Source organism: Fistularia commersonii, chromosome 32 (genome assembly GCF_037954325.1).
Source record: "Fistularia commersonii isolate RoL2024-O1a breed Wild chromosome 32, RoL_Fcom_v1.0, whole genome shotgun sequence".
Taxonomy (NCBI): Eukaryota; Metazoa; Chordata; class Actinopteri; order Syngnathiformes; family Fistulariidae; genus Fistularia; species Fistularia commersonii.
In genome coordinates this window covers 2057357-2129445 of record NC_141315.1, presented here as the reverse complement: position 1 = coordinate 2129445, position 72089 = coordinate 2057357, and the positions used below count along the sequence as shown (strand labels likewise).

At 43.8% G+C, this 72089-nt stretch overlaps 1 pseudogene; it reads left to right on the top strand.

The window, feature by feature from the left end:
* The first annotated feature begins 15192 nt into the window (after nucleotides 1-15192).
* On the top strand, nucleotides 15193-47855 carry LOC147215112 (uncharacterized; annotated as a pseudogene).
* The last annotated feature ends 24234 nt before the right edge of the window (nucleotides 47856-72089 follow it).

Below are 72089 nucleotides of genomic sequence, written 5' to 3'. Positions count from 1 at the left end.
GTGACATGGTTGAGATACGCAGTGATCCCCACAACTGCATTGGGGTGCTGAGTCTGTATACTCACAGTTGCAGCGCTGATGACATCAGCAGCCCAAGATGCATCTGCCATTGGAGAAATGCAAACAATGGTAACAATGGCCCAGGAAAACTCTGGGCAAATAATATGTAAGGAGACTTTCTGCTAACAGTTCGATGTCTGGGCTACACATGCTCTTTAACCATAATGCGTCCAGGTTTGCACCACTTGTTGTAATTGCAAACATTGACTCCACCTCTCTTTTTCTTGCCGCTGTTGCTACAACTCCTATCCTTTCACGCCAACTGAAAGCCGGCTAAACCCGCAGTCGAATCCATTATGTTGTTGTGCAGCCATGTCTCAGTGAAACAAATGACTGGGCTCTCATGAAACACCCCCTCGGTCCTTGTGAATGTTGTTAACTCATCTTATTTGCCAGTGATCTTACATTTTCAATAATGATGGACCAGAGATACAGTCAGAATTTGCTCTTCCTTAACCATTGTCCCCTCCCGGCTCTGCAGCCCTGATATCACATCTTCAGCTCCTTAGGGATTTTCTGTCTCTCTCCCATCACACCACCGTGTCACAGTCCCAAAAGCTGATCCCCAGTGTAAACAATGGAACCCCAGCTCGCCTCCGCCAGGACCTGGATCCAGCATGATAAAAGTACAAATGTGCAAAATATGAGACAAAACTCAAGACACCACATTGTTCTACTATTAATAGTTGTAGTCACTACTTTAAGGAGAAGTGCAAGAGCAAAGAATGACAATTGAGACTATACAGGAAAAAGTGAAAGAATATACGGGAACAATCTGGCAGGCTATCCCCCGTGACAGCGGCAGAAATGAAATGCTGTGTTCTTGCTCATAGTCATGTCTGTAGTCCGTTCCTGGTTCTGTAGCCATGTTGTTAATCATCGAGCCATCTTGCATTCCCGCTCTTGCAGGCTCTGGGGGTATGTTCCTTTGTTTACTTTCTGTAGCACTTGGCGGGTGTCTCCAAAACACTGAAGCAACGTCTGAGACAACCGGCATGGGCAGCCAGTCCATGACAGCCCCAGCAGGGACTACGATATTTTTCGGACTGTAAGTCTCACTTTTTTTCATGGTTTGGCTGGTACTGTGACTTATACTCTGGTGCAACTTATATATTAAAATATATAATTTTCCATGTTTGTTAATTTCCGCGAAAAGGCTTGTGTGCTACTATCCGATACTCCTATTACTCCTGTACCACTAAAAATTAAAAATTGAAACATCAACTTATTAAGACAACAGAGAAATCTGAAAAAGGCAATCGAGCTGCAGGAAGAAAGTTTGGAGTGAGCGAGAAACTTGTGAGGGACTGGCGAAAAGCGGATTCTTTAACTGCAATGTAGAAAACACAATAGCTAATCGCAGGCTAAAAGCACGATTTAGTTAGACAAACAAGTTCATAAATGAGTGCTTGAACAATGTGCTGCCGGCTGAGTCTTGCAGTAACCTCTCCACGACCAGGTAGTTGCCAAGGCAATGAATATAAATGACTTTGCAGGAGGACTTTTTTGGTGTTTCCGCTTCATGCAACGCAACTGCTTCTCTTTCCAATCATGGACAACAATGTCCTAAAAACAACCACACAGAAGATGAAGTAATGGATAAATCAATGGATTTGGTGATTTGGCTGGAGATCAAGAGTTTGGTAAACTTGTGGTGGTTATGGCTATGTTGTTTATGCTATAGTAATCTGAATAACTTTTAATATGTTACGTTAAGATACCAGACACCTATTCAGCCTGTCTTCTTTTCTATTGTTATTACTATACCTTGCCTTTCAAGATGAAATGTTTGTTCTTGGTCTCTGGTTTTATAAAATCAATTTCCCCCCAAGAATGAGACTTAGAGTCCAGTGAATTAAACTTGTATCTATTGTTTTTTTCTTCATTATGCATTTTTTGGCTCGTGCAACTTATACTCTGGAACAACTTGCGGTCTGGAAAAGATGGTATTCATTCCTGTCAGCTGCCTCTCCAAGCTGTCACAGACTTTCCTATGTTGTCAGCCGCACTCAGAATCATGAAACACAGGATGTGAAGGTACTCTCCATTGTGCCAACAGATGGTGTGCATAAGAGATTTGCCTGGATGTTGACTGTGGCGTATGAGTTATATCTCAGGCGTGGTAAAGTCACATCATCAGTAGTGTACCACTAAACCATTCAATCAAGAAATTAGTTAGATGTACATTAGTTAGATGTTTTGGAACGATATATGTTATGTGACTGGCAGAAAGCCGCATGATGGAACTGAAAAGGAATCATCATTGTATCACAAATTTTCAACTCTTTAATGCTTTAACTCTCCAAACTGAGTTTTGAATTTGTCCATGTCAATGAAACTAACTGACCATGAGTACATGTCAAAATTACATTTACAAAAATTCTGATTAACCGTTCCCAACTGTTAGATAAATTTCAATTGAATTTGTTAAATTTTTTTTTGGTCTAAGTATAAGTAAGCTTATCAACAAAAATAAATAAAGAAATATTGCATTCATAGATGACATACTCTCGTTTATTAACACAGTAATAAGGAATTTGAATAACTGACTTATTTTAACGTATTATTTGCATACAGGCATTCCTGATGTTCCCACAAAAGAATTACTTGTAATGGTCCATAACTGGGAAATGTGTCAGTAAAACTCATGACAATGTTATCTTGACGGCTGTTGCTCCTCAATTGCATCAACAGCTTCCACTTTGATTAATCTCTGTTTATGGTAATTAATCTCTCTTGTCATTCTAAAACAGCCTTTCTTCATTTGTTCACCAGACATTAGCAAAGGGCCTCCACTAGAAGGGAAGCATCTTTGGCCTGTTCATCAACTGTCTCTCATGGTGGCTCCATATAAAGACAATAGCTATCTGTTCCTCCTGAACAATGGTTTCAATATGCCATTTTCAACCAGAATATCTTTCCTTCTGATCTGTGGAGTTCTCTGATCCCTGTCCATTCATTTTCACTCTAAAAATCCAGCTAATTTGATGGAGCGGTATTAAAGTGCTTGTGCCTTATTCAACTCTTGAAACAGTAATAGAAACAAAATTTATAGGCATACACATGTTTCAATGGGAATACATGGAATCATAAAACTGCCTTTTGCTTGCTGTGTTAGTCTTCAGTACAAAATTAGTACTTCTCATTGTACAATTCTTGCTTTCCCCGGCTTTGTAGTAAATAGCCATATTCTTCCATGATGTGGCCTCTTTGGCTCAATTGCTGAGCAAATTACTCAATCAGTTGGCTCCAGATTGAATTGCTCATAACAGTGTGTGATGGAAATATCCTGCTGATAATTTTCTTGCATAACAGTGAGTGGAAAGCATACAAAGCATATGTGTTTAAAGGTTAATTATATTTGTTGAGCACATTTAGAAATGTTTTGTGCAAAAAGATGATGACATCTTTAAGCAACACAATATTTTAGGCTTTGCTTATTTTTAGCAAGAAAAGTATTACTAGTCTAAACAGTGGCTGAATTTTTTTTCATTGCTAAACACACTGTCTCTGTGACTAATCTGGCAAACATTCTCTTCTTACACCCCTCTGACAACCTTTGTTAGTGTTCTCTGAACACATCAGGCCCATGAAACCAGAGGCGTATCACCCATTGACAGCGCTTAAAAGTATGAAGGCCGGATCACAAGTCAATCACTCCACTTTGTCTGACAATCGAAGATGTGACATTTCTGAGCTGTGTGTCTTGTTCCTCCACATCACCAAAACATCCATCGACTCCCACAAGAAGCCCCCCTGTGGTTCTTTGTTGTCTAACACTCAGCGGGCACAGACAAAAATGGGCATGACTTTACATGTTCGGCGATTGTTTCATTTTAAGTGTCAGTCCAAAACTGGATAGAGTTGATAGTCGTTGGGGGCTTGTCATGGTGTTTGAGCCATAGCTTCGTATCTTGCAAGATGTTCTTCCAGGTGTGCAGGGATGTATTTTTTTTTCCCATTTTCCTTAATATACTAATCTGAAATACCTGCTCCTAATTGGGAAGCAAGGTATGCTCTGCAGAGTGGAATCCTGCAGCAAAATGTCACTGACCATTTTGGTTAGGATGATTCATGGTGTAAGATGTAAAATCAATTAACCTCATCTAGTGCTGGTGTGCACTGTATTTATTACTAGTCATTGAAATGCACATTGCTATTGAAATGTTGCTGTTTTTTTGTGTGATGCACAAACCCCACTGGGTGTGGGTCTGGAGTTAGAGATTGTCAACCATAACATGTCTTTATCTGTCGATTTGATCTTAAAGATATATAAAGCTTGTGAATATTTATAAAATATATTGTATTTTCCGGACAATAAGTCGCAGTTTTTTTCATAGATTTGCCGGGGGTGCGACTTATACTCTGGAGCGACTTATGTGTGAAATAATTGAGCTCTCTTGCTCTGATGTGTGTGTATCCGTGTCCGCGTGTGTGTCTTTAATATAACAGCAATCGTCACACACACACGCCAACCAATCAAAATTCAGCGGGGGCGGGTCATGGCAGAAGTGTGTTGTGAAAAAAGAAGCTACCGGCGACTTCTGTACCTATGAAAATTGATCATTTCAACATTTGCGCCAACTTATAAAAACAACTGAGAAGGGCTGAACAAAAATGGCACCGAAAAGAAAATCATATTCTGCAGGTTACAAACTGGAAGTAGTGAAATATGCAGCCGAAAATGGTGATCGAGCAGCAGAGTGAAAGTTTGAAGTTAGTGAGAAACTTGTAAGGGACTGGCGAAAAGCGGAGGTTACTCTTACTGAAATGAAAAAAACTAAAAAAGCTAATCGCATGCTAAAAGCTAGCTGACCACGGCTAGAGGAACGAGTTCACACATGGGTGCTTGAACAACGGGCTGCCGGGAGAGGCTTGTCAACAGTACAGTTGCGTCTGCCAAGGAGATGAATATAAATGACTTTGCAGGAGGACCTTTTTGGTGTTACCGCTTCATGCAACGCAATTACCTCTCTATCAGAGCAAGGACGCCATCCTGTCGGGATTCAAAAAGTTTGGAATAATTGGAACTGCAAGGAACGATGACTGACGTAAGTGACGTACCGGTAGATGAGGAAGCGGCGCACTGTCTACCTTCAGAGTTGGCGGAGTTGTTCAGAAGTGACACCGAAGAAGAAGATTTCGTTGGATTAAGTGATTAAGAGTGACACAGATTGTTTGGTTGTAGCATGTGCTATATCCTATCATTATTTGAATGACTGTTACCGTAATATGTTACGTTAACATAGCCTACCAGGCATGTTCTCAGTTCGTTGTTTATGCGTTATATAGGCTATACTTGCTAAGCCTATTGCTCTCTATTCTATTTTTATTTTAAATTGCCTTTCAAGATGAAATGTCTATTCTTGGTGTTGGATTTTATTAAATAAATTTCCCCCAAAAAATGCGACTTATACTCCAGTGCGACTTATAAATGTTTTTTTTTTTGTTCTTTATTATGCATTTTTGGCTGGTGCGACTTGTACTCCGGAGCGACATATAGTCCAGAAAATACAGTAAATAATTTTTGTATTAAAAGTCAAGATTTTATTTTTTTGACGTATTTGAAGATTCTGTCTTTTCATCAACAGCCTAATCATTCAGATTCAATGAAACACTAGGTATTACAATCCCTGATGTTTGCATTGCTTCTACCGAGGGGGGTTCTTGAAATTCGGTTGCTAGACAGGGAAACACAGTCAGAACCAACAAAAGGGGATGTGGAGAGTGAAGGACAGAACCGAGACAGGAGAACAAGGAAAACACCCAGGCAGGAGACCTGGGTTTCTTCAAAGGTCATGAAAGTAGCACTTGACCAGATCCATGACATGGTTTGGTACACAAAACTCCACAAGATCTTATGAGGGACCAATACAAAGATATCAGCAACGTCTAAGAAAAACACATGAAGAGCTTGCCTTCCTTCTTTGCTGTCTGAATCTGGTGCCAAATGACATTGGCATGCTCCAGCCATCCTGAGAATCCCTGGATATTATCCTTCTACACTGATGTCTCAACAAAGTTGCAATTCTCAAGGAAAGTTGATAGCCTTTTGGCAAAGCCACTGAAGAAAATCTGTCCCTCCATGTTCAGCAGGCTGATCTGGTGAAATTGGTTGATGGATGAGCAGTTATTCTCCTCAGGGATCACGATTACTCCTGCTCTTCGCCATGCCCTTGGAATCATTCCCTTCTGCCATGGTACCTTCATCAACCTCCATAGATATGCCTTCATCTAGCCTCTGACAACACAACCAAACTACTAGGTTTGTCAGGCGGACCTGAATCTGCCATTTACAACACCTTTGAGCACCACTGCAGCAGGACAGACATTTGAACAATGCTATGTGGCCTCCCCTCACTGTCTTGTGAATCTGATGGGAAGCATAATTTTTGTAAAAAGTGGAGCCTCCATTCTATGCAGCCCTGGTGGATTGATTGTGACTTTTACTAATGAACAGTCCTTTAATTGCTCCATGGCCAGACATTGTTCAAGATCACATATGTTGGTGGCTGCGGACAATTCTCTGGGCTTATTTAGAATGGTGTCACTTGAATCTCTGAAAAAGGGGGATTGTACTATCCCTTTATCAATCCTGGAAAACATAGATCCCCATGCTCCATCCCTACGCTCCTCCGTCTGACCCCTACTATGTCACACTTTATTATGATTGCAACGCCAATGAGGTGTACTATGATGCTTTTCAGGCTTGCATTGATGGTGCTAAGTGGCATGTAGTAAAAGAGGACATGAAGTTAGTTGGTGTGAGAGAACAGGATACAGGGGATAGTGTTAGATAGGGTTTGATTCACTGTGGCAACCCCTGAAGGGACAATCCCAAAAGTAAAAGAAGAATTCAATAATGAAAGTTCATGCATTTACATCCTTAAGGAGTTTTGCAAATATCCGATATGTACAATTAATTTGCTAAGAACTAAAAATTAAATCCATCATAGTTGGATTCAACTATGAAATATGCTTAAAAAAGCACTGCTTTAGCCGGGATTGAGTGTTACTAAGCAGGCCAAGAGACCAGCTTCTATCAAAATTTCAGTCCAACTTAAAGTGTTAAAATGCTATTTTAATGTTTCCACTAACAAGATATGATCAGACTACATGTATCAGATCCTGTGACAAATGTTATTTGAATCAAAACAAGTCTGCTCATTGTTCAGAATAGTGTTTGCCGTGCAGCAGGCATAGCTGTAGGATTGTAGCAGTTTTCAAAAACTCAAACATCTTGACAACCAGGCTGCCACTAGAAAGCGGGAAGATGAATGGGATGAAATCTGAAGGCTTTGAGAAATGCTAACTTTTAAGTTAAAATGCAGAGTTTTTCTTCCTAATTTGCCACACTTAGTTTCTTTAGTAGATTGGGAGATTTGAAATTTTGGTTTGTGTCATAAAGAAAGTGTCATGACATCATGAATCATGACAAACCTCAGCCCTGGCAGAGTCCAACGCTCAAAGGAAAGGGGGTCTGACTTTAACCAGCAATGCGGACCAAGCTCCAACACTTATCATACAGGGATCGAAAAGCCTGTATAACGGGGTTCGGTACCCCATATTCCCGAAGCACTCCCCACGGGATTGCCCACGGGAGACGATCAAATGCCTTCTTCAGATCCATAACACAGATATAGACTGGTTGGGCAAACTCTCATGCCTCCTCGAGGACCCTGCTGAGGGTATAGAGCTGGTGCACTGTTTCATGACCAGGACAAAAACCACACTGCTCCTCCTGGATCCGAGGTTCAACAACCTAGCAGACCCCCCTCTCCAGCACCGCTGAATAGACCTTACCAGGGAGGCTGAGGAGTGTGATCCCCCTGTAGTTAGAGCACACCCTCCAATTCCCTTTTTTTAAAACGGGAGATCACCACCCAGTCCAAGTGCACTGTCCCTGACATCCGCACAATGCTGCAGAGGCGTGTCAGCTAGGACAGCCCGACAACATCCACAGCCTTGAGGAACCCAAGGCTGACCTCGTCCACCCCGGGACCCTGCTACTGAAGAGGTTTTTGACTACTTCAGCAACTTCAGCCCCAGAAATAGGTGGCTCTGCTCCAGAGTCTCCCGGCTCTGCATCCTCACTGGAATGAGTTTCGACGAGATTGAGGAGTTCTCAGAAGTATTCTTGCCACTGATCAACAACGTCAAGTTGAGGTCAGCAGTGCCCCATTCCCACTGTACAGTGTTGTCGGAGCACCGCTTCCCCCTCCCAAGTCACCAGATTGGGTGACCAGAAACTCCTCGAAGCCAACCAGAAGTTGTTCTTCATGTTCTTCCTGAACTCCTTCCACATCCAAGTTTTTGCCTTGGCAAACATTCAAGCCACATGCCACTTTGCCTGCCCCTACCTGTCAGCTGCCTCCAGAGCCACACAGGCCAGAAAGGCCTGATGGCACTCACTATTAAGGTCTTTCCTCACTGTTGAGGTCCAGTCAGTTTGAGGGTTGTCACTCCGACAGGCACTAACTGACATTCAGCTGCAGCTCCGGTCAGCCACCAATGCAATGGAAGCACGGAACATCGCCCTTTCGGACTCAAAGACCCCAGCCTCCTCTGGACGTGGTTGTCGCTCTGCCAGAGGCGGGACCTCTGCCAAATGTTCCCAGCAGACCCTCACGTTACGTTTGTTATGAACAATCTCTAAAGAGCACAGAAGTCCAGTGACAAAACACCGCTCAGTTAAGATCTGGGGGCCATTCCCCCGTGTCAAGCCCTTCCAAGTCCCACTGTCGTTGCCCACATGAAGTCTACCAGTAGAATGAGGGAGTCCCCAATAGATGCGTGCTCTGTAAGCCCCTCTGGGGACCCCATGAAGGGTGAGTAAACTTAATTGCTGTTGGGTGCATATGTGGCACCCAGGACTATTTTGATAATTGGATTGGTATTGTTGGATGTGGAGACACCCTCCGACATTTTTGTTTTGTGTGTTTATTGTTGTTTTGATTTCAGATGGCACTTTCCCACTTTATGCTGGAAATGTTTGAATTGATGCTGCTGTAATTCTTACTTTGACCGGGAGTGGCGGTAGTGACACAACAGCGGGTGGTTGACTGCTCAAGCCTCGCGCACAAACAGCCGTTGTTGGCGTCTGGCTGCCAGCAGGCACTCGCCACTCTGACTAAAACGTATTGACTTGTGTATTCCAGGTGGGTTGAGTGTCCGGGTAGTTGTATACGTAGCATCAGTGTGGGAGTTTATGGAAATGATTTGGGTGTTGGAACCAATTTTGATGTGTGTTTTACATTATTAGAGTAATGGCTAACTGGCGCTAGCAGAAGCTACCGTTAGCTCCAGTCAACATTGACCGCTCAAGCCTCACGCACAAACAGCGGTTGTCGGCGTCAGGCTGCCAGCAGTCACTGGCCACTCTGACTAAAATGTATTGACTTGTGTATACCAGGAATAAATCACATGTTACACACTAGTTTCTGCCTTTTGTGTGTAACACATAGCTGCAAACAACAGTCAGAACTTGGCCCCTGAGCTGGAGGTGGAGGTGGAGGTGGAGGTGGAGGTGGAGGTGGGCTACCCTCTCATTCTCTGGATTGAATCCCAACACGGAGGCGCTGAGTTTGGGGGGCAATCAATATGGCAACCTCTGCCCAGTGCCTCTCACCAAGGGTAACTCCAGAGTAAAAGAGTCCAGCCCCTCTCAAGAGGCCTGGTTCCAAACCCAATGTTGTGTATCGAGGTGAGTCCGACTATATCAAGTCAGAATCTCGCAGCCCCACACACCAGCTCTGGGTACAATTAAGTTGTTCTTCATGAGGAGCCTCTGAGCCACACTTTGTCTGGTCCCTCACCTGGGACGTGTTTGCTTTGGTTGACCCTTCAAGGGGCATGAATCCCCCAACAACATAGCTTCTGGGATCACTGGGACATGCAAACCCCTCTACCACTGCAAGGTGGCGGCTCACGGCGGGGCCTCTGTATGTGTTATGCAGAATTGACAGTAAGGTTAATTATGACTTTTTACCAGTTTTGTCTTAGTTGTCTATTGTGGTAATTTCCAAATATGCCCTCCACTTCTCCTTTTTCAAACCACATTTGCTCATCTCCACTGGTTCACAGCAAGGCTGTGTCAATACAGTGGGAGCTGGGTGCATGTCATTAACATGTCCCACATCCTCAAGGGAATTAGGTCAGCCCACCTGAACTTATAGCATCGCTTCTGATGATATGCCTGACACTCCACACAACCTGCCTTCACAATCCACTACAGGGCTCCAGGATTCATGCTCGGCCAGCATCCCCCTCACAGTACACTGGCTACTGTGATGAAGTTTGTGCAGTTGCCACCACATTGTCCCCGAAACTACTGCGTAGACCTTAATCCTCAACTGGCCCCTACACCAATGTTGAGTTTATCCCTTATCAATCCCTGAGTAAGAGGCACTTGGCCACTACATTTGAGAAGCGATCTAATAAGGCTATTTCAGTTGGTCCACTTCTACCAAACTTGACCTCAGGAGAGCCTACAATCTTGTTTGAGCCCAAGAAGGTGACATGTGGGAAACTTTCATAACTACAAATACCTGGTAAAATATTATGGACTGGCAAATAGCCCTGGTGTATTCTGAAGCTTTTGGATGCCCATTGTTTAATAATTGAGCTGATGTAATTGTCAAATTGACAGTTTTACTCAAAATATATCTGACCTGAGCATTCTCATCACATGTCAAGTGCTTTCCATTCTTTTTCCGACTAGTCTATTTCTCAAGGAAGAGAAGTGCCACTTTGACCTAACTGAAGTGAAATTTTTGGGTTACTGAATACGTGCTCAAGGAGTCTGCATGGATCACAGCAAAGCTTGAGGCAGTAGTAAACTGGCCCAAGCCTCATAGCTTAAAAGAACTCCTGCACTTACTTTGGTTTTCCAACTTCTACTGTCGATTTATTCAAAATAATAGCTTGACTGCCATGTTGACCTCCCTGCTCTGAAATAGAGCCCACTTGACTCCATGAAATAGCTTGAAATAGGCCTTGGAGCAGTCTTATCACCGAGCCAACGGGCCCACCTTCCTTCAGAAAGGTGCATACTATGCATGGAAACTGAAAAAGGCAGAGCAAAATTAGTGCGGGGGACTGTGAGCTGTTGGCCTAGGAATGGCACCACTGGCTGGAAAGAGCCACCTACCTTTCGTTGTCCTCATGATCTCTAGAATATTTCAGGTCCACCAAGGGTCTCAACCCTTGCCAAGTCCATGGGTTTTCATTGCCCGCTTTGACTTTACCATTCCCTACCACCTGTACAGCATGGGTGATGCTCTATCGTGCTTGCAGGGTCACCCTGAGAACTCTGACTGTTCCGACACCATTTTATCTCTGCAAGTGGCAGTTAGTCTCATACAGTGGGCCCTAACTGACAAACTGACACAGGCTGTTACAGAGGACCCAGTTCCAGAAAACACCCCCAAGGCCACATATATGTTACAGAGATACTGAATGGAAGATTTCTCATGCCATCCCTGAGACCGGGTACCCTGGGGCGTATGGTACCCAGGACACTTTGATTCATCGCTATTGGCGGCCGGAAAAGCTTTGTTTACCTTCCAGCGGGTAAACTTATGCCCATTGCTGTCCCAAACTGACTGTAGTCCTACTTGGGGGTCCCACTTTGTGACCAATTTCCCATGATCAGACAGTAAAACCTGCATCCCTGTAGTTGTCGACTTGTTTCTCCAAAGCCCGCAAATTGATTCCCACATTAGCAGAGATGGCCTGAGCCCTCTTCCACCACATCTTCCTGAACCATGTCCTGCCTGGGAGCATAATTTGCGACAAAGGACCGCAGTTCATCTCCAGGTTCTGAAAGGCCTTCTTCAAGCATTGAAAAGCAGTAGTCAGCCTGACGTCCTAATATCATTCACAATCAAACGTCCGGACAGGGCACAAGGTCCAAGCGCCCAGCGGCTTCCTGTGTTTTTTTTTCTGCCATGACAAGCAACATGAATGGGCCCAATTATTGCCATGGGTGAAATACTCCAGGACTCTTACACCCATACATCACTGGCCTGATTCCCCTCCACTCTATATTGGGCTATCAATTTCTACTATTCCCCTGGTCAGGTGGCAACTTGGGTGTTTTGTCTGTGAACCAATGGTTCAGGAGCAGCAAATGTGTCCACAACAGTCTACCAGAAGCCCGCAGCCATCACCAGACCACCACCAAACAGCAGCAAGGTGAACCCCCTACCTACACTGTAGGCCAACTAGTGCTTCTCTGTCTGTGATGTCATCCTGCACATTCTCTGTAGGAAGCTGTCACCCCACTTCATTGGTCCCTTCAAGATCATCAAATAGATTAACCCGGTTACACCTTACTTGCTCCATACTGAACAGGGCTCAAAGCTCCTTTTTGTTTGCTTGGTTCTGTCATTCGCTCCCATGGCTTCTCTTACCACTGCTATGCTGACGACACATAGCTGATCCTATCCTTCCCTCTGTCAGACACACAGGTGAAAACCCGAATTACAGCTTGCCTGTCCAACATCTCAGATTTGATGGTAGCTAACCATCTGAAGCTCAACCTAGACAAGACTGAGCTGCTCTTTCTCCTGGGGAAAGGTTGTCCACATAGAGACCTGGCCATCACCATCGACAACACTGTGATAAGGCCAACCACAACTGCAGGAAATCTGGGTGTGGTCCTAGACAACCAACTGTTGTTCTCAGCAAATGTTGCAGCAGTCGCACGTTCCTCCAGATTCCTCCTTCACAACCTCCGGAGGATACGGCGCAGATACTCATCCAGGCACTAGCCATCTCTGGTCTGGACTACTGCAACACCCTCCTTGCCCCAGTGGGGCCCATCATCCCTCTGGAGCTTATTCAGAAAGCAGCAGCCCGCCTGGTGTTCAACTGTCCAAAATTCTCCCACACAACTCCCCTCCCCTCCCAGGATATGGTCAAGGCACATGTCCCTACCCATCCCCTCCGATCTGCCACCTCTTGGCGACTGTTCACCCTATCAATCAGGGCCCTTGGCTGCTGATCATACCGGGCTCTGCTCTTCTCGGTCTTGGTTGGGAACAAATAGGGACAGAAGATGGAAGAATTTGCAAAAAGGGTGGAACTGGGAGAAGTCGAAAGAAAAAGAAGTGTAAGTTAGTCAGAATCAGAAATATTTTGTTACATCCATCTTCTACAGCTTGTCCTGCACTCAGGGTTGTGGAGGATCCCAGCTGGAGCCTATTTCAGCTGTTGTCAGGAGAGACAGGGTATACCCAGACAACATTCACCCACTCACTTTTCAATGTGGGAGGAAACTGGAGAATACCCACACACACATGGGAGAGCATGCAAACTCCACACAGAAAGGTCTCCTTGTCGGTATCGAATCAGGGTCCTTCATGCCATGAGGCCAAAGTGCCAACCTCTGTGCCCCAAAAATTCAAACTCACTAATGTTGTGCAACATAACATGTACGGAAACAAACAATCTCAACTGAAGAGAAAACGCATGACATCTCCTCATTGACTATATCTACTAACTAACCAGATGTATGAAATTTTAACACCCGTATTTATGGTACTGTACTCCCAGGAGTAAATTAATCAAAAAGGGCAAAGATATTTTAACTAAAATTATGATTAGCCAATTCAAAATGATTCCCCAATTCATGCTGTTTGATTTTGTGCAGCTAGATAGTATGTCTCAACCATGACCCAAATGAAGGCAATTTCACTGTATTCCAAACATGATTTAAGAGGTTTAGATCGCCTTATAATTATAGAGGTATAGCCATTTGCATGTATGCCTACTGTGTATGCAAACCAGAAATGAGCAGTATGCAACATGTGAAACGATCAGTAGAATGTGAAGTCAAGCATGGGAAAAACACCCGGTGTTTTTATGTTGCCTGATTAGCCTCCGTATAAGGAAACTTTGGGTAATTTTGAACTTCATGAAGAGGGGCACTTTGAGGAGACAAGATTATAGCTAGTGAGATGTGTTTGAGAGTTGAATGAGGAGTCTGTTTGGTTGCCTTAGGGCATTTTCATTGTGTAATCAGACATCACCAATTCCTTTATATCATTGTAATTGAAGAGATTCAGCTAATGCAGCCACAGGGCGGCACTGGCCTATGTCTCTCCAAGCCTGCCTTGGGGGGGCACGGAGCAGTGTCTCCCTGTGCCGGTCCCAAGCCCGGGTAAATGCAGAGGGTTGCATCAGGTAGGGCATCCGGCATAAAACTTTTGCCAAAACCAAGCATGCGAGTCAACCAAAACTATACCATACCGGATCAGTCGCGGACCGGGTTAACAACGACCGCCATTGGTACTGATGACCGACAGGGTACTAATGGAAATTGGGCTACTGTGGGTCGAAGAGCAAGAACAAGAAGAAGAGGAGGAGTGCGTGTTCGGAAGCAGAGAGAGAAGAGGAAAGGAAAGAGCCTGGGACTGAGAGTAGGGACTTTGAATTTTGGGACTATGACAGGAAAAGGTAGAGTTGGTCGACATGATGCAGAGAAGGAAGGTGGATATACTCTGTATCCAGGAGACCAGGTGGAAAGGTAGTAAGGCAAAGAAGCTTAGGAGAGGGCTTTAAGTTGTACTATTATGGTACTGACAAGAAGAGAAATGGAGTAGGAGTTATCTTGAAGGAGGAGTTTGTTAGGAACGTCCTAGAGGTGAAAATATGTCAGATAGACTTATGAGTCTGAAACTGGAAATCGAAGGTGTGATGCTCAATGTTGTTAGTGGCTATGCCCCGCAGGTGGGATGTGAATCTGAAGAGAAGGAGAAGTTCTGGAATGAGTCAGATGAAGTGATGCAGAATATTCCCAGAAATGAGAGAGTGATAATTGGTGCAGACTTCAATGGACATGTTGGTGAAGGCAATAGAGGGGATGAAGAAGTGATGGGCAGATTTGGTATCCAGGATAGGAATGCAGAGGGACAGATGGTGTTAGATTTTGCAAAAAGGATGGAAATGGCTGTAGTGGATGCCTTTTTCCAGAAAAAAAAGGAACATAGTGTAACTTATAAGAGCGAAGGTAGGAGCATGCAGGTAGATTACATCTTGTATAGACTAGGTAACCTGAAAGAGATCAGTGACTGCAAAGTAGTTGTAGGTGAGAGTGTAGCCAGACAGCATAGGATGGTGGTTTGTAGGATGACTCTGGTGACAAGGAGGATGAAGAGGACAAAGGCAAAGCAGAGGACAAAATGGTGGAAGCCGAAAAGGGAGGAGTGTTGCATGGTTTTCAGAGAGGAGTTGAGAAAGGCTCTGGGTGGTCAGAGTGAGCTTCAAGATGATTGGACAACTACAGCTAGTGTTATCAGGGAGACAGGTAGAAGAGTACTTGGTGTGTCATCTGGAAGGAAAGTAGATAAGGAGACTTGGTGGTGGAATGAGGAAGTGCAGGAGTATATACAGAGAAAGCGGTTAGCGAAGAAGAAGTGGGATACTGAGAGGACTGAAGAGAACAGACAGGAGTTCAGGGAGATGCGGCGAAAGGTAAAGATAGAGATAGCAAAGGCAAAACAAAGGGCTTATGATGACTTGTATGCTCGGTTGGATAGTAAGGAGGGTGAGAATGATCTATACAGGTTGGCCAAACAGAGAGATAAAGATGGAAAGGATGTACAACGGGTCTGAGTGATTAAGGACAGAGAGGGAAATGTATTGACAGATGCTAGAAGAGTGATGGGAAGATGGAAAGAGTACTTTGAAGAGCTGATGAATGTGGAAAATGAAAGAGAGGCAAGGGTAGAAGAGGGGACTACTGTAGACCACAGAGTAGCACAAATTAGTAAAAGTGAAGTGAGGAAGACATTGGAGAGGATGAAGAGTGGAAAAGCAGTTGGTCCTGATGATATACCTGTGGAGGTGTGGAAGTGTCTAGGAGAGGCAGCGGTAGATTTTCTGACTACATTATTCAACAGGATATTAGAGAGTGAGAAGATGTCTGAAGAATGGAGACGAGGTGAGATGGTGACTATTTTTAAGAATAAAGGGGATGTGCAGAATTATGGCAACTATAGAGGGATTAAGTTGATGAGCCATACAATGAAGTTATGGGAAAGAGTAGTGGAAACTAGACTGAGAGCAGAAGTCAGCATCTGTGAACAGCAGTATGTCTCCATGTCTAGGAAGAGTACTACAGATGCAGTATTTGCATTGAGAATGCTAATAGAAAAGTACAGAGAAGGTCAGAGGGAGTTGCATTGCGTTTTTGTAGACCTAGAAAAAGCATATGACAGGGTGCCAAGAGAGGAGCTCTGCTATTGTATGAGGAAGTCTGGAGTGGCAGAGAAGTATGTTAGACTGGTGCAGGACATGTATGCTAGCTTTGAGACACATTCTACGGTGTGCTGTAGGGGTAACAGAGAAGTTCAAGGTGGAGGTGGGACTCCATCAGGGATCAGCTCTGAGCCCCTTCTTGTTCACAATGGTGATGGGTAGGCTGACAGATGAGGTTAGACAGGAATCCCCATGGACCATGATGTTTGCGGATGACATTGTGATCTGTAGTGAGAGCAGAAAACAAGGAGAGGAAAATCTAGAGAGGTGGAGGTATGCTCTGGAAAGGAGAGGAATGAAAGTTAGTTGCAGCAAGACAAAATATATGTGTGTGAATGAGAGGAACTCAGGTGGAACGGTGAGGCTACAGGGAGTGGAGATCAAGAAGCTGGAAGATTTCAGGTACTTGGGGTCAACAGTCCAGAGCAACGGAGAGTGTGGAAAAGAGGTGAAGAGACGGGTCCAAGCAGGTTGGAATAGGTAGAGAAAAGTGTCAGGGGTACTATGTGATAGAAAACTTTCAGCCAGAATAAAAGGAAAGGTGTACAAGACAGTGTTGAGACCATCGATGATGTATGGACTAGAAACTGTTACAATGACCAAAAGACAGCAAGCAGAACTAGAGGTTGCAGAGATGAAGATGTTGAGGTTCTCTTTGGGAGTGACCAGGATGGATAGCATCAGGAATGAGTCTATTATGAGTCTATCAGAGGGACGGCACATGTTCGATGTTTTGGAGAGAAGGTCAGAGAAGCTAGATTGAGATGGTTCGGTCATGTACAGAGAAGGGATAGTGAATACATTGGTAGACGGATGCTGGAATTGGAGCTGCCAGGCAAGAGGTCTCGAGGAAGACCAAAGAGAAGATTTATGGACGTAGGGAGATGAAGAAGATACAGAGAATAGGGTTAGATGGAGAAAGTTGACTCGCTGTGGTGACCCCTGACGGGAAAAGCCGAAAGAAGAAAAAGAATTGAAGAGATTCAGCTACTGTAGCGTGACTGATGCCGATTGCATTATTACTGAAGATATTGTTCAACAGATTTTCACATTTGAATTGAGACTCACAGTCAAGGTTTTTGAATTAAATTGTGGTCACACCCATTGAATTGCCTTCTTTTCCTTTCAGCTTTTCCCTTCAGAGGTAGCCACCGCGAATCAGCCTCCTCAGTCTAATCCTATCTTCAATAGCTGTATCTTCCAAAGCTCTCCCTTCCTCCTTTTATTATCTTTCAGTACATTTTAAAGTGAGGTAAAGACCTTCCCCAGGTGCACTGTCCCTCCTTTAGTTGCTCATAGAGCTACATCTTAGGTATGCATCCAGACAACATGCTCTGCCCAACAGAGCTGGGCCTTCATGATCAGGTTTTCAATGCTGGGTAGACCACATCTCTGCAAGAGCTTGAGGTTTGAGACCTTAACCATAGAGCAGAGCACTCTGGACTCTTGCTCTGTAAACAGCAGTTTTCGTGCACGTTTTATACGGTGATCATGCCACAGCCTCCTTTATTAGTCTTCCAAATGATAAACCACTGACTCCAAATTAAAGTATAATTTCTGATTAACTGGTTCACTCTCAGGAAATTGTTTTACATCCACTGTCCTTTCTTGATATTCTCCTCTGAGTCCATGTCTGGCATTATTACTGACTTCTACCCCATAGTGATGTCATGTTTAAGCAAGGTGTGCCTGACCCAAATGCAAGGACGCTCCAGAGGTAGAGCGTCTTAAGGGATTTATTGACAGAGAAGGTGAATGGGGAGCTGTGCTGGGGTAGGGTTGTCTCCTGGGGAATGTCACGGGGTCTCGGGAACTAGGAGATGTCCAGGGGTGACAGGAGTCAGGGGCTGGCAAGGAGAGGTGTCAGTGGTCACAGGAAACAAGAGTGGGCAAAGAGAGGCATTGACCATCAGGAACTAGGACCTGGTAAGGAAGGAGCAAGAAAAAGGATGCAGGGGGTAATGAACGAGTGAGGAACAAACAGCAGCTTGGCACTGATGAACTAGTGACAGGCTCCACTCGATGAGGCTTGATCAGCTGCAGGTGTGCCAGCACCCCCAGCTGGAATCATCCACCTGCTCAAATCAGGCTCACTGGTGAAGGGAGCTGCACCCAGAGCCCTAGCCCCAGATCCCAAAATGCCCCCCCCCCCCCCCGGAAGCTTAGAGGAACGAGATGGAAGGGTAGAATGGTAATCCAATATAGACAGATCCAAGATGAAGGAGCGAGCACAGAAAAGCAATCCTCAGGGTCTCCAAGGCCTCATCCTTGGGCTGGTCTGTCCACTCGAGTTAGGTGCTCAGAGGGGGGTTGCGGGAGCATACAATGACCTGTAGCTCCGGCGTAATGAAACCTGTACATTTTGGCTGTTTGGTTGCGGTGAGCAAACATGTCTGCCATGGAGGACACCATGTTGCAATGACCAGGAGTACAGGTTTCTGTTCCAGGGCAGTGTGGTAGGCATCCTTGCTGAATTTGTGCTTGAATTCTTGAATGAACTCCCTACTGACCCAAACGCAAGGACACTCCAGGGATAAAGCATCTTAAAGGATTTATTTGACAAGGGAGATAACCTGAGGGCTGTGATGAATCCAGGTTGTTTCTGGGGGTCACATCTCAGGAGCTAGGTAGTTGCTTGGAGAGCCATCATGTCTCATGACGTTGAGTCTCAGGAACTACATAGACTTCTGGGACAACAACATGGTGATGCAAGGCAAGACATAGAACATGGGGGACAAGGAACAACCAACAATCTGGCACTGAAGGTGCTGGCGGTAGGCTCCTCTTATCCTCCGCCTGATGAGGCCTGATGAGTCACAGGTGTGCACTGTCCCCAGCTAACATCCAAATCAGGCTCTCTGGTGAAGAACAGAGGTGAAGGGAAAAGCAAATAGACCCCTAGCCCTGGATCCCAACAAACAGGGAAGGCAGCAAAACTATTTCAATCGACAAGTCAGTACAAAAAGTAACACACGCAGCAAATACATTCTGAAAGTTACATTGTGCTTGTCTGATGTCTCATAATCCAATATTGAAAAGGGGAAGAAATTAATTTTTGAGACATTTTAATTCAGTTACACACTGAAAGTATCAATGTCGCCTCTGTTTGCTGTTTTTCTTTCTAAGTCAAATGTTGTGTAACAACACACGTGCAGTATGTAAACCACTATAGCTCCTCTCAATAGGCAGTCACAAATGGATACACGTATAATAAATAACAACAGTAAATACATAGGGTTCCATAAATTAAAAACAACATGGTTTAAACAGCTCCTAAATTTCAGTTTTTACTATTGCAGATTAATTAACACATTAGACATATTAAATAATAGAATTGTTACCATTTGAGTGTAACTGTCTACTTTCTTTGATTGTTGTTTTTTTGATTGTCTTTTCAGTACAATTTTAAAAATCAAATTAAGGAGAGTATGACTATTGATTTGGGAACATTCAAAGAAAAATGATGATAAATTCCATGTTGTCAACAACAATCTGCAGTGCTATAGTTTCACTTCACACTACAGAGCTACTTGGCTGCCCTTTTCATTTTCGATTTCCAATGACGCTGTAAACTCTTCATCAATCACCACCAGTTATCTACGCAGGGAGGTAGTTACTTAGGAGCAGCAATGCTCTTTGCTGCTGAATCACCTTTTGCAACAAAGATGGCTGAAACACTGCCATCACTGGAAACACTGGACTGGATTTAATTAACCAAAAGATATATTTATAAAATAAAGGAAAACATAAAGCTTCATTGGAAAGATACTGTACTTCCAATGAGATTTGATTGATGACATGTTCTGTTACCTCTGCTGATGGTTCTCTTGCACTTTTCATTACTCTGACTGGTTGAAAAGTTGAAAAAAAGGTGTTTTTCAAAGGGTATCATGGTCTGCACCTATTGCGGTGTACTGTAGGTTTTATATTTTGTTATAACTTTCTGTAATAACAGGAACATAAACTGGTGTTTGATTACCGAAATCTCTTCAGCCTACAAACCACGTGTAGTCATCAGTGTCATACCTCCGCGGAGGAACTGACAAGTCTTCTGATGGAATCTGCATACAAGAATGATTTTAATCAGCTTCTCTGTTTGTTACATTCCATTCCACCAAATGCTTCCCTCTGCCAAATAATTGATAAAAATTGATAAAAATGTGCCTTGGATTTATGACAGCTCTTATTGGGCCTGACACTACTTTTTTGGTGCTAAAAGTGTTATGTTGATGAAGACTTTATATGTTGAAATTAATCAAACAGACAGGTGGTTTACTTTTCTTTTTTTATTTCTAAATTGCCATTGGTCATAGCATCTTGTTGAACGACCAACAAAATGCTACAGTTTACTGCATGCCTTTCTCTACCATATTGAATAGAGGTCGCCAATTAAATAAAGCCATCCTTTTTATTTCCCTTAGGGTTGGTAACCATACTGCACTTGGTACTTGGTGAGACAAAATAGCTCTGACAAATACACATGGCAGTTATTCTGGCCTGCTCATATGACAAAAGAGAGGTGCTAATCCTGTCAAGGATTTCACTGCCTGTAATCTTCTCCTTTTGGCTCTTCCCTACAAGGGTCGCCACAGTGAATAGACTTTTTCCATCTAACCCTATTCTCTGCATCCTAGTCTCTCATACCAACTAACTTTATATCCTCTCTCACAACACCCATAAATTTTTTCTTTTGTCTTCCTCTAGACCACCTGCCTGCAGCTTCAATTCCAGCATCCGTCTACTTATATATTCACTATGTCTCCTCTGTACCTGAACAAACAATCTCAGTCTGGCTTCTCTGACCTCCTCTCCGAAACATCTAACATGTGCTGTTCCTCTGATAGACTAACTCCTGATCCTATCCATCCTATGCATCCTGTCCTGGTCACTGCCAACAAGAACATCAACATCTACATCCCTGCATCCTCTCGCTCTGCCTCTTGGCTTTTCGTCATTGTAACTGTCTTTAGGCCATACAGCATCGATGGTCTCAACACTGTCTTGTACACCTTTCATTTCATTCTGGCCGAAAGTCTTCTATCACATAGTACCCCTGACACTTTTTTCCACCCATTCCAACCTGCTTGAACATGTCTCTTCACCTCTTTTCCACACTCTCCGTTGCTCTGGACTGTTGACCCCTAGTACCTGAAATCCTCTAGCTTCTTGATCTCCACTCCCTGTAGCCTCACCGTTCCACCCGAGCTCCCCTCATTCACACACATATATTCTGTCTTGCTGCGACTAACTTTCATTCCTCTCCTTTCCAGAGCATACCTCCACCTCTCTAGATTTTCCTCTCCCTGTTTTCTACTCTCACAACAGATCACAATGTCATCCGCAAACATCATGGTCCATGGGGATTCCTGTCTAACCTCATCTGTCAGCCTATCCATCACCATTGCGAACAAGAAGGGGCTCAGAGCTGATCCCTAATGGAGTCCCACCTCCACCTTGAACTTCTCTGTTACCTCTACTGCACACCACACCACTGTCTCACAGCTAGCATACATGTCCTGCACCAGTCTAACATACTTCTCTGCCACTCCAGATTTCTTCATATAATACCAGAGCTCCCCTCTTGGCACCCTTTCATGTGCTTTTTCTAGATCTACAAAAACGCAATGCAACTCCCTCTGACCTTCTCTGTACTTTTCTATTTGCATTCTCAACGCACTAGGCATGAAGCCATACTGCTGTTCACAAATGCTGACTTCTGCTCTCAGTCTAGTTTCCACTACTCTTTCCCATAACTTCATTGTATGGCTCATCAACTTTATCCCTCTATTCTGCACATCCCCTTTATTCTTAAAGAAAGGCACCATCTCACCTCGTCTCCATTCTTCAGACATCTTCTCACTCTCTAAGATCCTGTTGAATAATCTTGTCAGAAAATCTACCACTGCCTCTCCTAGACACCTCCACACCTCCACAGGTATATCATCAGGACCAACTGCTTTTCCACTCTTCATCCTCTCCAATGCCTTCCTCACTCCACTTTTCCTGATTTGTGCTACTTTGTGGTCTACAATAGTCACCTCTTCTACCCTTGCCTCTCTTTCATTTTCCACATTCATAAGCTCTAAAGTACTCCTTCCATCTTCCCATCACTCTTCTAGCATCTGTCAATACATTTCCCTCTCTGTCCTTAATCACCCAGACCTGTTGTACATCCTTTCCATCTTTATCTCTCTGTTCCGCCAACCTGTATAGATCATTCTCACTCTCCTTACTATCCAACCGAGCTTACAAGTCATCTTCTTGCTTCTTTGCTAACCGCTTTCTCTGTATATACTCCTGCACTTCCTCATTCCACCTCCAAATCTCCTTATCTACTTTCCATCCGGATGACACACCAATTACTCTTCTACCTGTCTCCCTGATAACACTAGCTGTAGTTGTCCAATCATATGGAAGCTCACCCTGACCACCCAGACCCTTTCTCAACTCCTCCCTGAAAACCATACAACACTCCTCCCTTTTCAGCATCCACCATTTTGTCCTCTGCTTTGCCTTTGTCCTCTTCATCGTCATCCAGAGTCATCCTACAAACCACCATCCTATGCTGTCTGGCTACACTCTCACCTATAACTACTTTGCAGTCACTGATCTCTTTCCGGTTACCTTGTTTGTACAAGATGTAGTCTACTTGGGTGCTCCTACCTCTGCTCCTATAATTTACCCTATGTTCCTGTTTTTTCTGGAAAAAGGTATTCACAACAATCATTTCCATCCTTTTTGAAAAATCTACCACCATCTGTCCCTCTGCATTCCTATCCTGGATACCAAATCTGTCCATCACTTCCTCATCCCCTCTATTGCCTTCACCAACATGTCCATTGAATTTTTCATCAATTAACACTCTCTCATTTCTGGTAATATTCTGCATCACTTCATCTAACTCATTCCAGAACTTCTCCATCTCTTCAGATTCACATCCCATCTACGGGGCATAGCCACTAACAACATTGAGCATCACACCTTCAATTTCCAGTTTCAGACTCATAAGTCTGTCTGACATATTTTCACCTCTAGGACGTTCCTAACAAACTCCTCCTTCAAGATAACTCTTACTCCATTTCTCTTCCTGTCAGTACGATGATAGTACAACTTATAGCCTGCTCCTAAGCTTCTAGCCTTACTACCTTTCCACCTGGTCTCCTGGACACACAGTATATCCACCTTCCTTCTCTGCATCATGTCGACCAACTCTCTACCTTTTCCTGTCACAGTCCAAAAATTCAAAGTCCCTACTCTCAGTCCCAGACTCTTGCCTTTCCTCTTCCCTCTGCTTCCACACACAACTTGCTCCTCTCCTTCTTTGACTTACAGTAGCCCAGTTTCCATTCGCACCAAGTAGGTCATCGGTACAAATGGCGGTCGTTGTTAACCCGGGCCTCAACGGATCCAGTATGATCTGGTAATTATGATTGATTTGCATGTTTGGTTTTGGCAAAAGTTTTACGACGGATGCCCTTCCTGATGCAATCCTCTGCATTTATTCGGGCATGGGACCAGATCGGGGAGACACCCGCCCGTGCCCCCCGGAGGCTGCAATAAGGGATTAAATGCCAGTCTTCTTTTTAAAACAATTCCCTGATTTTCATTCAGCGGCCTAGTGGCAGTCCTTGCATCAAACTGTTCTTCAACGTCACTTCACGGACAGCTGTGACCACATCCTTGTCAAATCCTCATCCCACTCACTCCCAACTAAGATCTCAGCTCGTATCACCAAGCAAAAAATCAACTAATCAAAGGCTCATATCTCGAAAAACTCTTAAGTTAATAAGACATAAAGGTGTTTGTCAGCACAAAATTTTACCTTTTCCTGTCATAGTCTCAATAGACTCTCAGTCCAAGGCTCTTTCTTTTCCTCTTCTCTTTCTGCTTCCGAACACGGCTTCTTCCTGTCCTTCTTCAATCTACAGTAGCCCAGTTTCCATTGGCACCATGTAGGTCATCGGTACCAATGGCGACCGATCCGGTATGATGTGGTTATTATGATTTATTTGCATGTTTGGTTTTGGCAAAAGTTTTATGCCTGATGCCATCTCTGACGCAACCCTCTGCATTTACCGGGCTTGGGACCGGTTCAGGAAGACACTGCTCTGTATTATTTCACTGCATTATTTCACTGCCTTCAATGTGTTTGTAAATTAAATACCTCATTTGTGTCCAATGAGAAGTAGATAATTAGTTCAAGGGATATAATACACATGTACAGATATGTCCATCATATGTGAACCCCAGGAGTAAATGGAATATAAATTTAAACTACAGAACAGTATGTAATGGGATCAAAACTCAAATTTGGTTTGAACTCAAAATCACTGTAGGTTACCCATCAACATTCATGGCAGAACTGTACATGTGTTTGATATGGTCAAACAAAATTACTCAGGATTCCAGAAACACATAATAGCTACTAATCAAATATTTATTGCATGTTATTATTTGTTGTAATCATGTGTTTTATAGACTAGTTTGAATAAAAATCATCAATCAGTCAAAACACTGCACCACATAGGAAGACTTAATTGTAAAACATTTGGATTAGGTTGTGTGCACTATTTTCAATGTTTAAATGCCAAACTTTGGAAAACAGAACTTAATAATTTTGTTATGAAACAGTTAAAAAACTGTGTACCATATTTTGTACCACTATAAGGCACACCTAAAAGCCTTAAACTTTCTCAAAAACCGACAGTGCGCCTTATAATTTGATGTGCCTTATATATGGATCAATATTGGTTAATTATGGCTACCATAGTCAGGGGCAAAACGGTAAAGGGGAATTCCAGTCCCACACTATTTGTGGGTGTCTGTATTAAGATCCCAAAATGGAGCAACGAGAGAATTCAACATTAATGAATCAATGGTATGGAAGTGGAGGAAGCAACAAGATGACCTGTGCCAAGTAAAGAAGACTAAACAAGGTTTCCAAGGAAACAAAGAGAGATGGCTACAGTTGTAGGAAAACTTAAACAGCAAGTTGTTGAACAGAGAGCATCAAGTAGAAGCGTCTCTACAGTCACTATTTGAATGAAGGCAGCAGCGCTAGCTGGCGACATGAACATCAATGAATTTTGAGGCGATCCTTCTTGGTGCTTTCGTTTTATGAAAAGCTATGAATTGTAACAAATGGAGTTGGAGAAACATTGTTTTCAACGAAGGTGGCGCAAATACCGGTAAAAGCTACCGGTACGTTTGGTACCATATTGTGAATGCACTTACTTGTTTTGGGAGTGAACGGAGTTGTCAGATCGTTGGTTTGTATTCTATTAATGATGTTTGACTGACTGACTTATCTGTCTGTTTTGTTGACATTCCCTTTAGCGTAGCTTCATCTAGTGGATGCATAACGCAACCCCAGCCACTACAGTAGTTTCTATTCTATGCACCTTATAATGCAGTGTGCCCTATATATGAAAACAGTCTTTAAAAAGGCCATTCATTGAAGGTGCGCTTTATAATCTGATACGCCTTGTTGTGCGGAAAATACGGTAATAAATACCCTCTTGCTTTGTCATCATATGGACAGACTGTCCATGAAATAGCTCTACTATGACAGTAATTAAACTAAGAAATAAATCACAGGATACAATAATGGATATATTTTAATGTGGTCAATTTCAGTCATGATGGTACATACGGGTCAGACAAATGTCTACTTAGGGAAAACTAAATTATGTATTTCCTATAGTATGAGACTTGGAGGAAAGTGTATGCAAAATTACACAATTTAATTTCATACATGAATAGAGCAAATTAATCAAAATTAAAAAAAAAGATTGGGTTTGTCTGCCATAAATTTGTCTGTTGTATTGTGTAAGAATTGTATCTGATGAGCCTTTCAATTGCTCCTCTTACAAAAATCTATTTGATAAATGCTGTTCTTGTAGAACAAGTAATAATAGAGAGGATAAATGGATGGATCATTTTCACTCAACACAAGCAAAGATCAATGCAGGGGACAAAAAATCCTGTGGATGCTGAAACTGCAAAATCCACATAACTGTGTTAGGCAAATACTTTTGAGTATCACCTTAATTCACCCACACCTTAATTCACCCACACGATGACAGATGTAAGGTATGCCTGATATCTAACAAAATGTTGCGTATCACACAAACAATTCATTTGGGGCCTCTCATGGAGCCATGTTTTAAACGTCCTCAACAAATGTACCCTTGAATTGTTGAATAATCACAAAGTACTTAAGTGACATGCAAATGGAGAGGGACTCCAGGAGAGGAAGAAGGGAAATCAAGATGCTCATGTGCCAGTTGGATATGCTGGCTTCATAAATAAAGTACGAACCCAGCCACAGACCAACCCAGACTCTTTAGTGGATTTACCTGAGCATTTTTCTTTTGTCTCCTGACTTACAAGGCCACTGCCACAGTAAATCAATCAGTCCAGGCGAGAGTGCGAGGGATACCACTGTGCATGAACCGGGGCCAATCAGATATAACCCAGATGGAACATAAAAAAACAAGCTGCAGCACTGTAGTCACACTCTTTTACTGCAAGCTGAGGCACACAACCAGCAAAAAAACTCCCTTTTATAGTTGTAAAGACATACACAACCCTTGTACACCCAACCAAACAACTAGCATTTCTAAGACACCTTATCTAGCTGACGATTTCAAAATTATTTATGTTTTTTGTTTACCCACTCAAATTGTTCCATGTGATTTACCCTGGTGGTGGCAAAGACAGTGACTATAAATTATTCCTTTTGTAAAGCACTAAATTAGAATCATGAATAACATTTCTTAATTGTATTTGTTTTCTTTCTCTTATTTACATAGCATCTCCATCACCGTTTTTAAAATTTATATACAGTTGAACCTTGTCTAATGAATTTAATTTGTTCCAGTACTGAGCTCATAACTCAAATTAATTGAGATGCTATTAACCTGTTCCTTCTTAAACTTCTGCTTATTTTCTTTCTTTTCTTTTCTTTAGAGCGTTTTTGTGCAGGGGTCACCACAGAAAATCAACTATCTCCAACTAACCCTATTCTCTGCATCCTTCTCTCTCACACCGACTAACTTCATATCCTCTCTCACTACGTTTATAAATCTTCTCTTTGCCTTCCTCTAGACCTCCTGCTTGGCAGCTCTAATTCCAGCATCCATCTAGCTTTATGTTCACTATCGCTCCTCTGTACGTGACTGAACCATCTCAGTCTGGCTTTTCTTGTTACTCCCAAAGAGAACCTCAACATCTTCATGTCTACTACTTCTAACCCTGCCTCCTGTCTTTTCATCATTGTGACTGTTTTTAGACTATACAACATTGCTGGTCTCACCACCGTCTTGGACACCTTTCCTTTCATTCTGGCAGATAGTCCTTTATCATATAATACCCCTGACCTTTTTCTCCACCCATTCCAACCTGCTTGGACCCGTCTCTTCACCTCTTTTCCACACTCTCCATTCCTCTGGACCTTTGACCCTGTACCTGAAAGTACCTGAAATCCTCCAACTTCTTGATCTCCACTCCTTGTAGCCTAACTGTAAGCAGGTTCCTCTCATTCACACACATATATTCTGTCTTCCTGCGACCTACCTTATTCCTCTCCTTTTCCAAATCATACCTTCACCTCTCTAGAGTTACTGCAATTCAGCACATCCCACTTATTCTTAAAAACGGGCACCATGACACTTCTCCCTTCCTCAGGCATTTTCTCACTCTCTAAGATCCCGTTGAATAATCTTGCCAGAAACTCAACCACTGCCTCTCTTAGACACATCCAGACCTCAGGTGTATTATCAGGACCAACTGCCTTTCCACTCTTCATCATCTTCAATGCCTTCCTCACATCTCTTTTACTAATCTCTGCTACTTTGTGTTCTACAATAGTCCCCTTTTCTACTGTTCCCTCTCTTTCATTTTCCTCATTCATCAGCTCTTCAAAGTACTCTTTCCATCTTCCCACCACTCCTCTAGCATCTGTCAATACATTGACCACTCTATCCTTTATCACCAGAACCTGCTTTACATCCTTTCTGCCTCTATCTCTCTGTTTTGCCAACCTGTGTTGATAATTCTCTCCCTCTTTACTGTCCAACCAAACATAAAAGTCATGGTACGCCCTTTTTTGCCTTTGCTACCTCCATCTTTATCTTGCACTGTATCTCCCTTTACTTCTGTCTGTTCTCTTTAGTCCCCTAAATGTCCCACTTCTTCTTTGCTGACGGCTTTCTCTGTTGCTACTCCTGCGCTTCCTCATTCCACTACCAAGTCACCTTATCTACTTTCCTTCCAAGTGACAGACCAAGTACTCTTCTACCTGTCTCCCTGATAACACTAGCTGTTGTTGTCCATTCATCTAGAAGCTCTCCCTGACCACCCAGCGCCTTTCTCAACTACTCCCTGAAAACCATACAACACTCCTCCCTTTTCAGCTTCCACCAGTTTGTCCTCTGCTCTGCCTTTGTCCTCTTGATCTTCCATGTCACAAGAGTCATCCCGCAATGCACAATCCTAAACTGTCTCGCTACAGACTCTCTCACCTACCACTACTTTGCAAGCACAGATCTCTTTCAGGTTACCTCGTCTATACAAATTGTAGTCAACCTGTGTGCTCCTGCCTCCACCTTTTTAAGTTACCCTATGTTCCTGTCTTTTCTGGAAATAAGTGTTCACTACAGCCATTTCCATCTTTTTTGCAAAATCTAGCACCATCTGTCTCTCTGTGTTCCTATCCTGTATACCAAATCTGCCCATCACCTCTTCCTCCCCTCTATCGCCTGCACAACTCAAAGCCTGCTCCTAAGCTTGTGCCCTTACTACCTTACCACCTGGTCTTCTGGACACAGAGTATATCCACTCTCCTTCTCTGCATCATGTCGACCAACTCTCTACCTTTTCCTGTCACAGTACCAAAATTCAAAGTCCCTACTCTCAGTCCCAGACTCTTGCCTTTCCTCCTCCCTCTGCTTCCAAACACATCTTGCTCCTCTCCTTCTTTGACTTACAGTAGCTCAGTTTCCATTCGCACCAAGTAGGTCATCGGTACAAATGGCGGTCGTTGTTAAGTATGATCTGGTTATTATGATTGATTTGCATGTTTGGTTTTGGCAAAAGTTTTACGCCGGATGCCCTTCCTGACGCAATCCTCTGCATTTATTCGGGCTTTGGACCAGATCGGGGAGACACCCGCCTGTGCCGCCCGGAGGCTGCAATAAGGGATTAAATGCCAGTCTTCTTTTTAAAACAATTCCCTGATTTTCATTCAGCGGCCTAGTGGCAGTCCTTGCATCAAACTGTTCTTAAACGTCACTTCATGGGCTGTGGCCACATCCTTGTCAAATCCTCATCCCACTCACTCCCAACTAAGATCTCAGCTCGTATCACCAAGCGAAAAATCAACTGATCAAAGGCTCATATCTCAAAAAACTCTTAAGTTAATAAGACATAAGGTGTTTGTAAGCACAAAATTTTAGCAGCCCTTTTTGCTTCATTGTGCTTTTTGCTTGTTTCTGCCAAAGACGTTGGCGTTTTGTGTTATCTCCCTGTCATTTCTTTTTTTTTCACGGGCTGGGGGGGGGGGGGGGGGTACAGTAAAATAAAGATGAAGATAATAGGGACAAATGCAAATACTTACTTTGAGATTATGTTGCACCAACTGAAACATCAATTGTTTGGGAGCAATTGACGTCTCCAGATATTTGAATCAATGGACAAACCTCATTAGATTAACAATTTGAAAATATAATTCCTCTATGTTCAAATATTTAGCACATTTCAATTTTAGCTCATCTTTATGCAGTGGAAAAAAAATCCCTCTGTGTATGTGCATGTGTGCGTGCATGAATGCGTGAGTGCATTTGTGAGTGAGCATGTGCGTGCATGTGCACGGGGGAATGTGTGAGAGAAGGGAAAAAAGTCTAGACAATCGAGCTCTCCCCCATATGTCTGAATTTCTTTCTGGCATTCAATGTACGGCTTTATGAAAAAACTTGTCCTTTTTGACCTGCTGAAAATAACTCATTTTGGCTCACAAAATCAATCCATGCAATATTAAGACAAGCCTGATTTCAAAAAATACCAGAGTAGATGACAGTAAATATTTGTAATGTAGTCACTTTTTCTGTGTCAGTCATAGATTATTCATATCTCGGAATAATGAAATAAAAATAAAACAAGGATCAGTATTCCTGCTGAACTGATGATGTAGCAATAAACATATCCTTGTACGAGGTATAGCCTCTGTTTGGGGTAAAGTTAATTCACCAGAGACTACTACTGTCTTTGAAGATGTGTGGCTACTGGCTCAGCCTTTGAAATAATTGAATGAGTAACTCTGGTGTATGGGGTTGGGGGGGGGGGATTCCCTAATGTGCTGTGTCCACTAAAAGCACTTCTTCCTTATGCCTGCATGTCTATTTAATTCTCTGTAATGGGCTCACCATCTATTTTGCCACAAATATCAACATAATGATATGATGTTATCTGCTGCAAATATGTTAATCTTTGGTCTAAACTCTTTATTTGTGTTGAACAACAAGCAAACCATTGTACAGGAGAGAATGGTGCTCTTTTGAGTGATTACTAACATTATTATTTCAGCAGATATTTTTAGTATAGCAACCAAAGCACTTGGAGGGAAAATGATTTGGGAAACAATTCATAAAGTAGAATGGGAGCCAATCAGAAAGAATAGTCAATGTTCTACATAACACATATTATGTATATTGTATGTTTACAAGTGGCTTTCATTAAATAATGTAATTCAGATACGATCAATGGTAAATAAAGAAAAAAAACCTTGACAATTAAATAAGAAAGTTCTGAAAAGATTTGAGTATAGGATCAAAGAGGCTAAACCCATGCCGACAGTTGAAACCCAAACAAAAATACATTGATCCTACATACTTATTTTAAGCAACATTAACTTTTGGATAGATAGGACTGTGTCCCTTGACATAACACTGTCCTATAAAATGTTTTCTTGGACAAAGGGCAGTTACAGTATTAAAAGTATAGCTCATTTAAGTAATTTCCTGGTGTGCGATTATTGTGCACAAGTATTCTATTCAACACTAATCTGCCACTGCAACTTTTGTGGCAGATGGTGATAAACAGCCTGTTTATGGAGGAAGTAACCCTGTCTATTTTCCAGGGAAAATACAAACCTTATCCTGTAGTGATACAAATGATTCAAACAAAAAATTATGTGTAGAATGTGGAAAATGCCAATAGGCAGCCGGTTTATGCTAATTTGGGGCAAAATGTTCTTTGCTGTTCCAGCTGACTACAGCCAGCCCACCCCATAAGGTACACCCACCTAATTTTCTTGTACTGATTTGTCACCAAATTAAAATGCCTTCTTGCTCACAGTCCTGAGGAATATCTGCTCTGTAACCATTGATACAAATGTTGCACACGTGAATGATGATGATTCAGCGTGTAGGTTTTGCGGGTTCTATTGTCGGCTGTAACACAGACATTAGCCACATTGCTGGCGTCCAACCTCTTTGCCGCCGACACAGCACTGAACTAAAGCTGTGACCGGGTCTCAGCAAAACTAATCACAGTTGGTTTCACGCCACCCTGTGGCGGAATGGGGTACTACATACTCACGAACAGTGGGTGAGATGAAAGGGGCAAGTTGCTAACTCAGTAAATAAAATAAATCAAATATCATATAAAAGGGAGGGGGATGTCTTGTCTTTGCGCTCTCACACAAATTAAGTGGGTTGTTTTGCAGGATATGCATGTTTATTATATCCAGCTGGACCTTTCTTATCAGCTAATAGCCACAAAAAGATCTTGCTTGATACTATGTCACACTAAAGGAGTGAAGGCAATCTCCACTTAAGTGTCTTTTTTGTCGGAGTGACCTTGCTTATACTTCCTGCATGGCTTCCATCTGGGATCTTAGCAAAACCACATGGTGCTTTCAGAAATAGAAATGCTGCTAAAGCATCTGGGGTAGAGTTTATCAATATTCCCTCAGAATGAGGATGATCTCATGAGGGCATCAAATGAGGTTTGCAAAACTTGTATGTTATAAATTTGATGGACAGTCTATTTATGAAGTATGTTCAGATAATCTCCTAATATGTTTAATGTAGTCAGTGGAACATTAAAAAGACTTGCACATTATAGAAGCTCAATTTCATCTTTGGAGAGAATCAGGTGTAAAATCCGGTCAAGGCCTATCTGTCAAATAAAACCACACAATATTAATTTTATTATCAGCCAGTTGATTTGTTCATGAACATCATGAGCCATCCACAGGGTTAGATTCCTGTCAAGATTAAGGCCTGACTTGATACAAATAAAAGTTGCAGAAAAAGATAATCCTTAGGAAGCTGGGAGAGAGCGCCCGTGCATGGTTTAGACAAGCCAATTAAGTGGAAAATACAAAATGTGGTGTTATCACTTTATCCTGTGCCCAAGGTTGATGTGGCCTCAGAAGCTGTGCGAAGTCAACTCATCAGCTGACAGCCGGCTGGAGGCAAAAGGCAAATCCTTCATCCGCTAGCCCTACCAAGGTGCTTCTCACCTGCCGCCCTGTATAGATTGGCCTCACTCCAGCTATCCCTAAAATTCATCACCCATGCCCCTACAGGGCAAGAGAAGCTGAGGCTTGTGACGGCGTGAGGGTGAGGGTCTGAGGCTTCAGAGTGAGGTCTGTGGCACAGGAGCAGCAAGGGCAGTGGACAATGTGGGAGTGTGCCAGGAGCCAAATAATCAGCTAGGCAGATCTCCATGCCTCAGGCTCAGCTCAGTTTCTCAGCAGGGCAACATACAACACCCTGGCGAGCTCTAAAATCCTCAAACAATGGCTTGGGGCAGAGCAATGCTGTGATCTCTGTGGGACCATCAATGCTTCACTCTAGCATGCTGTAAAATAGCAGTGTCACAGGGTCAGTGGAGATGGAGGGCCGACCAAGGGCTCAGGAAGCAAACAAATAGAGTCAATCAGAGATCCCTTGCAGGATCTACTTCTACAGCCCATGATGCATCGCAGAAAGAGACCGTCTGCCTAGCCATTGACACGAGGGGTAGAGTGGAAGATGGAAGAGGACCTGAGTAGGCAACTCCAGTTACCGCAGGAGATGTGCAATACCACCCTAAGACCATACGTGGTGCTGTGGTCTGCACCCATGAAGGTAGCAATACTGATTGAGCCAACAGTGCCATGGGAGGAGGTGGACTGAAAACTGCCATGGAGAGAAAGAAGATGTGCAGACCTGGTCACAAAGTGCAAAGAAAGTGGATCGAGTGTGAGGCTGTAACCAGTGGAGTGGGAGCCAGAGGCTTTATTGGCTGGTCAACATCATGCCTGCTCAAGGATCTGATCCTACACGGAGCCTCACTTTGTACTGTAGATCCACCAAAGGACTGTCTGGGAAACTACAGAAAGCAAGCCACTGGCTCTGGCTGAAAGAGTGAGACAAGACTTTGGGAACAACATCCATTTAAGTTTTGCTGCAGGGATCTCCCACCACCTGGAGATATTCTGGGTTTAGGGACAAAAGGTCAAGGTGCGGTGGTCCCAAGCCCAAGAGCCTGCAGCGAAAAATTATGGTATGTGGCCAGGTTTAGGCCTGCCTCAGGGAAGATGATGCCCCTGCCATATTAAGTCCACTGCAGGCACCACTGGAGGTGTAACAGGCCTAAGGCCCAGCAGGAAAGACCACTTCTCTATAATGAATTATAATTTTATAATTATGTTATTATTATCATTATTACTATTATTATTATATATCTCTATAATGAATTATTCATATACATATTAAAAACGCTATTAATAGGACAGCTTTTTGGTATTTAAGCCTTTCTCCTATCATTCCCAGAGTAGCATGGAAAGATAAGGTAGAGCTAGAAAAAAATAGTATGACAAAGAACCATATTTTCTGTGACTCATTTCTGAAAGTGAAACCCACACATCAAACATTGTACACAGAGTGAAATATTTCAAGCCTTTAATTCTTGATTTTTTTGTGATTTACAGCTTACAGATGATGAAACACAAAATTCAGTGTCTCAGAACATTTGAATATTACACAAGACCAATAATTGAATTACGTACTAAACAGAAATGTCAGGCTTCTGAAAAGTATGTTTATTTCTATGAACTCAATACTTGGTTGGGTCTCCTTTTGCATCAATTACTGCATCAATGTGAGCGTGGCATGGAGGAGATCAGCCTGTAAAACTGCTCAGGTATAATGGAGGTCCAGGTTGCTTTGATAGCAGCCTTCAGGTCTTCAGGTCATCTGCATTGTTGGGTCAGGTATCTATGTGTATTGTGTATGGATTTCACTTTCACGAATGAGTGACAAAAATATATCTCATGATATACAAATTTTTCAAGCTGAACCTGTATTATGATAGGCCCCCGCCTGTTTATTCATTTACCATAATGATTGGTATCCTACACTGTCATCTACCTCTTTGTGTCAAACTTATGAAATACATTCTGTATCAGCCCTGAAATGTTACATAGATGAAAGGCTTATTCATCCACCACACCTTACATCTTTTTAATTTCTGCCTTTGTATATCTGTGGGCCAAATGAAGTCACATATTTTTGTATGTCCTTAATTTTTCCATGGACCTATAATTTGATTACTTGGACCGCTTTTGATGGTTCCCATGGAGCTAGGTAACATTATATCCTATGATATTAATCAAATCCTCAAAAATAAAGGAGTAATTTTATTTATTTTAGAGTGAAGCCTTGACATAGTCATCAAGGCTTTAGTAATTTGCTCCAGAAACATCTCTCAATATTGATGCAAGTTATTAAGGCGAGTTGTGTTTCTATGCATCTTGGCCATGCTTGACAGATTTGTCACGCTGGCCCACATTGCAGCTCCCTCCATATGATTCACTAAAATCCATGCGGAGTATTTTACAAAAAGATTGATCTTGGCTGACAGTGCTTCTCAATGGGTATGGGTAAGCCTTCTCTGATTTGGGGAGGTACTGGTACCTTTTTGGCAGGTGGTCCATCCCCCTAACATTAGATCCACCTTTGAATCCCTACATCTTCATCTTCATTTATTAGAATCAACTGACTTTATCATTTGATTGAGAAAGTCCCTGTCACTGTTCCAGCTGACATACTCCCATCTGCTCTACTGAAAGACATGTTGCAAACACTTGCCCAAATGTTGATGCCTACTATAAACTACTATAAGCTATAAGCTGTCTGACAATGCCACCTGTTTCCATTGTTTTGCAATAAAGTTCTGATGCTCACAGTACTACCCACCATGTATTGGAAGAAGCACGGGAATCAGGATGGCTACAAAACCCCTAAACAACAACTTGACCATTGTTGTTTGCCATTTTACAAAATCCACACTAACATTTCCTAATCTGAATTTGAGGATCTGTTTTGTTTGAATGTACTATCAGTCATATCTTTCAATACATACTTAAAGTGTCATGGTTTGTCTCTCTTGGACTAAACACCCACTGCAGCCATCATTATTGAGCCATTGCATTACAGTCATTCGGCAGACACTTTTAACCAAAACGACTTACAGTGGAGATGCCCAGGATTGAACCGAGGCATGCGAGGCATGCGCTCTACCGCTGAGCTACATACGTTGTCCAAACTACTCAAATTGTAAAGCTGTACCCCCAGGTGCCTTTGTGACAGCACAATCAATCTTATGCATCTCATCATCTTAAATCTCAGAGGTCACTACTTTTAGGCAAGTCAGTTTATTAGGACATGCAGAATTATGCTAACATTCATCCCACAATGGACCTTTTAATTCTAATTCACACTTTTACATTCCAAGGAAAAAGGAAGTAATTTAAGTTTGCATTCTTGCACGTAAACTTATAGAAAAAATATTGATCACTACACTGTTGCATTTATAATTTTGTCTAAAATTTGTCGAAGTGTACTCAGTTGCTAACATTCAACTGAATTGTGCATTGAGTAACTGTGACACTGCTAGTTACGTCCAATTTTAAATGACAAGAATTTGTTCTTATGACCGTCACCAAGAATTTGCCCCCCTAACTACTTTCACGTTGCCACGAGAGGGCATCCACCACCAAGAAGAATTTTATATATTTGTGCAGTTGTGGGATGCTTGCTTTCACAAGCCATAAAGTTGTTTTTTCAGAGGACAGTCTCCATATAGCTACATTCCATTATGTCAAGTTGACTTAAGGTTGATGCCACCTCCTGACTACTAAGCATGTCATCTAAAACATCTGCAAAGGTTTATCTCTATACTTGGTCTCTCCAATGTATGACTTGCATGATTTAATTATTTGCACTCATATTTCATATGTGAAGAGAACTTGATATAGAGGGTGACATACAAGCTATGAAGTGGAGTTTCTGGACACTTTTTCTTTCATCTTTTTCTTCCCCTGTCCAAGGTTCTACTCTCCATTGCCAGGCATTTTTGAGTCAGTTTGAAATCCTCTGCAAAAAATGAACAGCAAAAGGAAATTAAACAGAAAATAAATGACAGAGAGAGATGAGACAACTGCCCAAGGGAAGCAGACATAATTTGAAATGAAGATTAAGCAGAGAAGAGTTTAAACAAGAAAAGCAAACCTGAATAAGGTGGTAGCTTATGTCCAAGTATTACGGAATGCAGATTTTCTACACAGACACAATACATACGCTCACTCAGTCCTCAGCACAATTTTCGTGTTGAGACACTCAATGTCTCCAATGTCCTTTTACATTTGACTTTCCCCACATTGCCCCCCAGCTGACTTGACAGGAAGCAGACAATGTCATTAAAAAGACTTTGCATCAGAGGTTGTCAGGTGTCCTCAGATCTGCCACTGAATGTGGCAAGGGTGTTTCAATGCCTGACACAGAAAAGGGACTCCAGCCATAATAGTGCTGCTACACTGTAGGCTATCCTGTGAGCTTTACCTCTAAATCAGGGGTGTCAAACTCATTTCTCATCCTGGGTCACATATGGCCTTGGTAGATGTCAAGTGGGCCAGACCATTAAAATAATAGCATACTCAGCAATAAATAACCCAATATCATGTCTGTTTTGCTGTAAAGAAGTACAAGGACATTAGGAAAATCTTGGGAGTTTAATGAACAATCCTTTTACAAAACATTTCATGACACACCTCGTATTTCCTTAGACAAAACTGCAATTTACTTTTATCGTTCACATGTATGCATTGCAATCATGTGATCATGCGATCCCACTGGTAGTACAAAGGCACAAAATTTTAACAAGTAATTAGTATTGAAAAATATAGTAACGCACTTTAAGATTAAACGAGACTTATAAAGAAAGGGATTTTTAAACCATTTACACGTGTGCATATAGAATCTGAATTGAATCCCTGCCTACACCCCACAAGCTAAAAAGAGTGCTATTAAATGTGTAAGGAAGAAAGTATTCACCTGTCCTATAAATGTGAAAAACTTCATACATGAAACATGGATAAACATACAATACATACTGAAAATGTATGGAGTTGCATGAACAGTAGAATTCCACCATACTCGTTTGTTGTGAAGCTGGTGACTAACGTTAAATTGCACATTTTCGCTAGCAATTAGCTAGCTGGCTTTTACCGCTGCTTCACTAATTTCTCGGCTATCGGTGAAAGTGGACTGCTGTTGCCTCAGACCCGCCAGCAATTCGTTGATCTTATCTCTTCTCAGTTGTTCTTGCAAGCTGTCATATTTTTCGCTCTGATGAGTCTCGTTGTGGCGCCGTATACTATATTCTTTTAATACCGAAACTTGTTTCAAACACACCAAGCACAAAGGTTTCCCATGCGTCTCCGTAAATAAATAGGACGTAGTCCATTTTTCTTTGAAAATTCTACACTCTTTATATACCTTTCTCTGTTTTGATAACAACATTTTTGCTAATGAGGGGGCAGCAGGGAGGTAGAGAACAGGGTAGAAAAACGTCATAACAAGCAGCAGATGGTCTATTGATAACATCTGCCGAGTGGTCTGTCTCAGTGATGCGGATTGTCGTCTACTCTGACCAAAATAGTGCGCCCCTAGCAGAAAATAATTGAATTGCATTTCATTAAAAAATTAAATCCTTGTCTTTTATGCATTTTTTCACTTTCAAATGATCCCGCGGGCCTGATTGAACCTCCTTGTAGGCTGGTTCTGGCCCGCGGGCCGTATGTTTGACACCCCTGCTATAAATGTTCTTCTCAGGATATGATCATGAAATGTATGTAGTTCAGAGGATGATTTAGGATCACATTCATATGTATCCTCAGAGCTCTTCTCCCCAATCAGCATGAATCAGTGTAGGAGTTTGCAAGAACTGCATTTTCAATGCAAAATATTTCTTTTTTTGTTTTTGAAAATAATATCGTATTGTGGTTATTTGTCTCTTTTAACTACCTATAGAACGCATTGATATTGTAAAGACTCGGAAAGAATATACTTATTGCTAAAAGTCTTTTTGCAAATCATAATTAAGTGGACTTTGATCCTTGGTTAAGAGACTTATGGTTTCATGTCTCCTAATGTGGCCTTGGATGTGACTGGTGATGGGGCTCAAGTGTACTATACTCTTGCCAAGTGATTTTTTTTGAGTTGTGTGAGAAATGTGTGTTCAAGTCAAGTCAATGTGCGTGAATAATTTATTTTCACATAGACTCCAAGAGATGTTGGTGCCTCATGTACTGAATTTAGCTCTAGATCCTCTTGAGTGTTCATGAAAAAAAACATCACAAACTGACATTGACCTTTACTTTTTACCCTTTTTCAAATATAGTCTGAGCGAGAGTGTATGTCTGTGTGTTTGTGTTTTGTGCAAAATGTAAGGCATGTGCCTCAAAACATCGCTGAAATATTGCATTTCCAAGCACGATTGATTGGCCGGGGCCACAAGAAAAACATGGCTTAAGCCTCCTTAAATGTCAGTGGAGGAATGAGACAACATCCTCAGTTTGAGTAAAGCATTGATAAATAACTTCTAGTTTTCTAAATTCTCTAGATTAGTGTTACATTGTTGAGATCTCGAAGGAAGACACTTGATTGGTTCTTGATCATCTGACATGGTGTTGTTGCTTCTTAGTCCAAAACAGAAATGCCAGCTTCCTTCGAGGGCCCCCCTGAGTACATCTTATTCTTGCATGTTTTGATACATTTAGAGGACACTTATCTGGGTGTAGTAATGTCTGTTCTCCTGATTATAAGATTCTGTATTGTTTCCCTACTAAACTATCTGCTCATGCGTGCGCAGCTGTTTAGTTAGCTGTTTGGGTATCTGTGGGATAATTTGATTGCATGTACACTTCAACAAGGTTCATACTTTCACACTTGTTTCATGGATGGCAAGAGACAGCACATTGTTTTATGTATCAGAAGGCGCTTGGTAAGATCAAGATAATGGACACATAAAAATTCAAGTTTGTTTTGCAATGAATAAATCAGCCTGAGTGAGGCAAAAGTATAATGAGATTAGAATAATGCATTGTGTGTATCCCCTTCTCCCACCCCCACCCAATCAGTCTGATTTGAAAATAAACTCTTGTTCGCTAAGCTTTTACAAAAATCTGAACAAGATGTCGGTTGGCTTTAATAGAAAACTACTTCCAAGTCTTATCTTTCGCAAGGTCAACATTGTTGTCAAAAAGTGTTGGGATAAAAAGATGCATGTGACTCCTTCACAGGTCCCTCCTGTGTGAATGTACAGTGGGGCAAATAAGTACTGTATTTAGTCAGCCACCTATTGTGTTCTCCCACTTAAAAAAGATGAAAGAGGCCTACTATTTTCATCATAGCTACGCTTCAACTTTGAGAGACAGAATGATAAAAAAAAAATCCAGAAAATCACATTGTTTTAAAGAATTTATTTGCAAATTTATTTACAACACCTGCTTTTCAATAAACAATTATGGCAGCGATCAATCTCAAAAGAAATATTAAACATGGACTTGTATTAATAAAAAAAGGAAAAATAGCCCAGCATTATCATTTGTGTTCACCTTTTGCATCCAACATTCCCCCTTCTTTATTTGTTTATGTCTTATATCTGCTGGTTGCTGTGTTTTTGATGCTAGTTGCTGGGTCTCACTATCATATACTCAAGGCTAAGGAGGCAGATTAAAATGTGTGTTTCAGCATATAACATGCAAACAGATACCTGCTGTGACCAAAATAATGGAAAAATAATAGCTTGAGAGTGAACCAGAGAAGTCAGTCATGAAGAACTGCAAGGGTCAGGAGCCTGTTCTTGAAAGGTTCATTACTTGCAACGTCATCATTGACCCTTGATTACATTTTGATTTCCAGTTCATTATTCCTTTTCCAGATCAAATACTTAACAGACAACATTTCATGGCACTAAAACAGGTCAGATCACCAAAATCAACAGTTAGGTGAAAATGTATCTCAGAACAGTGAAAACTTGTAACTGCAGAAATCGAAATGCACAGAGAGAGGTGATCATAAACTAAATAAGCTGATATCCCAAGGGTGTTCCATAGCACCTGATCTGCAAGATTTAAAAGTAAAAGAAAAATACAGAGAATGAAAGAAACCAATTGGGACCAAAGCATGACTGAAAGACCCCTCTTTCAGTTAGAATAGATACTTCAGCGTCCCACCAGCTCTCACAAGCCTTATCAAGGCCTACTTCCAAGACATTCAGCTCTGCGTGACAACCGCAGAGTACACCACAGCATGGCAGCAGCTAGAGGTGGGGATCATGGCCGGCTGCACCATCTCCCCCTTGGCCTTCACCTTGGCCATGGAGGTCATCATACGGGCTTCACGATGGGTGGTTGGCGGACAGCGAATAAGACCCGGACTGAGGCTGCCACCAGTCAGAGCCTACATGGATGACCTCACAACACTCACCTCAACCAAGGCTTGCACAGTACGGCTTATAGGCAAGCTCCAAGACAACATCAAGCTGGCTCGCATGAAGATCAAGCCGAGCAAGTCCAGAAGCATTTCCATCGTGAAGGGGAAACTGTTAGACCACCGCTTCTACATTGGCGAGGAACCAATTCCAATGGTTTCGGAGAAGCCTGTGAAGAGCCTAGGTCGCTGGTATGACGCCTCCCTCAAGGACAAGGAACAAATAGAGGAGCTCAGGAAGGAGGTTGCCAGCGGCCTGGAGAACATTGACAGAACCCTGCTTCCGGGCAAGCTATAGCTCTGGTGCTTGCGGTATGGCCTACTCCCCGCCTCCTGTGGCCACTAACCCTCTATGAGGTTCCACTCTCAAAGGTAGAAAAGCTGGAGAGAATGGTCAGCTCATATGCAAGGAAGTGGCTTGGCCTTCCCAGGTGCTTCAGCAGAATTGGGCTCTACAGCAAAGGGATGCTACACCTGCCCATCTCCAGTCTGGCAGAGGAGTACAAGTGTGCCAAAGTCAGACTGGAGATGATGCTATTGGGTTCAAGCGACCCATTCATAGCCCAAGCACCCCCATCCTGGCAACTGGGAGGAAGTGGACCCCTCTGGCTGCAGCTGAACAGGCAGGGGAGGAGTGGACTTGGGCTTGGGGCCAGTACACTAGCCTGGAGCAAGGCCAATCCAGCCCAGAGACGCAAGCTGGTGGTCCAGGAAGTTCGCCGGGAAGAGGAAGCAGGAAGGCGTGCACAAGCTGTGTCATAGGCGAAGCAAGGGCAGTGGATGACATGGGAGGGAGTCGAGAAGCGGAAGATCTCCTGGAAAGATCTGTGGGAGATGGAGGCCTTCAGGGCGAGCTTTACCATCAGGGCAGCCTATGATGTCCTGCCTTCTCCTGCAAATCTAAAGCAGTGGTATGGCGAAGACCCTACATGCCCTCTATGCTCAAGCCTAGCTACACTGAAGCACATCCTAGTGGGATGCAAGACCAGCCTCTCCCAAGGCCGTTATACCTGGCGACACAACCAGGTACTAAAATGTCTTGCAGCGGTGCTGGAAACTCGCCGGACGAGCGTAAACACCCTTCCTCCTCCGTCATCCCGTTGGCACACAACTCCATTCGTGCGGGAGGGGCAAGCCAACCTCCCCCCCACAAGAACTGACCTTGGGCCACTGGCCAGTGCGCGGGACTGGAAGCTGCTAGCGGACCTGGACAAGAGACTTTGCTTCCCAGCTGAGATCGCATCCACCAACCTGCGACCAGACCTCGTTCTGTGGTCATCCTCTCTCAGGCTCGTCTACATCATAGAGCTCACGGTGCCCTGGGAGGGTGCAGTGGAGGAGGCCTATGAACGAAAGAAGCTGAGATATGCTGAACTGGTCACAGATGCTCAGGGACAAGGCTGGAAAGCAAAGGTTCGTCCAGTGGAGGTAGGCTGCAGAGGCTTCATAGCCACGTCAACATCGAGGCTACTCAGGGAGAAGGAGTTAAAGGACATGCCCACAGACAGGCAGTCAAGGACCTCTCCAGGGCTGCTGAAAATGGGACCCAGTGGCTGTGGCTGAAGAGAAGAGATCCAACGTGGGCCTTCAGGTGAGCTGATGGCATCTAGGGAGTGAACCTGGGACGCTGGGATTCACTGCTGAACCCTCTGGAGATGTCGTGGGCCAATCAGCGAAACATCCATGAAGGAGGGCGCTCACTTGACAACCCGAAGGAGGCCATCGCTCACTTGAAACCCCACAGAGTCTCATCGGTGCCTTAGGCATGATTTCATCAAGGGATACCAACACCTAGTCCTACACAACAGATCTGAATAGGACGTATCTTTATGTAGTACCTACTTATCAGCAGCATCTTTTAAGGACAACAGACCCACGAACACATTTTCATGAAACCGGTCCCTGGTCCAAAAAAGGTTGGGGACCACTGCCTTAACATACTCCAATGATGTATACAACAACATTTAGCATGGTGTGACAACTAAGCAATAAACTGGACTGGACTAAAAACAGATGCAAGAAAGGTCAGAGCTACCTCTCACCTCTTGCATGCTACACTTGGGTCCTACAAGAGCACTTTCAGCCCCAGACTGCGACCACCAAGGAGCAGCAAAGAACGCCACAGGAAGTCCCTCTTACCTGTGGCCATCAAACTATATTTCAAATCCCTCTTCTGTAGGAAGGAAAACTGTTACAACAATAATATCAATATCATGTTCAGTTGTTACTGTACTGTAAATTTGGAGCCTTCTGGTGAAAGAATTTCCTTTGTGGTTTACAAAGTTCTATTCTATTCTATTCACCTTTTTTATCTCTAAATTAATCCTGGGCTCCAACTATGATACTGTAATCATGTTTTGGTGGTATGAAAAACGTCTGAGGTTAAAATGCTGCACAGTTTTAGAGGTTTATTTGAGTATCTTTTATCCTGGGGTTTTGCCCCTACTGTATACAGATCAGACTGACAAATGAGGAGGTGCCTTTTCACAGTTGCGGACTTAAAACTTGAAGTTGGAAGGAAATCTTAAAAGTCATTGCAGAGTCTTACTGGGGTCGCAACATGCTTGCATCATCTCAGTCACAGAGTGTAAGCTAGTAGTATGAAGTCTTGGCAGCCGTAGTTTGCTCTTTGCCTTGACTGGGGGTTTATGACAATATCAAATGTATTTGATTTTAATGCAAGCCTCTATATTATGTCACTAAGGGCTCTAACCACCTTCTCTGGGTTTAAAGACCATGACAGGGCAGTCAGGTTTGAGAGTCGAGACCAAGGTCTCTATCTGGGATCTGTTGTCACTCTCAAAGCAGGTGAAAAAGGAGTTGAGGTCATTGGGGTAGTTGCCCCCTTGGATTCTGATGAGTGAACGGATGGTGAAAGCAGTGTTTACCAAGGTGAAATTTTTGATCCTCTGTCAACCTGAGTGGAGATCCCCTTGTGCAAAGATTCACTCCACCTACAACTCAGCTTGACAGTTATTATGGCTTGTTTGACCTCTACATTTACCTTCTCCTTCTCAGCCTCAGAGCCAGTGAAGAAGATTCTTAATTCTCATTTAGTATCTTCTTTGTTAAGGGTACTTTCTTCACCTGTCTTTATGCTTCAATAAGATACATTATTTACACACCACAAGTGTAGCAAGCCTGGCACTAATAACCTGCATGAAAAACAAGGGTTAAAACATCATAACAAAACTCTGGTTCACATTTTACTTTGACTGCATAGGCTACTAGATGTTTTCTATGATAGAAAACAACCAAAATGAGCTGTAAACAATTAAAGTGTGGAAAAGAAGTGTAGAAGGGCTTTCAAGCAGGTGAGATTGGAAGCAGAAAAGTGTCAGGGGGTAATGTGAGACAACAGATTATCACTTAGAATGGTAAGTCACGCAAGACTGTTGAGATTCACTGTGGTGGCCCGTGAAAAGAGCAGCCAAAAGAAATAATAGGAGATTCAATTAGATCAAATTCTCACATTAAAATTGACTGAAGTTATTATAAAAAACACTGTAAACATACTTTCTTTCTGAATGGCAGTGCCCTGTAGAAAAGAAAGAGCAATGAATCTCCATACTGATTCAGACATCGGCTCTTCAACTAATCAGCTAAGATGACAATGCAATTGTCAAGATATGTTAATGGGTCTTCTCATTACATTTTTAGTACCATGTCTTACAGATTTCGCAAATGCAGAGGGTTGCGTCAGGAGAGCATCCGTCGTAAAACTTTTGCCAAAACCAAACATGCAAGTCAACCAAAAGTATACCATACCAGATCGGTCGCGGACCGGGTTAAAAACGACCGCCATTGGTACTGATGACCGACAGGGTACTAATGGAAATTGGGCTACTGTGGGTCGAAGAGCAAGAACAAGAAGAAGAGGAGGAGTGCGTGTTCGGAAGCAGAGAGAGAAGAGGAAAGGAAAGAGCCTGGGACTGAGAGTAGGGACTTTGAATATTGGGACTATGACAGGAAAAGGTAGAGAGTTGGTCGACATGATGCAGACAAGGAAGGTGGATATACTGTGTGTCCAGGAGACCAGGAGACCAGGTGGAAAGGTAGTAAGGCTAGAAGCTTAGGAGCAGGCTATAAGTTGTACGATCATCGTACTGACAGGAAGAGAAATGGAGTAGGAGTTATCTTGAAGGAGGAGTTTGTTAGGAACGTCCAAGAGGTGAAAATATGTCAGATAGACTTATGAGTCTGAAACTGGAAATCGAAGGTGTGATGCTCTATGTTGTTAGTGGCTATGCCCCGCAGGTGGGATGTGAATCTGAAGAGAAGGAGAAGTTCTGGAATGAGTCAGATGAAGTGATGCAGAATATTCCCAGAAATGAGAGAGTGATAATTGGTGCAGACTTCAATGGACATGTTGGTGAAGGCAATAGAGGGGATGAAGAAGTGATGGGCAGATTTGGTATCCAGGATAGGAATGCAGAGGGACAGATGGTGGTAGATTTTGCAAAATGGATAGAAATGGCTGTCGTGAACACCTTTTTCCACAAAAAACAGGAACATAGGGTAACTTATAAGAGCGGAGGTAGGAGCACGCAGGTAGATTACATCTTGTATAGACTAGGTAACCTGAAAGAGATCAGTGACTGCAAAGTAGTTGTGGGTGAGAGCGTAGCCAGACAGCATAGGATGGTGGTTTGTAGGATGACTGGTGACAAGGAAGATGAAGAGGACAAAGCCGGAGCAAAGGACAAAATGGTGGAAGCTGAAAAGGGAGGAGTGTTGCATGGTTTTCAGAGAGGAGTTGAGAAAGGGTCTGGGTGGTCAGAGTGAGCTTCAAGATGATTGGACAACTACAGCTAGTGTTATCAGGAAGACCGGTAGAAGAGTACTTGGTGTGTCATCTGGAAGGAAAGTAGACAAAGAGACTTGGTGGTGGAATGAGGAAGTGCAGGAGTGTATACAGAGAAAGCGGTTAGCAAAGAAGAAGTGGGATACTGAGAAAACTGAAGAGAACAGACAGGAGTTCAGAGAGATGCGGTGAAAGGTAAAGATGGAGGTAGCAAAGGCAAAACAAAGGGCGTTCGATGACTTGTATTCTTCGGTTGGATAGTAAGGAGGATAAGAATGATCTATACAGGTTGGCGAAACAGAGAGATAAAGATGGAAGGATGTACAACAGGTCTGGGTGATTAAGGACAGAGAGGGAAATGTATTGACTGATGCTAGAAGAGTGATGGGAAGATGGAAAGAGTACTTTGAAGAGCTCATGAATGTGGAAAATGAAAGAGAGGCAAGAGTAGATGAGGTGACTATTGTAGACCACAAAGTAGCACAAATTAGTAAAAGTGAAGTGAGGAAGGCATTGAAGAGGATGAGGAGTGGAAAAGCAGTCGGGCTTGATGATATACCCGTGGAGGTGTGGAAGTGTCTAAGAGAGGCAGCGATAGATTTTCTGACTAGATTATTCAACAGGATCTTAGAGAGTGAGAAGATGCCTGAAGAATGGAGACAAAGTGTAATGGTGCCTATTTTTAAGGATAAAGGGGATGTGCAGAATAGAGGGATAAAGTTGATGAGCCATACAATGAAGTTATGGGAAAGAGTAGTGGAAACTAGACTGAGAGCAGAAGTCAGCATTTGTGAACAGCAGTATGGCTTCATGCCTAGTGCGTTGAGAATGCAAATAGAAAAGTACAGAGAAGGTCAGAGGGAGTTGCATTGCGTTTTTGTAGACCTAGAAAAAGCACATGAAAGGGTGCCAAGAGGGGAGCTCTGGTATTATATGAAGAAATCTGGAGTGACCGAGAAGTACTTTAGACTGGTGCAGGACATGTATGCTAGCTGTGAGACAGTGGCGTGGTGTGCAATAGGGGTAACAGAGAAGTTCAAGGTGGAGGTAGGACTCCATCAGGGATCAGCTCTGAGCCCCTTCTTGTTCACAATGGTGATGAACAGTTTGACAGATGAGGTTAGACAGGAATCCCCATGGACCATGATGTTTGCGAATGACATTGTGATCTGTTGTGAGTGCAGACAACAGGTTGAGGAAAATCTAGAGGTGGAGGTATGCCCTGGAAAGGAGAGGAATGAAGGTTAGTTGCAGCAAGACAGAATATATGTGTGTAAATGAGAGGAACTCGTTTGGAACGGTGAGGCTACAGGGAGTGGAGATCAAGAAGCTGGAGAATTTCAGGTACTTAGGGTCAACAGTCCAGAGCAACGGAGAGTGTGGAAAAGAGGTGAAGAGACAGGTCCAAGCAGGTTGGAATGGGTGGAGAAAACTGTACGGTGTACTATGTGACAGAAGACTATCGGCCGGAATAAAAAGAAAGGTGTACAAGACAGTGGAAAGACCAGCGATGATGTATGGACTAGAAACTATTACAATGACCAAAAGACAGCAGGCAGAACTAGAAGTTGTAGAGAGGAAGATGTTGAGGTTCTCTTTGGGAGTGACCGCGATGGAGAGGATCAGGAATGAGTCTATCAGAGGAACAGCACAAGTTAGATGTTTTGGAGAAAAGGTCAGAGAAGCCAGACTGAGATGGTTTCGGTCATGTACAGAGGAGGGATGGAGAATATATTGGTAGACGGATGCTGGAATTGGAGCTGCCAGGCAAGAGGTCTCAAGGAAGACCAAAGACAAGATATATGGAAGTAGTGAGAGAGGATATGAAGGTAGTTGGTGTGAGAGAGGAGGATACAGTGAATAGGGTTAGATGGAGAAAGTTGACTCGCTGTGGCGACCCCTGACGGGAAAAGCCGAAAGAGGAAGAAGAAGAAGAAGAAGAAGAAGAAGAAGAAGAAGAAGAAGAAGAAGAAGAAGAAGTCTTAAAGATTTCACAAGTGTGGTATGAATGGCAAGGGTTATATTTCCATCCATACACCCATCTCACCCCACTTATCCAGAGTAAGGTTGCAGGGGCGGCAGCCAGAGCACTGAGGCCCAGACTTCCCTCTCTCTTGCCACATGGTTCAGCTCTTCTAGGGGGACCCCAAGACATTCCCAGGCCAGCCTGGAGACATAGTCTCTCCATTGTGTCCTGGGTTCTCCTTGCGGTCTCCTCCCAGATGGACATGCCCAAAATACCCCCCCCTAGGAGGTGTCTAGGAGGCATCCTGACCAGATGCCCAAGCCACATCATCTGACTCCTCTCTCGGCTCAGGAGCAGCAGCTCTACTCCAAGCTCCCCGCGCATGACCAAACTTCTCACCCTATCTCTTAGGGAGAGTCTGGCCACCCTGCGGAAGAACCTCATTTCGGCTGCTTGTATCCAAAATCTCGTTCTTTTGGTCACTACCCACAGCTTATGACCAAAGGTGAGGGTGGGAATGTAGATCGACTGGTAAATTGAGAACTTCGCCTTCTGCTTAGCTCCCTCTTTACTACAACCATTACACAGTCCACATTGCTGCAGACGCCACACCCATCCGCCTTTCGATCTTCTGCTCCGTGAACAAGTCACCAAGATATTTGAACTTCTCAACTTGGGGACCTCTTCATCAACCCAGAGTGGGCATTCCACCTGTTTCCGGTTGAGCACCATGGTCCCCGATTCTGAAGTGCTGATCCTTATCCTGGCCGCTTCACACTTGGCTGTGAACCATTCCTGTGAGAGCTGGAGATCATGGCCTGATGAAGCCAACAGAACCACATCAACTGCAAAAAGCAGAGGCTCAACCCTGCAGCCACCAAACCGGATCTCCTAGATTCCTTGTCTGCGCCTAGAAATTCTGTCCGCAAAAGCTATGAACAGAATCATGAAAAAGAGCAGCCCTGGCGCAGTCCAACTCTCACCAGAAAGGGGTCTGACTTACAACTGGTTATGCCGGCAAACTTCCAACACAATCATACAGGGACCAAACAGCCCATATGACGGGGTACGGTACCTCATACTCCCAGAGCACCCCCCGTAGGATTTCCCACGGGACACAGTCGAATGCCTTCTCCAGTTCCACAACACAGGTGTAGACTGGTTGGACAAACTCCCATGAACCCTCAAGGACCCTGCCAAGGATATAGAGCTGGTCCACTGTTCCATTGTCAGGACAAAAACCACACTGCTCTTCCTGGATCTGAGGTTCAACAACCTGGCGAACCCTCTTTTCCAGCACTGCTGATCACACCCTCCGATCCCCCTTTTTAAAATGAGGGATCACCACCCCGGTCTGCCAGTCCAGCTTAACTGTCCCCGACATCTACACAATGTGGCAGAGGTGTGTCAGCCAGGACAGCCCTACAGCATCAAGAGCCTTGAGGTACACATAGCAGACCTCATCCACCCCCAAGGCCCCACTACTGAAGAGCTTTTTGACTGCTTCAGCAACTTCAGAATCGCCCAGCTCTGCTTCCCGATTGGAAGGTGTTTCAACCGGGTTGTGGAGGTCTCGGAAGTATTCCTACCTTCAATCTAGAATGTCTCAAGTTAAGCTCAGCAGTGCCCGTTCCCACTGTGTTGACAGAGCACTGCTTCCCCCTCCTGATGGTGGACCAGAATCTCCACTATGCCCATCGGAAGTAGTTGTCCATGTAATCCTCAAACTCCTCCCGGACACAAGTTTTTGCCATCTACCAAAGCTACATGCTGCTTGGCCTGTGGTACCTGTCAGCTGCCTCCTGAGCCCCACACGCTAGAATGGCCTGATAGGAATCCTTCTTCAGTTTTACAGCATCCCTCACTGCTGAGGTCCACCAGCAGGTTCAAAGGTTGCCGCCCCAACAGGCTCCAGGACATGTGGCCACAAGTCCTACAATACAACAATAAGGTCGATCAAACAGTGGCCTAAAGTACGTTGGTGCCAAGTGCACATATGGACATCTTAATGCCTGAATATGGTGTTTGTTATGGACAATCCATGATGAGCAGAGAAGTCGAATAACACATCACTGCTCAGGTTCAGATAAGGGGGGCTGTTCCTCCCAATCAAGCCCTTCCAAGTCGCACTGTCATTGCCCAAGTGAGCATTGAGGTCACCCAGTAGAACGAGGGAGTCCCTGATAGGAGCGTTCTCCAGCAGCCCCTCTTGGAACCTCAAGAAGGGTGGCCTTAATTGCTGTTGTTGGGTGCATAGCCACAAACAGTCAGACCCCCACCTTAAGGGGGAGGGAGACTACCGGGTGGAACCTCAACATGCAATCGGGGGCAATCAATATGCCCACACCTGCCTGGCGCGTTTCCCCAGGGGCAACTCCAGAATGAAGAAGAATCCGGCCCCTCTCAAGAGGGCTGGTTCCAGGCCCCATGCTGTGCGTCGAGGTGAGTCCAACTATATCTTGTTGGAATCTCTCACCCTTGCGCACCAGCTCAGGCTCCTTCCCCACCAGCGAGGTGACATTCCATGTCCCACGAGCCAGATTCTGAAGCCGAGGATCAACCGCCAAGGTCCCCCACTCTGGCCAGCCCCAGGCTCACACTGCACCTGACCCCCTTGGCCCTCCTCGTGGATGGTGAAGCCAGGGGAAGAGGGACCATGTTGATCCTTCGGGCCGTGCCCAGCCAAGCTGCATGGTTGAAGGCCCGGCCACCAGGTGCTTGCCATCGAGCCCCATCCCAACCCTGGCTCCAGGGGAGGCCCCGTGATCCATGTCCAGGCAAGGGCCAATGTTTGTTATATTTTTGTAACCTAAAAAATTCAAGTATCTGGTCTTGGAAATGAAATAGGATTTTTTTCTGTATTTCTTCTACAACTGTTCACCATTAGCATTTGAAAAATGTGAGAAATTGAAGTCATGGTGATAGAACAAAAAACAAGCTGAAGGATAACCCTGGATAGAAGAATGTTTCCTGATCAATACGCTTTACTCAAGAATCAATTATTCACAGGATTAAAGTTAAAACTGGAAAAATTTAAATGGTTCTGTTTAAAATAAAATATTCAACTTGCCAAAAAATAGACATGTCCTAAAATTACTCGGATTTAGCAAATTATATTATATGATAAATATTTCATCCCTTCATCCATTTACTTTCCTTCAATTCATCTTAACTCATGATGGACAACCCAGGCATGTAATCAATGTCAACACACACAGTTATTGGTATGAGATTAAGCTGATAGAAAATGTCTGCATACAAAAGAAATGCAATCCTGAGTTTGTGATTGTTACCATTTATGTATTAAGGCATGGAGATGAAGTGATGACTCAGTTATCAGGAAGATACCTAGCAAATCATTAAAATGTTTTACAAAAACATTATTAATGGATTCCAACTTTTCAAATGCAGTACAATGCTTTATATGTGTGACAGGGTTTTTTCAAGCTTTGACAATAAGAGCGTAATCTGCAGTACAAACCAATGATATATTGGGCCTGACATTTTTCCCTTTGCATTTAATTTGTTTTTAATTAAAAATGCATTTTATATTACTAGTTTTTCCTATTTTCTCATTAGTGAGTTAGCCTCACCAAGAAGAACGTGAATGTGATTGGATTTGTGATTGTGGCTTTTATATACGAAGAGATAAATTGCCTATGCTTACATAATATAGCATACAATAAAGTAATTTGAGGAAAATGCATGAACATACTTCAGTGAAAATGTTACTTCAAATGTTTATTGAAACATTAGAGACTTAGGGATTTTCTCATCTTCTACTCAATTTTTCTGAGCAGAAAAAAATAATGGATCATAATTCATTTTGCAATCTCAAACCAACAAAGTCCAAATTAGCGAAGCAGAAGTAAGCAACTGACTGGTTACTTTGCAAAAGTGAAACATTGAAATTATTGTTTTTTGATTTTTTTTTGAATCCATCATTTCGTTGGCAGTTCTCAAAGTCACTGGCCTGTAATAAGTATATTCAAAAGTTCATTGGTAGCTGCAGTGTTCTGTGGTTGACCAGTGCCAGTGTTAATCTTTTTTGCTATACTCCTGCAGTGGTAACCATTGCATAACCCCAAAACCCTGAAAAACCGACTGACTATATATCTTGTATTCTAAGATTTGTTCTTTGTTTGACAAAAAAGGGGGGTAGAGGACCATGTGTCCCAGAGACACATTTGTATTCAAGTGCACATCCAGGACATTGGCTCCTAAAAACTCAACATCCAGCAAACAATTTTTGGGTAAACCAGTGCCTAAACCAACACTCAAAATGTACAAAGAAAGGTTTCTGATCATATTCTAAGACTTCAATATGTTATTGATATGCTGTGTAAAGCCTGGGCAAAATAGAACCTGTCTCTCAGAAACAAAGCCAGTAAGTTATCAAAATATTGTGACAAACTGGGGTTTAGATAAGTAACAATCAGAATCAAGGCCAGCTTGCTCTCAGGATTACACTATTTAAGATTGGGTTTAAGTTCAACAGCCGACAAACAGGGGAAACCCAGGGGCAGGTTTTTCTCAGCGCCAACAGTTAGACTGAGGGTGCACCCTCCCATTACAACAATTAATGGTGTAGGTTAGTGTCACATATCAAAGACAACTTTGTACAGCTTTTCAACAATGGAGTTCTCTAACACAGAACGATGAGAGGCGCCCAACAGTGATCATCACTTGCAAAGGATTTTTGGGTTCCGCCGGTCAATCTCTTCGCCACACGCTACATAGCCCCCACCAAGCAGATTTGTTGTCCTAAGCAACCTTGGCATTCATTACAAAGTCCTTAAAGTGGGTTGGGGTCCTACACGTCGGCAAGGTTGACTCAGTGCAGCCCCTCCCAAGCAGGCTCGAAAGGGTTTGTGGTCTCTGGTGAGCAGTATCCAGTCTCACCCTCTGGTCATTGTGCAGCTCCTCCTCCACCCCAAAGCGGCAGAACACCTCGTTCACCAAACATTCTGCTGTAGTGATGGCACTCTGGTCAGGGACTGCTAATGCTTCTGGCCATTTGGTGTCCATGGTAAACAAAATGTAGCTGTTCCCTCGATCTGTAACCGGAAAGGGACCCAGGACCCAGGTTCATATAACAAAACCCGTTAAACACAGTGGGTGGGCTGCATCAGCGGTGCCTGTAGCAAAAACAGACACAATTCAGCTGTGTGGCGAGCATAAATTAACAGTAAATCAGGCTGCCACTACTGAGACCTAGCCCAAAAGTTTTATGCCGGATGTCCTTCCTAATGCAAACCTCTGCATTGGGGCTTGGGACTGGCTCAGGGAAACACTGGCCCATGCACCCCCGTGGCTGGCTCAGGGGGACACCGGCCCATGCCACCCTGAGGCTGTATTAAGGGATTAAAAACAGTCTTCCTTTTATAACAATTCCCCGATTTTCATTCAGGTGCCAACAACTAAAATTTTCAAATGTTAAAAAAAAATACACTCACCGGCCACTTTATTAGGTACACCATGCTTGTTACGGGTTGGACCCCCTTTTGCCTTCAGAACTGCCTCAATTCTTCGTGGCATAGATTCAACAAGGTTCTGGAAGCATTCCTCAGAGAGTTTGGTCCATATTGACATGATGGCATCACACAGTTGGCGCAGATTTGTCGGCTGCACATCCATGATCACTGAATATTTTTTCTTTTTCGGACCATTCTCTGTAAACCCAAGAGATGGTTGTGGCGTTGCAACAATGCTCAATTGGTACCAAGGGGCCAAAAGAATGCCAAGAAAATATTCCCCACACCATTCATAATCGGTGCATAATAATCATCTCATTTCCAAGGGTTGGTCAAGTATTTAATGTGACCTTGAATATGTCTAAATTCCTTAATCTCTCAGTTAAGTTATAACAATATTTCATGTAACTTCAAAACTGCAATCAATGGCCAGTGAGATTCAAGTGCAAAACCAATTTAAGAACTGTGGCTAAGGTTTTGTAGGAGGAGTGGATTTGGACACCCAGGAAACAAAGATAAGTGTCATCCTGACATACATGATATTCATTCTTTACACTCATCAAGTCACTGGCTTAAGCTCTCTCTTGACTAAAACAATACTCTTACAATAATCTACTCTCCTCTTCAGAGAGGAAAGACTTTGCTTTTAAGACTTTCTATGTTTTACCATTCTCTTGATGGACGATCATCTACCAAGGTTTTCTGAAGAAAAAAAAAATGACATTTTGAGGCAATATAAAGAGACAGAGAATGAAATTAAAACAGAACCTTGGCTCAACTCTCACAGGATATGGGATGACACATCTTGGAAAAATGAAGAGAGGAAAAACAGAGCAATGAAATGTTATGGCTATTATTATTTGTGGATAGACTCTTTGATAAATTGTCAAATTATAGGGTTTTAATTCTATCATTGAATTGTGGTTTTGTTTGGAAGGTAACAGCAATTGAATGTACAATTACCTATAGAAGTTAGAACCTATAGAAGTTTTAAGCCAGTTGCACCAGTGTTAACCTCTTTTCTGACTTGTGGCAAAACTGCTGATAATAGATGCCGCTCACTTGTTTCTTGAGCAAGGAATTACCTTTTGGACAAAACGTATCTGGGTTCAAATTTATTTAATATTGTTCATTGAATATTAATTATGTAGTAGCATTTCATTTGAAGTAAAACCACACATTAACCACAGCTCATATCAGTTCAAATCGGAATCACAGATGAAAACTTGTAAAGATGCATGGCTCTGTGTACTGCAGGAATACACTATCTTAAGACTCACTCCAGCTAGCGAAATTCTCACCAACTCCACTCCTGTGTGTTTTTGCTTTTCCCTGCCATCCCTTTCTCTTTGCATGTAATAGAACACAGAAAAGGTTTGTAAGTCTTATCTGTATTGGCCACCATAGATTAGTAAGGGGAAATCAAGTGTGATCCTTCCAGTTGGGCTCAACAGGATTTGTTGCCAATTAAATACACACTCACCGGCCACTTTATTAGATACACCATGCTAGTTACGGGTTGGACCCCCTTTTGCCTTCAGAACTGCCTCAATTCTTCGTGGCATGGATTCAACAAGGTTCTGGAAGCATTCCTCAGAGAGTTTGGTCCATATTGACATGATGGCATCACACAGTTGGCGCAGATTTGTCGGCTGCACATCCATGATCACTGAATATTTTTTCTTTTTCGGACCATTCTCTGTAAACCCAAGAAATGGTTGTGCGTGAAAATCCCAGTAGATGAGCAGTTTCTGAAATACTCAGACCAACCCTTCTGGCACCAACAACCATGCCAAGTTCAAAGTCACTCAAATCACCTTCTTCCCCATACTGTTGTTCGGTTTGAACTGCAGGAGATTGTCTTGACCATGTCTACATGCCTAAGTGCACTGAGTTGCCGCCATGTGATTGGCTGATTAGAAATTAAGTGTTAACGAGCAGTTGGACAGGTGTACCTAATAAAGTGGCCAGTGAGTGTATTTTGAAATGAGTATTTCTGTCAAACATGAACATTAGTACACTGGCAGGAAACCAGTCTTTTTCATAATTTCATTGGATAGAACATCCAGGGCACGATTGAAAGGGTTTAAAAATTAAATGTTGTCTCCCCTTGAAACATCAAGGCCAAACAAATATCTCTTACATCACTTATTGATGGCAAACTCATGGTCTGAGACAGATCTCAATTTTTCTGATTTCAGCTCTCTTCTACACTATTTTGATGGTGAGAGGAGCAAGTCATAACATGCATGGATTTAATAGGTCTTGCAGAGGGTGAAGTGCAATAATTTAATCTTGGAATACTGCATCAAATGAATGGAAGGGCAAAGGTTAGAAAAATAGTGAAGAGTACGACTTCTTCGGGAACATGTGCCACGGGATACAATGTTTTGTATCTTTGTCCTGAAATCTGTCACATTACAAACCAAGTCGAGGATTCTTGTCGAAAACATCTTGTCATGTCAACTGGACTTGAATTTCTTCACTTGAAGACGTTTCCCCTCTCATCCGACAGACGTCTTCAGTTCTAATGCCCTATAGGGAGTCACTGAATATAACTGCCAGTCTAGGATAGCCAGACATCCAATTTGGGGCTTTAACAGACAGGCAGTTGTTTGTTTATCCAAAAACAAGCATTATTTTTATCTGAATTTTATCTGAATTTTTATCTGAAATTCAGCTGTATAGACAGATAGGCTCCTGAAGCTGAAGGGTTCAACATACTCATATCAAGGTCCGGAGGTTGTAGTGATCAAGCTTTTTGTTATGAAGAGTTGCTCCTAGTAACAAAAAAAAAATAGAAATCTTAGAATCATGACATTTTCCAACAATTACTGAACAACAGTTCAAAACAAATACGGCGTCCATGCGGCACAGTCAGGTGTCTTCCCGAGCCAGCCTCAGGTGGGAACGGGCCAGTTTCTCCCTGAGCCGGTCCCATAGATAAATGCAGAGGGTTGCATCAAGAAGGGCATCTGGCGTAAAACATGCAAATCAATCATAATAACCAGATCATACCCGATCGGTTGAGGCCTGGGTTAACAACGACCTCCATTGGTACTAATGACCTACAGGGAACCAATGGAATCTGGCCTACTGTAGGTCAAAGAAGTAAAGGGGGAAGGCATGTTCTGAAGCAGAGAGAAGAGGAAAGGCAAGAGTCTGGGACTGAGAGTAGGGACTTTGAATATTGGGACTATGACAGGGAAAGGTAAGAGAGTCGGTCGACATGATGCAGAGAAGGAAAGTGGATATACTATGTGTGGAAACCAGGTGGCCAGGTAGTAAGGCTAGAAGCTTTGGAGTAGGCTTTAAGTTGTTTCATTATGGTACTGGCAAAAAGAGAAATGGCGTAGGAGTTATCATGACGGAGGAGCTGGTTAGGAATGTTCTGGGGGTGAAAAGAATGCCAGATAGACTTATGAGTCTGAAACTGGAAATTAAAGGTGTGATGCTCAACGTTGTTAGTGGCTATGCACCGCAGGTGGGATGTGAGTTAGAGGAGAAGGAGAAGTTCTGAAGTACTGTGTTAGATGAAGTGATGCAGAATATCCCCAAAGATGAGAGAGTGGTAATTGGTGCAGACTTCAATGGGCATGTTGGTGCGGGCAATAGAGGGGATGAAGAAGTGATGGACAGATTTGGTATCCAGGATAGGAATGCAGAGGGACAGATGGTGGTAGATTTTGCAAAAAGGATGGAAATGATTGTTGTGAATACCTTTTTCCAGACAAAACAGGAACATAGGGTAAATTATAAGAGCAGGGGTAGGAGCACGCAGGTAGACTACATCTTGTAAAGACGAGGTAACCGGAAAGAGATCAGTGACTGCAAAGTAGTTGTAGTTGAGAGTGTAGCCAGACAGCATAGGAGGGTGGTTTGTAGGATGACTCTGGTGACACAGAATATCAAGAGGACAAAGGCAGAGCAGAGGACAAAGCGGTGGAAGATAAAAAGGGAGGAGTGTTGTATGGTTTTCAGGGGGTAGTTGAGAAATGTTCAGGTTGGTCAGATGATTGGACAACTACAACTAGTTTTATCAGGGAGACTGGTAGGGGAGTATTCGGTATGTCATCTGGAAGGAAAGTAGATAAGGAGACTTGTTGGTGAAGTGAAGAAGTGCAGGAGTATATACAGAGGAAGCGGTTAGCAAAGAAGAAGTGGACACTGACAGGAATGAAGAGAACAGACAAAAGTACAGGGAAATATAATGTTAGGTAAAGATAGAGGTAGGAAAAGTGAAACAAAGGGCGTACGATGACTTCTTTGTAGAGCAGGTCTGGATGATTAAGGATAGAGAGGGAAATGTATTGACTGATGATGGAAGACTGATGGGGTGATTCAAAGAGTACTTTGAAGAGCTGATGAATGTGGAAATGAAAGAGTGGCAAGGGTAGAGGAGGTGACTACTGTAGACCACAAAGTAGCAGGGATTAATGTGAAGTGAAGAAGCCATTGAAGAGGATGAAGAGTGGAAAAGCAGTTGTTCCTGTGGAGGTGTGCAAGCGTCAAGGAGAGGAATCGGTAGAGTTTCTGACTAAATTATTCAACAGGATCTTAGAGAGAGAGAAGATGCCTGAAGAAGGTACACAAAGTGTGATTGTGCCCATTTTTAAGAATAAGGGGGATGTGCAGAATTGCGGCAACTAGGAGGATAACGTTGACGAGCCATACAATGAAGTTATGGGAAAGAGTAGTGGAAGCTAGACCGACAGCAGAAGTCAGCATTTGTGAATAGCAGTATGGCCTCATGCCTAGAAAGAGTACTACAGATGCAGTATTTGCATTGAGAATGCTAATAGAAAAGTACAGAGAAGGCCAGAGGGAGCTGCATTGTGTTTTGTAGACCTAGAAAAAACATATGACAGGGTGCCAAGAGGGGAGCTCTGGTATCATATGAGGAAATCTGGAGTGACCGAGAAGTACTTTAGACTGGTGCAGGACATGTATGCTAGCTGTGAGACAGTGGTGTGGTGTGCAGTAGGGGTAACAGAGAAGTTCAAGGTGGAGGTGGGACTCCACCAGGGATCAGCTCTGAGCATCTTCTCGTTTGCAGTGGTGATGAACAGGCTGACAGATGAGGTTAGACATTAATCTCCATGGACCATGATGTTTCCAAATGTGATCTATAGATAACAGAGAACATGTTGAGGAAAATCTAGAGAGGTGGAGATCTGCGCTGGAAGGGAGAGGAATGAAAGTTTGTTGCAGCAAGACAGGGTATATGTGTGTGAATGAGAGGAAATCAGGTGGAACAGTGAGGTTACAGGGAGTGGAGATGACAAAGTTGGAGGATTTCAGGTACTTGTGGTTCACAGTACAGAGCAACGGAGAGTGTGGAAAAGGGGTGAAGAGACGCCTTCAAGCAGGTTGGAATGGGTGGAGAAAAGTGTCAGGGGTATCATGCGATACACGACTATCAGGAAGAATGAAAGGAAAGGTGTACAAAACAGTGTTGAGACCAGCGATGCTCCATGGCGTTGAAACAGTTCCATTGACAAAAAGACAAGAGGCAGAGTCGGAGGTTGCGGAGATGACAATGCTAAGGTTTTCTTTGGGAGTGACCAGAATGGATAGGATCAGAAATGAGTCTCAGAGGAACAGTACATGTTAGATCTTTTGGAGAAAAGGTCAGAGAAGCAAAACTGTCATGGTTTGGTCATGTACAAAGTTGGGATAGTGAATATATTGGTAGACCAATGCTGTAATTGGAGCTAGCAGGTAGACGGTCTCAAGGACGACCAAAGGGAATGTGAGAGTGCAAAGACTAGACATCCCCCTCCCTTTTTTGTGATATTAAATTTATTTTATTTCCTGAGTTAGCAACTTGCTCCTTTCCTCTCACTCACTGTTCGTAAGCATGTAGTACCACATTCCACCACAGGATGGCGTGAAACCAACCGTGATTAGTTTTGCCAAGACCTGGTCACAGCATTAGTTCAGTGCTGTGTTGGCGGCAAAGAAGTTGGACGCCAGTAATGTGGCTAATGTCTGTGTTACAGGTAAAGATTTATAACGACACGTAAATAGGTATAAACGAGTGAAAGAGTCCCAGTGAAGTGAGTGAATGGCCGTTTAACTTGTATGGTTGAGGTCGACAGTAGCTTGGGTAGCGCTAATAGCATGTGAATGCTAGCCGCTAGCTAACTGTAGCCTCGTGGCGGGACTACTGTGTATTGGAGCCGAGTGTCGGTTTGGATTGTGTGTAAATGTACGTGTGCAGAGGGCAAATGGGAGCAATTGCTGTGCTGGTTTTGTAAATAAGAATAACTGTGATTAGTTTTGCCGAGACCCGGTCACAGCATTAGTTCAGTGCTGTGTCGGCGGAAAAGAGGTTGAACTCCTGTAATGTGGCTAATGTCTGTGTTACAGCCAACAGTAAAACCCGCAAAACCTACACACTGAATCATCATCATTCACGTGTGCAACAGGAAGATTTATGGATGTAGTGAGAGAGTTAGGGTTATATGAAGAAGGTTGATTCGGCCTGCCGACCCCTGAAGGGAAAAGCCAAAAGAAGAAGTTACTTACGAAACACTTAACCGTGATAAAGATAGAATTTATTCCCTAATATCTTAGCCCCCAGACAGCTCCCACAACGCGTGTAAAGTTTTCAAAGGTTTGAGAGAGGAAAAAGTCAACACTGTGGCAGTTATGACTCCGGTCTGCTTAACCCACATTGGCAGGGTGGTCAGGGTGCTTTGTTGACAAAGAACGTAGTGGTTACATCCAGAGGGACTGAGCCATTAATCTGCTGCGTTATTCTGTCCCACACTGGCCTCCAGGCTTGCACTTACTATGTAAAATTGCTTTATTCTCAACAACTTCCTGACGAAATGCTTTTTTGTCGCTACATATTCTGGTTCACATTGATTCCATGTTAGATTTCAAATCAACAATGCCTTAAAATAGACACCTATGCTCACCAGCAATTAAAAGCCTGATGAAATCATTTAGTACTCAGCACAATTTGTACTCAGAACTGAATAGGTTAAGTATAAGCAATGTAATGTATCATGATATAAATGCAATTATTTAAGACACTTATCAAGGTTGGTACACCCACTGAGTGCTCTGGAAAGTCAACAAGGAACATACCCCTAGAGCCTGCGAGAGCAGGAGCCCAAGATGGCTTAGTGATTGACTACATGGATACAGACCCAGCAACATATATGGCTATGAGCAAGAAGGCGGCGCATGAGACAACTACCACAGCAGAAGATCACTCACTTCAGGTGTGTGCCTGTGAATGCTCAAAAATAACATTAGCCAGGGGATTGAAGATCCAGTAAGGAAACAGGTGGTGCTTGAGAGCGAGAGAGAGCCTCGCATTGACCTGTATTTCCAATGAAGGAATCAGATAAATCACAGCACAGCAACTGGACCAAACCCAAAGTTTGCAGAGCTTCAGAACCCTTATCTTTGAGGAAGATGATACAAGCACAGTAATGCAGGTGGAGGAACTGCTCTAACCATGAAGACCTCCTGGGGAAAAGATCAAAGGGCACAGACCGCACGTGCAGTGGCCGAAAGCTGTTAAGAGTGGGAAACTGTCAAAGATCTAACAAGAATCCTGGAGCAACAAGTGGGCACAGAAGAGAAGACGCTGGAAAGAAAATCAACAATGTCATCTACCACTATGGAAAACAGTGCTTTGGCGTGAATGTAGGAAGGGGTGCCAAAATACAACCAACCATATCCAGGAGGCAGCAAGAGACGGAAAGCCTGGTCAGAGAGCGAGGGAAGCTGAGAAAACTATGGCGGAAAGCCTCTAATAAAGAGCGAGCGCTAATGCTACTCCAGGCAGAGATCAAATATTAGTTGACAACCTTGTGAAGAGCCGAGAGTATGAGGAAACTTCGCAAAAAGGAAGAACACATGAGAGCACGGTTTTATAAAAAAACCTTCAAATACGTCAAAGACCTCTTCATTCAGGAAGAAAGTGGAATGCTAAAAACCCCTGGGCAGGAGTTGGAAAGACATCGAGAAAAGCTCCACCAGGAAACAAAAAGCTAACAAAAAGCATCCTGCATGATATCCCAGCTATCCAACCTTCCAATTTCCACATGGAAACTGGTCCTCCAAAATGGAAAGAAAGAGAGCATATAGTATGGCGTGCAAGGTCAGCATCGGCTCCAGGACCGAATGGCGTACCCTATAAGCTCCCTATGTATGAACGCACCAGATGTATGACAACACCTTTGGACGCTTATGAGAATAGTGTGGGAGAAGGGAGTAATACCAAAGGTGTGGCGAAGAGCTGGAGATGTGCTGATTCCTAAGGAGAAGGATGCAACAGACAGTCAATTACGTCCAATATGCCTTCATAAAGTAGCGTAGGAAGATTTTCTTCAGTACAATAGCGCAGAGGCTGTCCACCTGCCTGGAGAACAATAAATATTGATACTTCAATTCAGAAGGCAGGAAATCCTGGGTTCTCTGGATATCTGGAACACACCAGTATAATCTGGCATCAGATACAGGTGGCAAAGAAGGGAGAAAAAAATAGCCCTCCATGTCATCTTCCTTGACTTGGTCCTGTTTCGCATAACCTCGTCTGGGAATTGTTCAGCTTCTTCCATATTCCAGCCCCCGTCACTTCCCTGGTAAAGACCTGCAACTGTGCCATACAACAGCTGGCTATACAACATCATGGTAGCATGAGGATATAGACATTATGGCAGGGTGTACAAGATAACCCCTGGCTTTTACAACGGCCATTGAAGTCATCATCAGGGCCTCAAGATGGGGGAAGAACTAAGAACCTATCCACTTCCCACCAATATGAGCATACTGTACATGGAGGATATGACCACCTTGACCACAACTCCAGCATGCACCAAGAGACAACATGGGAAATTTCAGGAGAACATCACATGGACCCAGAAGAAAATCAAGCTGAGCAAATCGCGAAGTGAAGGGAGAGCTCAAAAACATGAGCTTTTATATTGGTGATGACCCAATACCAACAGTCTATGGGCAACCTGTTAAGTTTGGATAGATGGTACAACCCCAGCCTTGGGGACAAAGAGCAAGTGCAACATCTAAAGTAGGATTTTACTAACAGTCTAGAAAACATCAGCAAGATCCAACTATCAGCAAAGCTCAAACTCTGCTGCCTACAAATTGGGCTTCTTCCTCAGGTTATGTGACCACTTACTATCCACAAGGTGCCTATAACATCTGTGGAAAAGGTGGAACAAGCCATATCTTCATACGTGAAGAAATGGCTTGGTGTTCCAAGCTGTCCAACAGAAATCAGCCTCTATGGCAAAGGAGTCCTTGAGCTGCCAATCATAAGCCTTACCAAAGAGTAGAAGTGATCTAAAGTGAGATTCCAAATGACGCTGAAAGACTTCAAAGATCTGGCGGTCAGTACTACTGCACCACCAGTGGCAACTGTATGAAAGTGAGCAACATACAACACAGTGCAGAATGCTGTCTCGGCCTTAAGGCACAATGACATCATGGGGGGTGTCCAGTTGGGAAGAGGAGGAGGTCTGTCAGCAAGCAAACCGACCTGGCACAAGGCTTCCACAGTAGAACGGAGGAAAAAGGTGGTTGAGGAGGTCCTTTGCCAGGAGGAGGATAATAGACCTCCAAAGCAGTGACGTGCGGTGAGGTTCATGGCTGGTGAGGCACTGACGTCATCAGTCAGATTTACAAACATGTGAACCCTACGGAGTAGCTTAGTCATCATTTTATTGGCAGCAGTTAACGTGTTTTGTTTAAAATATCATATCAGCACTCTTTACATATACAAACTGTAGCATTGAAAAAAGCACATTAAAAAAAAACGTTATTATCTCTTACCTTTACTTATAAATGAAGTCCATGCGCCGCTGAGCGGTGCTGAGCGGTTTTCCTTTACCTTCGCATTGTGGATGCTGATGTTGAGTCTTTGCTGTTCAATCAAAGCCAAATCTATCCTGGACATCCCGAATGTTTTAGCGCGATTTGACTTTGAATGTGAGTGGCCGACCGCTCATGTTTGATTGTCAGAAGTTGAGAAAATAATGCAGGAAAAGCAGAAAAGGCGCTCTCTTACTGGACATCCACACAGCCAGCCTTTTCGTGTGTACCACTCTGTTTGAAAAGACAGAGTCTTTTGTCCCCTAGTCTGAAGCAAATCCGTTGTCGTCTTCCCTTACTTACTATCTCCTGCTTCGACTGAAAGTCCAGTTTAGAACATTCTTTCAGTTTAGCTATGTAATCCTCCATTTTGGAAATAAAGCCAAGCAAGAGGAAAAAATGACTGGATGGCTGCACTTGACATGTTAACTGTTTACAGTAGCTTGCTGTTGCAAATTCTATAATTCTTCAGCCGAGTAGCAAAAAGGATACCTGGGATCACCGGTGCCCCCTACCATGAGGCCCGTCACTGCGTGCCTCACTTAGTGTGTCTTCGCTGCTGCTTCACGATCGCTCGGCACGAGAAATACGTCACGGTTGTTGACGAAAAAAATTATACACATCAGCTAAAGTATGGAAATTTAGTTCATATATTTGTGCTTAAGGTGTTTGAAAATTTTAAAAGTGACATCCACAGAGACAGGAATATGGTCTCAGCCGCATAGCATGGCGGCGCAGTTATTGCGCAATCCACAGTGGGCTCCGCTGGCTGCCGCGTCACCGCATGGCTCTCCTTCATATTTAAACGCTAAATGGGATTCTTTTTCAGCGATTTTGAAAAACAACTACTAAAAATGGTGAAGTTAGGTTGAAAATAATTTTATAGTAAAAATCACTGAATAAATAGAACCATTCAAATACTTTTTTCATTTTATTTTTTTTTCTTTCCATGATGCCAGGTGAGGCCCGGCCTCACCTGCCTCTACTGACTGCACGTCACTGCTGCAAATGCTGTTTCTCTTACAGTCTCAAGAGCCAGGGAAGTGCGTCTATACAGCTACTTGGCGGACACCAAGGACTCCTACACAGGCATAGAGGTCAGGACCGGAAGGAAGTGGCGGGCACAGAAGGTGGTCCTATAGGCCGAAGCAAGGTTGCATCATGGTGCTTTGGTGGGCTCAGTTGCGGTGGTGTGAGCGGGGCTTGAAGTGCCTGGCAGCAGTACTGGAGAACAAGAGGAATGTAGTTAACTCCTTACCACTGAGAGCGACCAATCCCACCATGGCAACCCCAGAAAAAGCCTCACCATCCTCCAACATACTCAAGCTTGGACAGCTAGCCATGGCCCGAGATAGAAAAATGTTGGTTGACACTGGACAGCAACTAATTTTTCCCCCAGAAATCACATCTACTACCCGAAGGCCAGATTTGGTACAACAGTCCCCATCACTTAAGTCTGTGTACGACATAGAACTTACTATTCCCTGGGAGAATGCAGTTGAAGGCCTATGAGCGCAAGAAACTGTGATACACCGAGCTGGCAATGGATGCTAAACAGCAAGGATGGGACCCAAAAATCTATCCTGTTGAGGTGGGATGTAGAGAATTTCTGGCTTCATCCATCATCAGGCTTCTCAAACACCTTGATATTCAAGGACAGGCTCTTCAGCAGACAGATCCATCTCTGAAGCGGCTTAAAGAAGCAGCCAATGGATATGGATAAAACAGAAAGACCCCTGCTGTGCTCACAGAGCTGACCCACTCAATAACTAACATTGTAATGATTGGGCATGGTACACAAGCTGTGACCTGATCAACCTGTAACTGGCCACCATGTATCATGTTACATGCCGCAAACCAGTGGCAGGCTGTGCATTTTACACCTAGACCTTCAGTAGTGCTCCGAATCAATCCACCCCCCAATAATTAGTTTGTGGCTATAAAAAACATCTTATTATGCAGAAATGCAGTATAAAGAGAGGTGCATCGCAGATAGATAACCCTTGTAGTGTTAAAATTCGCTCGCGGGAGCGCATCACGTGACAACAAAGGGATGCCCAACTCTGTGCTCTTCCACTGACACCCCCACGCATAATCGATTGCGCACCCCTCGACTTTGTCCTGGGCGCGGCCTGGCACCCCAAGTGCCACAATTCCAAGAGTGTGTAAAACAGTCCGCACCTCCTCATCTCGGGGCCAGAGCCTCCTCACCTGCACATCTGCTGGACGCGTCTCAGCAGGTGTGCAGAGAGGGTGAACAATCCTCTCGGGGAAACATTTATTCTTGCCCGGGATGTCTTATAAGTGCATTTCCTGACTTTGAATAAACCATTCTTGCTTGATCAGTTCCTGACCATTATTACGTTTTTCCCTGAACACACCGGGACAGCAAAACTCCGGTCCCGTGGCGGGAGCCACAAAAATGGACAGTAGCCACAATAAATGCCTTTCTAGCAACCAGCTGTGACACATAAAAAACACAACTAATAACATTATAAACTTGCAGTATTATTTAGGAAAATAGCAGCATTTTACTCACCAAAATTCTGATCATTTGTAGACAAGATCCATCCTCCTTTCTTTCCTCAAATAGAGCTCAATTATTCTGTCGGATTGATTATCCGTGCACTTCGGCTCGAAGCACTTCCAGCAATACAATTTGTGGTGTACCTCGGAGTCTGTGAGCCAGGGGTACCGGTCGTAGCTCGTGGCTTGAAAATGTTGGACAAATCCTTTTCCTGGTTGTGACAGGTTCGCTAGCTTAGGAGTTGCCTGACCTTTCTTTACTATGTCCAGCTTTTCTTCAAAAAGAAAATCGCTTTAACAATATATTAGTAACTAAATCCATTTCTTCTCCAGCAGCCATTGTTGGTTGAAAAAAAAATGCTATTAAACAAATACAACTATATTTCTGTTTGCAGCTCGCTGGTACGCTTCTCCTCGCTAATACACTTGTCCACTTTGTGACTATGCAATCAGAGGGTGTGAATGCGCTGACGTTGCTGAAGCCTGCTAGAAGGCTTTGATGTCGCCAACTAAAAATTGATTGGTTGAAGCAACAGCGCCCTCAACACTCATTTTTTGCATGAAGGGCTTGCAGAAACGATTGTGCAGACATACATCTGTCCAGCGTGTCCTGGGTCTTCCCCGTGGCATTGTCCCAGATGAACATGCCTGGAATACCTCCCTGGGAGGCGTCCAGCAGGCATCCTGACCAGATGCCCGGGCCACCTCATCTGCCTGTCTAATGCGAAGAAGCAGCGCCTCTACTCTGAAATCCCCTCGGTTGACCGAACTTCTCACCCTATCTCTAAGGGAGAGTCCAGCCACCCGGCAGAAAAAAATCATTTTGGCTGCTTGTATCCACAATCTCATTCTTTCAGTCACTACCCACAGCTCATGACGATAGGGGAGGGGGGGAACATAGATCAAACGGTAAGTTGAACCACCACCATATCTCTAAGGAAGAGTCCGGCCAACCTGCAGAAAAAACTCATTTTGGCTGCTTGTGTCCACAATCTCATTCTTTCAGTCACTACCCACAGCTCATGACGATAGGGGAGGGTGGGAACATAGATCAACCAGTAAGTTGAACGCTTCGCCTTCTAGCTCAGCTCCCTCTTCACCACAACAGACCTGTACAGAGTCTGCATCACTGCAGTAGCTGCACTGATCCGCCTATCGACCCCCCCCCCCTTCCCCCATTCTGCTTATCCTCATCCTGGCCGCTTCACAGTCGACTGCGAACTACTCCACTGAGAGGATAGAGAGGTACTAATGATATACCAGTTGAAGTATGGACGTGTCTAGGAGAGGCACTGTCCCAAACAGATCAGCGACTGCAAAGTAGTTGTAGGTGAGAGCGTAGCCAGACAGCATAGGATGGTGGCTTGTAGGATGACTCTGGTGACAAGGAATAAAAAGGACAAAAGCAGCACAGAGGACAAAGTGGTGGAAGCTAAAAAAGAAGGAGTGTTATATGGTTTTCAGGGAGGAGTTAAGAAAGGCTCTGAGTGGTCAGGGAGAGCTTCGAGGTGACTGGACAACTACAGCCAATGTTATCAGGGAGACAGGTAGAAGAGAATTTGGTTAATTATGTGGAAGGAAAGTAGATAAGGAGACTCGGTGGTGGAATGAGGAAGTGTAACACTACATACAGAGAAAGAGGTTAGCAAATAAGAAGAGGGACACTGAGGGGATTGTAGAGAACATACAGGCGTATGGGGAGATACAACATAAGGTATAGAGGTAGCAAAAGCAAAACAAAAGGAGAACAATGACCTCCATGCTCAGTTGGACAGTAAGGGGAAGAGAATGATCTATACAGGTTGGAAAAAAGAAAAATAAAGATGGAACGGATGTACAGCAGGTCTGAGAGATTTAGGATAGAGAGGGAAATGTATTGACAGATGCTTGAAGAGTGATGGGAAGATGGAAAGAGCACTTTGAAGAACTGATGAGTGTGGAAAATGGGAGATAGGCAAGGGTAGAAGAGATGAGTATTGCAGACCACAAAGTAGCAGAGATTAGTAAAATTGAAGTGAGGAAGGCATCAAAGAGGATGAAGAGTGGAAAGGCAGTTGGTCCTGATGATGTACCTGTGGAGTTGTGGAAGTGTGTAGGAGCGGCAGCAGTAGAGTTTCTGGCTAGATTATTCAAAAGGATCTTAGAGAGTGAGAAGCCTGAGAAATGGAGACGGAGTGTGATGGTGCCCATTTTTAAGAAGAAGAATAAAGGGGATGCGCAGAGTTGTAGTAACTACAGAGGGATAAAGTTGATGAACCATGCAATGAAGTTATGGGAAAGAGCGGAGGATACGAGACTGAGAGCAGAAGTCAGCATTTGTGAGCAGAAGCATGGCTCCATATTTGCTTTGAGAATGATAATAGGGAAGTACAGAGAAGGTCAAAGGGAGCTGCATTGCACTTTTGTAGACCTAAAAAAAAGCATACAACAGGGTACCAAGAGAGGAACTCTGGTATTATATGAGGAAATCTGTAGTGGCAAAGAAGTGTGTTAGACTGGTGCAGGACATGTATGCTAGCTGTGAGATAGTGGTGATCTTTAGGTGTAACAGGGACGTTCAAGGTAGAGGCTGGACTCCATCAGGGATCAGCTCTAAGCCAGTTCTTGTATGCAGTGATCATGGACGGGCTGACAGATGAAGTTAGACAGGAATCTCCAAGGATCATGATGTTTGCAATGAGATTTTGATCTGTGGAGAGAGCAGGAAACAGGTTGATGAAAGTCTAGAGGGGGGGTATGCTCTGGAAAGGAGAGGAAAGAAGGTTAGTCGCAGCAAGACAGAGTATATGGAAAGGGAGGAACACAGTTGCAACATTGAGGCTACAGGGGTTTGGAGATCAAGAAGTTGGAGGATTTCAAGTAGTTGGGGTCTAGAGCAACAGAGAGAGAGTGGAAAAGAGGGGCACCATGTGATGGAAGACTATCAGTCAGAATGAAAGGAAAGGTGTACAAGACAGTGGTGAGACCAGCGATGCTGTATGGCCTAGAAGCAGTGACAATGAGGATAACACAGGGGGCAGAGCTAGAAGAGCTAGGTCACAGAGATGAAGATGCTAGGGTTCACTTGGGGAGTGACCAGGATCAGGAATGAGTCTATCAGAGGAACAACATGTTAGATGTCTCAAGGAAGACCAAAGATCTGTTGTGTAGGAGTAGGTGCTGATGTCCCTTGATAAAAGCATACCTAAGGCACCGATGAGACTCTGTGGGGTTCAAGTGAGCCATGGCTTCCTTCGGGTTGTCAAGTGAGCGCCATCCTTCCTTTTGCTGATTGACCCACAACATCTCCAGATGGTTCAGCAGTGAATCCCAGCGTCCCAGGTTCACTCCCGAGATGCCATCAGCTCACTTGAGGGCCCAAGTTGGATCTTTTCTCTTCAACCACAGCCACTGGCTACCGTTCTCACCAGTCCTGTAGAGGTCCTTGACTGCCTGTCAGTGGGTGTGTTCTTGTACTCCCATCTCTCTGAGTAGCCTTGATGTTGAGGTGGCTATGAAAGCTCTGCAGCCTACATCCACTGCACAAACCTTTCCAGCCTTGTTGCTGAGCATCTACAACGAGTTCAGCATATTTCAGCGTCTTCCGTTCATTGTTCTCCTCCACAGCACCCTCTCAGGGCCCCGTGAGCTCCAGACGAGCCTGAGTGACGATGACCACAGAACGAGGTCTGGTCGCAGATTGGTGGATGCAATCTCAGCTGAAGTTCAGCAAAGTTTCTTGTCCAAGTCCACCAGCAGCTTCCAGTCCCGTGCACTGTCGAGTTGCTCAAGATCAGTTCTCATGGGGGGAGGCTGGCTTGCTCCTCCCGCACAAATGGAGTTGCGTGCCAACAGGATGACGGGAAAAGGCCGGTCATGGTCGTCCAGCGAGTTTCCAGCACTGCTGCAAGACATTTTAGTACCTGGTTGTGCCGCCAGGTATAACGGCCTTGGGTGAGGCTGGTCTTGCATCCCACTAAGATGTGCTTCAGTGTTGCTGGACTTGAGCATAGAGGGCATGTAGGGTCTTCGCCATACCACTGGTTTAGATTTGCAGGAGAAGGCAGGCATCATAGGCTGCCCTGATGGTAAAGCTTGCCCTGAAGGCCTCCATCTCCCACAAATCTTTCCAGGAGATCTTCCGCTTCTCGACTTCTGCCCATGTCATCTACTGCCCTTGCTTCGCCTGTGACACAGCTTGTGCACACCTTCCTGCTCCCTCTTCCCGGCTAATTTCCCGGACCACCAGCTTGTGTCTCTGCGCCGGATTGGCTTTGCTCCAGACTGGTGTACTGGCCCCGAGCCCATGTCCACTCCTCCCCTCCTGAACTCGGCCCACGATGTCCCGGTGTCTAAGAGCTGCCTTTGCCTATTCAGTTGCAGCCAGCGGGGTCCACTTCCTCCGAGTTGCCAGGATGGGCTACGAATGGGTCGCTCGAATCCAATAGCATCATTTCCAATCTGACTTTGGCACACTTGTACTCCTCTGCCAGACTGGAAATGGGCAGGTGTAGCATCCCTTTGCAATAGAGCCCAATGCTGCTGAAGCACCTGGGAAGGCCAAGCCACTTCCTTGCATATGAGTCGACCAGTCTCTTCAGCTTTTGAGAGCGGAACTTCATATAGGGTTAGTGGCCACAGGAGGCGTGGGAGTAGTCCGTCTGCATCCACCAGAGCTTTAACATGCCCGGAAGCAGGATTCTGTCAATGTTCTCCAGGCCACTGGCAACCTCCTCCTGAGCTGCTCTATTTGCTCTTTATCCTTGAGGTAGGCATCATACCAAGCACCTAGGCTCTTCACAGGCTTGTCAGAGACAGTTGGAATGGGTTCCTCACCAATGTGGAAGCGGTGGTCTAACAGTTTCCCCTTCACAATGGAAATGCTTCTGGACTTGCTCGGCTTGATCTTCATGCGAGCCAGCTCAATGTTATTTTGGAGCTTGCCTAGTAGCCGTACTGTACAAGCCTTGGTTGTGATGAGTGTTGTGAGATCATCCATTTAGGCTCTGACTGGTGGCAGCCTCAGTCCAGGTATTATTCGCTGTCCGCCAACCACCCACCGCGAAGCCCGTATGATGACTTCCATGGCCAAGGTGAAGGCCAGGGAAGAGATGGTGCAGCCTGCCATGATTCCCACCTCTAGCTGTTGCTATTCTGTGGTGTACTCTGCTGTTGTCACACAGAGCTGAATATCCTCGAAATAGGCCTTGACAAGGGTTGTAAGAGCTGGTTGGACGCTGAAGTAGTTGAAGGCTGTCCACAGGAGGTTGTGAGGGACTGAGCCAAAGGCATTCACAAGATCCAGGAACACCACATGAAGATCTTTTCCCTCTTTCTTGGGAATCTGGATCTGATGCCAGATAACACTAGCATGCTCCACACACCCGGAAAAGCCTGAGATGCCTGATTTCTGGATTGATGTGTCGATCAGGTTGTTTTCCTTCAAGAATCCTGCCGGTCTGTGAGCGAGCACGCTGAAGAAGATTTTTCCCTCCACATTTAGAAGGCTGATCTGGCAAAACTGGCAGATTTTCGATGAATCCTTTTCCTTGGGGATAAGGATCCCTCAGCTCGCCGCCAGGATGTTGGTATCTCCTTCTTTTGCCACACGACTCTCATCAGCTTCCAGAGAAATCGCAGGACATCTAGTGCATTTTTATAGGACCTGTATGGTATTCCGTTGGGACCCGGAGCTGACGCAGATCTTGCTCTACGCACAATTTTGTCCACTTTGCTCCATCTGGGTGGCTAATGTCTAGCTCGTGCTGTGGTGGGTTGACTGATGGCATGTCAGTTGGGAGTGGAACCTCTTCATGGTGACGGTCATCTGTGCAGGTCTTTTCCAGATGTTTTACCAGGTCAGCCTTTGACACTGAGAGACTTCCACTCTTTTCCTTTGTGAAGAGATTCTTCACAAAGTAGAAGGGGTCTTTGTTGAAGCGTGATCTTGTTTGCTCCTTCTTTCTGCGCTTCTTGCGGAGGTTTTCAGCTCTCCTCAGTGTTGTAAGCCTACTCTGAATTTCTTCCTGCAGCAGGTTTATTCCTTCCTTCTCCTCCTCTGTGGCCTTCCGCCATTGTTTCTTCGGCTGCCTCCTCTCCTTGACTAGGCGGTCTATTTCTGTCTGCCTTCTGGACTTGGTGGCATCTGTTCTATTTGATCATTTGCTTTTGACCACACCGAACCGTTCCACTCCATAGGCATAGATCAGCCCGCCCATTCTCTCCAACTTCTTCATGGTGGTGCTTTTGATCCCCTCTAGGATGTTGCAGAGATCAGTGTTTATCTCCTTCCACAGTGACTTGTCACAGGACTTTGGCCACTTGACTAATGGCCTTCGCCC